The sequence below is a fragment of the Rhinoderma darwinii genome, chromosome 4 (assembly GCF_050947455.1).
Source record: "Rhinoderma darwinii isolate aRhiDar2 chromosome 4, aRhiDar2.hap1, whole genome shotgun sequence".
Classification (NCBI taxonomy): Eukaryota; Metazoa; Chordata; class Amphibia; order Anura; family Rhinodermatidae; genus Rhinoderma; species Rhinoderma darwinii.
The window spans coordinates 71,121,273-71,193,361 of NC_134690.1; the positions used below are offsets into that span (position 1 = coordinate 71,121,273).

The 72,089-nt window shown below is 44.7% G+C and overlaps 1 protein-coding gene across 1 annotated transcript; it reads left to right on the forward strand.

Annotated features, from left to right (window-relative positions):
- The first annotated feature begins 3,594 nt into the window (after positions 1-3,594).
- LOC142760725 (alpha-1,4-N-acetylglucosaminyltransferase-like) lies at positions 3,595-36,952 on the forward strand. The gene is made up of 2 exons (XM_075863917.1): positions 3,595-4,074; positions 36,365-36,952. Exons 1-2 carry the CDS (start codon positions 3,595-3,597, stop codon positions 36,950-36,952), a joined length of 1,068 nt encoding a protein of 355 aa, XP_075720032.1.
- The last annotated feature ends 35,137 nt before the right edge of the window (positions 36,953-72,089 follow it).

Here is a 72,089-nt window from a genome sequence, read left to right on the forward strand (position 1 = left end):
ACCATCGCCGTCCGGCGATGGCAGCTTAACCCCTAAAAAGCCGCGATCTCTATAGAATGCGGCTTTTAAGGGGTTAATCAGCGGGGACACAGCGATCGGTCCCCGCTGTAGGAGCATTGACAGCTGCTGAACAAGACAGCAGCTGTCACAGCTCCTGCATGAGTCGGGAGGACGGCCGAAACGGCCGTTACTCCTGAGACGTACTATTAGGTCATGGAGCACGAACGATACAGCTGCCATGACCTAATAGTACGTCCAGGAGCGGGAAGGGGTTAAACCATTCCTGCTAAATTTGAGCACCAAAAGCCAAATAGTAATCTTTCCATTCTAAGCCCTGCCGTGTGTCCAACCAGGCGTTTTTAACCACATACGGGGTATTGTTTTACGCGAGAGGAGTTGCTTTACAAATTTTGGTGTGATTTTTCTCCTTTAGTCCTTGTGGAAAAGAGAAAAAATTTGCTAAACATAAATTTTCTTTGAAAAAATTTAGATTTTCATTTTCAGGGCCTACTTCCAATAATTTCTGCAAAAGACATGTGTGGCCAAAATGCTCACTATACCCCCAGATAATTTCCTCAATGGGTGTAATTTCCAAATTAGGGTCACTTGTGGGGGATTTCCACTGTTTTGTCCCCTGAGGGGCTTTACAAATGTGACATGTCCTCCGCAAACCATTCCTGTTAAATTTGAGCACCAAAAGCCAAATGGTGCTCTTTCCCTTCTAAGCCCTGCCGTGTGTCCAAACAGCCATTTATGACCACATGTGGGGTATTCTTTTACTTGGGACAAATTGCTTTGCAAATGTTGCAGTGCTTTTTACCCTTTAGTCCTTTTGGAAATGAGAAAAAAATAGCTAAACCTACATTTTCTTTGAAAAAATTTAAATTTAAATTTCACGGCCTACTTCCAATAATTTCTGCAATAAACCTGTGGGATCAAAATGCTCACTATACTCCTAGATAATTTCCTTGAGGGTGTAGTTTCCCAAATGGGGGATTTCCACTGTTTGGACACAACAAGAGCTCTTCAAACCTGACACGGTGAGTAAAATATATTCTAATAAAAAGAAGGCACCAAAGTCCACTAGGTGCTCCTTTGCTTCTGAGTCCGGTGCTTCAGTCCATATGCACACTAGGGCCACATGTGGGATATTTCCTAAAACTGCAGGACCACGGAAATAAATATGGAGATGCATTTCTCTGTTAAAACTTTCTGTGTTACAAAAAAAAATTGATTAAAAATGAATTTCTGCAAAAAAAAATAAAAAATGAAATATGTACATTTCACCTCTACATTGCTTTATTTCCTGTGAAACGTCTAAAGGCCCTCAAAGCCACTTCACAACTGAAATGGCCCCTGTAAAAATAGCCTTTTGAAATTTTCTTCAAAATGTGGGAAATTGCTGCTAAAGTTCTAAGCCTTGTAACGTCCTATAAAAATAAAAGGATGTTAAAAAAAAAAAAAACTATGCCACTCTAAAGTACACATATGGGGGATGTTAATTAGCAAAATTGTGTGTGGTATAACTGCCTGTCTTACAAGCAGATACATTTAAATGTACAAAAATGCTAATTTTTGCAGTTTTTCCCTAAATGGTGTTTTTCACAATGAACCCGTTAGTGACCGCCAATACGCCTTTTAACGGCGGCCACTAACAGGCTTTATTCTGATGCATATGCCTTTTTACGGCACTGCATCAGGATGAGTAAACAGAGCAGGGAGCCGTCAAATCTCCCTGCTCTCAGCTGCCAGAGGTAGCTGAGGGCTGGGAGCGTCCCTGCTCTGCCATGTGAGATCGATATAAGTATCGATCTCATATGTTTAACCCCTCAGATGCAGTGCTCAATAGCGAGCACCGCATCTGAGTGGTTTTGGAGAGAGGGACGGAGCTCCCTCTCTCCCCCACCGACACCCGGCGATACGATCACCGAGTGTCTGTGTCTTCTATGGCAGCCGGGGGCCTAATAAAGGCCCCCAGGTCTGCCTGTCATGAATGCCTGCTAGATCATGCCTCTGGCATGACTTAGCAGATGCCTTTCCATTTTAAACACACAGGCAGTAATACACTGCAATACAAAAGTGTTGCAGTGTATTACAATAGCGATCGCAGAATCGCATATTAAAGTCCCCTAGTGGGACTAGTAAAAAAGTAAAAAAAAAGTTTAATAAAGTTAATTTTAAAAAAAATGTGAAAAAAAAATGAAAAACCCACCTTTTCCCCTTACAAACTCCTTTACTATTAAAAAAACAAAATAAATTAAAAAAGTTACGCATATTTGGTATCGCCGCGTCCGTAACGACCCCAACTATAAATCTATTACATTATTTAACCCGCACGGTGAACGCCGTAAAAAATGTAATAAAAACCTATGGAAAAATTGCTGTTTTCTGTGAATCCTGACTTTAAAAAAATGTTATAAAAAGTGATCAAAAAGTCGCATCTACTCCAAAATGTTACCAATAAAAACTACAAGTCGTCCCGCAAAAAAAAATCCCTCATAAAACCGCATCGGCGGAACAATAAAAACGTTACGGCTCTTCAAACATGGAGACAGAAAAACTAATAATTTTGAAAAAAAAGCGTTTTTACTGTATAAAAGTAGTAAAACATACAAAAACTATACAGATTTGGTATTGTTGCAATCGTAACAACCCGCTGAATAAAGATATTGTGTTATTTATATCACACAGTAAACGGCGTACATTTAAGGCGCGAAAAAGCGTGGCAAAATTTCATGTTTTTTTCTATTCCCCCCCAAAAAAAAGTTAATAAAAGTTAATCAACAAATAATATGTCCCACAAAATGGTGCTATTAAAAAATACAACTTGTCCCGCAAAAAACAAGACCTTATACAGCTATGTCGACGCAAAAATGAAAGAGTTATAGCTCTTGGAATGCGACTATGAAAAAACTTAAAAAATGGCTTTGTCATTAAGGTCTAAAATAGGCTGGTCATTAAGGGGTTAAATACTGAATGTATCAAGCAAATTTTGGCAATAACAAAGTCCAATGTGTCATGAGAAAACAATCTTAGAATCGCTTGGACAGGTAAAAGCATTCCGAAGTTATTACCACATAAAGTGAAACATGTCAGATTTGAAAAATTAGGCCCTGTCAGGAAGGTCAAAAGTGGCCAAAGCGGGGAAGGGTTAAACTGTACACCTATTATTATTATTATTATTATTATTATTATTATTATTATTATTATTATATTTACCTATTATCTAAACTGTATACCTACTTATGCACCTATATAAATATATATATATAGGTTTTTTTCTCGTGGATTCATTTGGAATTTGTGTGTAATAAATGGTGCCATATTTTATTGCATGCCATATCACAGAGCTTTGCATTGCTTTTATAGGACAATATGGTGACATACGGAGGCACCATACAGCTGCACATGTAATACAAACAGTTAGGGATTCTGTATGCTTATATATTTCTTTATGTGGGATAATACATTGAAATCTGCATAGATTGGATGGTGAATATTACCTATGTATTTACTTTATTACATTTTTTTGTCACATTTACTCTAATTTATTTACTTTTTTCTTCTACAGCTTAGTCGTTGGACATCACAGCTATGTTGAAACAACTAAAATGTTTTACCTTTGTGCTATCGATTGCAATTATAGGCTTCTTTAGCGGAATTATCTTTAAGCAAAAGAGTGCCTACATGGTGAAGTTCCTCATTTCTAAAGGTATTTTGTCAATCACAGAAAATGATTATAACCAAATGTTCAGATCAGAAAATGGAATTTCCTACAAAATAAACTCAAGTGTTGTTCTTCAGCAAGGAAACAGTATTTTATTTCTGGAAACCACAGATAGAATGAAACCTCCATCCTTGGTTTTGTGTGCAATTGAATCAGCGGCTCGGATGTATCCGGACAGACCAGTGGTCTTCTTCATGAAAGGACTAGGTGACATAATCACTGAGGATTATGAGAAGATAGTCGGGGAATACCTCCCAACCCTCTCAGCTTATAAGAATATCTACATTTTCCCTCTACAGTTGGAGAAATTATTTACAGACACACCATTTATGCCTTGGTATAAAAAGGTATGGATTAGTAGACGCATGAAGATTTGGATCTAATAGATTATATTAATAGTATTGTAAGCCACTACAGATATAAAATACCTACAGGTAATAATTGTGTCCAGTCTAGACAATGCTCTGTGTGCTAAATACATCAGAAACAACTGGACAAATCTCACTCATACTTTGCTACAATGTACAGTATCAGTCTGGAGTCCAGCCTATTTAGCTCACAGAGTATTGTCTAGACTGGATGTAGTTGTATCCAGGGCGGCTCCAGGTTTATGTGGGCCCTTGGGTGACAACGACTTAGTAGGCCCCTTTGCGGGGAGCTCACGGCGGCAGTAAAATGGCAGTAAACATCACTTTGTGCCCCCATATAGTCGTTAGGCCCTGTTTATGCCCCCATATAGAAGTTACATAGTTAGTACGGTCGAAAAAATACATATGTCCATCAAGTTCAACCAAGGGACGGGAAAAAGACAAGGGATGAAACAAAAATTCTACACATTCACATAGGAGCTAATATTTTTTTGTTCTATTAAATTATCTAAGCCTTTTTTAAAGCCATCTACTGTTCCTGCTCTGACCAGCTCCTGCAGTAGACTATTCCATAGATTAACAGTTCTCACAGTAAAGAAGGCATGTCGCCTCTGCAGGTTGAACCTTTTTTTTTTCTCCAGGGAGTGACCCCTTGTTTTTTGAGGGGGTTTTACATGGAACCGGGTTTCACCATATGTTTTGTATGTGCCATTCATATATTTATATAAGTTAATCATGTCCCCCCTTAGTCGTCCCTTTTCAAGGCTAAATAGCCTTAGATTCTCCACGCCCCTCATTAGTTTAGTTGCATCCTTTCTATAAATTAGAGCCCATAACTAAACTGCATATTCTAGATGAGGCTGCATTAATGCTTTGTACAGTGGTAATATTATATTGTAATATTATATCCCTGTCCCAAGAGTACATGCCTATTTTAATATACGACAATATCTTGCTGGCCTTAGAAGCAGCTGACTGACATTGCATGCTGTTATTTAGGTTATGATCCACAAGTACACCCAGATTCTTCTCAACAAGTGACTCTCCCAGTATAGCTCCCTCTAATACATATGACGCTTGCAGATTGTTGGTACCCAGATGCATAACTTCACATTTATCTACATTAAACCTCAATTGCCAAGTGGATGCTCAAACACTTAGTGTGTCAAAATCAGCTTGCAATTTAAGAACATCTTCCATAGACAACAATACTACATAGTTTGGTGTCATCTGCAAAAATAAATAATAGTGCTAGTAATCCCTTCCTCTATATCATTAATATACAAGTTGAATAATAGTGGTCCCAGCACGGAACCCTGGGGTACACCTCCTATAACCCGGGACCATTCAGAGTAGGAATCATTGACCACAGCTCTCTGGATATGGTCATTGAGCCAATTTTCAATCCAATTACAATCTATACTTTCTAAACCTATTGTCCTTAATTTTCCCATTAGACGTCTATGAGGGACAGTGCCAAGTGCCTTTGCAAAGTCCAAAAACACTATATCCACAGCAGCCCCTCTGTCCAGGCTTCTACTCACCTCTTCATAAAAACAAATCAGGTTGGTTTGACAACTTCTGTCCTCAGTAATAACGTGCTGGCTGTCACTTATAATATTAAGTTTTATCACATAATCCTGTTTATAGTCCCTCAATAGCCCTATTGTAATGACAGGGATCGGGAAACAGACAAGTGAGCCCTAATCTACCCGCCACTCAGTCCCTGCCTACTTGCAACGACCCACCCTAGGTGACGGGGTACAACTGGGTGACGGTCCCTACACTCAGTAAGTGCACGACAGACAACCAGACAAGGAAACACAGAACAAAGGGAAGCGGGGCAGTTGCCCACGGCAACACCGTGAGCAACACGAGTAGTAAACGAGCCGAGTCAAACCAGGAGAGTACGAGGTGCCAAACGCAGAGCAGGAGAGTAGTGAACAAGCTGAGTCAAACCAGGAGTGTACGAGGTACCAAACGCAGAGCAGAAGAGTAGTCAGTAAGCCAGGGTCAATACGAAGCAGGGACAAGTAGTTCAAGAAGCTGCAGCAGGGCCAGGAAACCAACAGAGAAGAATCACAAGCAAAGGAGGAACAGGAAAGGCAGGTATAAATAGACAGAGGGCGGGAGCTAGCTCCGTCTGGCCAGGCTGTGATAGGCTCTCCCACTCCTAAGCCTGCCATCCTGAGTGGTGGAAGATGGAGTCAGTCTCACAGACATAGAAGCAGGTGCAGACTGATTACCTATGGGCGTGGATACAGAAGCTGTGCCTGGCAGATCCTTAACAGTACCCCCTCCTTTTATGAGGGGCCACCGGACCCTTTCTAGATGGACCTGGTTTATTGGGGAAACGAAGGTGAAACCTCCTGACCAATACCCCAGCGTGAATATCCCGGGCGGGTACCCAAGTCCTCTCTTCAGGCCCGTATCCTCTCCAATGGACCAGGTACTGGAGGGAGTCTTGGACCATCTTGCTGTCCACAATCTTGGCCACCTCGAATTCTACCCCCTCAGGGGTGAGAACGGGGACAGGAGGTTTCCTCGAGGGAGCCAAGGACGGGGAGCAGCGTTTAAGGAGGGAGGCATGAAACACGTCGTGTACTTGAAAAGACGGGGGCAACTCCAGTCGGAAGGAGACAGGATTGAGGACTTCAATGACCTTGTATGGCCCTATAAACCGGGGAGCAAACTTCTTGGACGGGACTTTAAGGCGCAAGTTCTTAGACGATAGCCACACCAGATCCCCGATCATAAACAAGGGGTTAGCAGAACGTCTTCTATCTGCCTGAGTTTTTTGTATGCTCTGGGACGCCTCTAGGTTCTTCTGTACCTGGGCCCAAACTGTGCACAGTTCCCGATGAACGACCTCTACCTCGGGATTGTTGGAACTACCAGGTGAAACGGAGGAGAACCGTGGATTAAACACAAAATTACAGAAAAAGGGGGAGACCCCTGACGAGTTACTGACCCGGTTATTAAGGGAAAATTCAGCGAGGGGAATGAATGAGACCCAATTATATTGACAGTCAGAGATAAAACACCTTAAATATTGTTCTAGAGACTGATTAGTCCTCTCAGTTTGGCCATTAGTTTCAGGATGGAAGGCAGAGGAGAAGGACAGATCAATCTCCAACTTTTTACAGAAGGCTCTCCAAAACAAAGAAACAAATTGTACCCCTCTGTCAGAAACAATATTGACAGGGACCCCATGGAGACGCAGGATGTGTTTGACAAACAAGGTAGCTAATGTCTTAGCATTGGGTAGTTTTTTGAGGGGCACAAAGTGGAACATCTTACTGAAGCGGTCTACTACCACCCACACCACCGACTTGCCTTGAGATGGAGGCAAATCGGTGATAAAATCCATGGAGATATGGGTCCAAGGTCTCTGGGGAATGGGCAAAGAACGTAGTAAACCCGCTGGTCAGGACCTGGGAGTCTTGGACCTAGCACAAACCTCACAAGCGGCGACGTAGGCCTTAACGTCTTTAGGCAACCCAGGCCACCAATAGTTTCGGGCAATGAGGTGCTTGGTACCCAGGATGCCTGGATGACCAGATAGTGCGGAGTCATGATTTTCCCTAAGTACCCTTAGCCGGAATTGCAGGGGAACAAACAGCTTGTTCTCAGGAAGCTTCCCGGGGGCTGAAACTTGATCAGCCGCAATTTCGGAGACTAAATCAGAATCAATAGAGGAAATGATTATACCTGGATGCAAAATACAAGCAGGATCTTCCTCCGAAGGAGGGCTGGCCATGAAGCTACGCGACAGTGCATCAGCCTTAATATTTTTAGACCCAGCCCTATAGGTAACCAAGAAATTGAATCTGGTAAAAAATAACGCCCATCGAGATTGTCTCGGGTTTAGCCTCCGGGCAGATTCTAGGAAAACCAGATTCTTGTGGTCGGTAAGGACCGTTACCTGGTGCCTAGCCCCCTCCAGGAAGTGGCACCACTCTTCAAATGCCCATTTAATGGCTAAGAGTTCGCGGTTGCCAATATCATAGTTACTCTCAGTGGGCGAAAACTTCCTGGAGAAGTAGGCACAGGGACGGAGATGGGTGAGGGACCTGGTACCCTGGGACAAGACAGCCCCCACTCCCACCTCGGAAGCGTCAACCTCCATGATAAATGGCTCCATTTGGTTGGGCTGAACCAACACCGGGGCCGAGATAAAGCACTTCTTAAGGACCTCAAAAGCCTGGACACCTCAGGAGGCCAGCGGAGGAGATCAGCACCCTTGCGAGTGAGGTCCGTAAGAGGCTTAGCGATGACCGAGAAGTTAGCAATAAATCTCCTGTAATAATTAGCGAACCCCAAGAAGCACTGTAACGCCTTCAGGGAGGCAGGTTGGACCCATTCCGCCACAGCCTGGACCTTGGCGGGGTCCATGCGGAATTCATGAGGATTTGACCCAAAAATGGTATCTCCTGCACCCCAAACACACATTTTTCGATCTTCGCAAACAGTTTGTTTTCCCGAAGGACCTGGAGCACCTTCCTGACATGCTCAATGTGGGAGGACAAGTCCTTGGAAAACACAAGTATATCCTCAAGGTACACTACAAGAAACACCCCCAGGTAATCTCTTAAAATCTCATTTATGAAATTCTGGAAGACCGCGGGAGCATTACACAACCCAAAGGGCATGACGAGGTATTCTAAATGACCTTCGGGCGTGTTAAACGCAGTCTTCCACTCATCCCCTTCTTTGATGCGGATAAGGTTATACGCCCCCCGTAGATCAAACTTAGAGAACCATTGGGCCCCCTGAACCTGATTAAAGAGATCAGGAATCAAAGGAAGGGGATACTGGTTCCTTACAGTGACCTGATTCAAGTTACGGTAGTCAATGCATGGCCTAAGACCACCATCCTTATTCCCTACGAAGAAGAAGCCAGCATCTACCGGAGAAGTAGAGGGGCGAATGTAACCCTTGGCCAGGCATTCCTGGATATACTCTCTCATGGCTTCACGTTCGGGACAAGAGAGATTAAATATCCTACCCCTAGGTAGCTTAGCTCCTGGTACCAAATCGATAGCGCAATCGTATTCTCTATGAGGAGGTAACACTTCGGAGGCCTCCTTAGAGAAAACATCAGCGAAGTCCTGAACAAACTCAGGTAGCGTGTTCACCTCCTCAGGGGGAGAAATAGAATTAACAGAAAAACATGACGTCAAGCGTTCATTACCCCATTTGGTAAGATCCCCAGTATTTCAGTCAAACGTGGGATTATGCAACTGCAACCAGGGAAGGCCTAAAACCAAATCGGACGATAATCCCTGCATCAACAGTACAGAGCACTGCTCCAAATGCATGGAGCCAACAAGGAGTTCAAAAACAGGGGTATGCTGTGTAAAATAACCATTAGCAAGAGGAGTGGAATCGATACTCACTACCGGGACAGGTTTAGGCAAATCAATCAAAGGCATAGCTAGAGACATAGCAAATTCCACAGACATGATATTAGCAGACGACCCTGAATCCACGAAGGCACTGCTGGTAGCAGACCTACCACCAAAAGAGACCTGAAAGGGAAGCAAGATTTTATTATGTTTCATATTTACGGGAAATACCTGTGCGCCCAAGTGACCTCCCCGATGATCACTTAGGCGCGGAAGTTTTCCGGCTGCTTATTCTTACGCCTAGGACAGGTGTTCACTTGATGCTTGTCATCCCCACAATAGAAGCAGAGACCATTATTCCTACGGAACTCTCTACATTGTTGGGGGGACACGGAGGCCCCGAGTTGCTTAGGTACCTCCGTGTCTTCCGTGGAAGAACGAAGCAACGGGACCTCGGGAGGCATCATGGGGGAGTAAGAGGAGAAAACACATAAACGTTCACGTTGTCGTTCCCTGAGACGTCGGTCAAGTCGTACCGCTAAAGCCATAACCTGGTCTAGGGAGTCAGAAGAGGGATAGCTAACTAGTAGGTCTTTCAGGGCGTTCGACAGACCCAACCTAAACTGGCACCTAAAGGCATGGTCATTCCACCGAGAAGCTACGCACCACTTCCTAAAGTCAGAGCAATACTCCTCAACAGGTCTCTTACCCTGACGTAAGGTCACCAGCTGACTCTCGGCAAAGGCAGTCCTGTCAGTCTCGTCATAAATGAGTCCGAGAGCAGAAAAGAAAAGATCAACGGAGGAAAGTTCAGGGGCGTCAGGAGCCAAGGAGAAGGCCCATTCTTGGGGCCCTTCCTGGAGCCGGGACATAATTATACCCACCCGCTGGCTCTCAGAACCTGAGGAGTGGGGCTTTAAATGAAAATAGAGCCTACAACTCTCCCGAAAGGAGAGAAAAGTCTTCCGGTCCCCTGAGAACCAGTCAGGCAACTTGAGGTGGGGTTTAAGAGGTGAGGTGAGGGGCACTACCATGGTAGCATCAGGCTGGTTGACCCTCTGAGCCAGGGCCTGGAGCTGTAGGGAAAGACCCTGCATTTGCTGAACCAGGGTCTCAAGGGGGTCCATAGTGGTGTGAGGGACCAGGGTAGAGTAGGTATAGGTGCTTGTGATTATGTAATGACAGGGATAGGGAAACAGACAAGTGAGCCCTAATCTACCCGCCACTCAGTCCCTGCCTACTTGCAACGACCCGCCCTAGGCGACGGGGTACAACTGGGCGACGGTCCCTACACTCAGTAAGTGCACGACAGACAAACAGACAAGGAAACACAGAACAAAGGGAAGCGGGGCAGTTGCCCACGGCAACACCGTGAGCAACACGAGTAGTAAACGAGCCGAGTCAAACCAGGAGAGTACAAGGTGCCAAACGCAGAGCAGGAGAGTAGTGAACAAGCCGAGTCAAACCAGGAGTGTACGAGGTACCAAACGCAGAGCAGAAGAGTAGTCAGTAAGCCAGGGTCAATACGAAGCAGGGACAAGTTGTTCAAGAAGCTGCAGCAGGGCCAGGAAACCAACAGAGAAGAATCACAAGCAAAGGAGGAACAGGAAAGGCAGGTATAAATAGACAGAGGGCGGGAGCTAGCTCCGTCTGGCCAGGCTGTGATAGGCTCTCCCACTCCTATGCCTGCCATCCTGAGTGGTGGAAGATAAAGTCAGTCTCACAGATATAGAAGCAGGTGCAGACTGATTACCTATGGGTGTGGGTACAGAAGCTGTGCCTGGCAGATCCTTAACACCTATAACATTTTTCCCACGATGGATTTAAGCTTACTGGTCTATAATAACCTGTGGAAGACCCTTTTTGGAAATAGGCACCACATTTGTCCTACGCCAGTCCCTTGGCACTATACCAGTCACTAGAGTATCTCTGAATATTATGAAGAGGGGGACATAAATAACTGAACTAAGTTCTTTAAGAACTCTAGGGTGTAACCCATCTAGTCCCTGAGTCATGTGCACAGTTATTTTATTTTACTTAGCTTGGACCATATCTACATTCAGCCAATTAACTATATTAATCGATGTATTAACAGCACTGGCACAGGCTATATCAGCTGCTCTTTCTTCTATTGTATGTACAGAGCTAAATAATCTATTTAGTAACTCTGATTCTCTTGATTCCCTGTCACCAATTCCTCATTACCACCATTTATGGGTCCTACATGTTCAGTCCTTGGCTTTTTTACATTTATATACTTGAATAATTTTTGGGTATTTGTTTAGCTAGCTTTGGCCACCTGCATGTTATTTTGTATTTTTGCTGATTTTAATACTTTTTTACATATTTTATTAAGCTCTTTCTACTTTACAAAGGCTACAGCTGTACCCTCAGATTTGTATTTTTCAAATGCCTTTTTTTTGTCATATATTGCCCTTTTTACAGAAGGTGTAAGCCATGTGGGTGTAATTTTAGTCGTTTATACTTGTTACCTATAGGAATTAATTTTGCACTATATTTTATACAAAGTGGATTTTAAGATCTCCCATTTATAATTTGTCCCATTATTTGACATTAGTTCTTCCAAGTCTATGTCCTGAATTGCAGCCATCATCCTGGGGAAATTGTCCTTCTTAAAATTAAGTGTTTTTGCCCTCCCAGCCTGTGTTTGTTTCTTACAGTATAGGTACAATATAACTATATTGTGATTACTGTTACCAAGCTTTTCACGAACATTGACATTCCCAACAAGCTATGCATTATTAGAAATGACCAGATCCAACAGAGCTTCACCTCTAGTCTGGTCTTCCAGAAACTGGGCCATAAAATGTTCCTGCAACAGGTTGAGGAAATGTCTCCCCTTGGCAGTTGTAGCCGAAACATGACCCCAATTAATATCCTGGTAATTAAAGTCTTCCATGATCACTAGAGTACCCGCCTGTGCAGCCCGATCCATCTGTTTAAATAGCTGACCTTCCATCCCCTCAGTTATATTGGGGGTCTATAGATTACACCAAAAGTAATTTTTCAGTGTTTACCTCCCTTTGTAATTCCACCCACAAGGTTCCAATCTCCTCACAATCTTCACCAACAATTGTCTCTTTCACACTCGCCTTCATATCACTTCTCACATACAGACATACACCACCACCTTTCCTATTTGTCCTGTCTTTCCGAAACAGTGTAAAACCCTGTAGATGTACAGCCGAGTCATGAGAAGAGTCTAGCCAAGTTTCAGCAACATCAACTATATCAATATATTTCTCCAGTACCAAGGCCTCAAGCTCCCCCATTTTGCTTGCTAAACTTCTGGCATTTGTGAACATACACTTTAACTTACATTTCAAATTGTCACGTTCGCTATCAGAAATGTGATTATTTGACATTATTTGGGCATTTTTATTTTCAATGCTGTTTTGTAACAAAAGGATCTAGTCCTCTCCCTACAGTCTTTTTCTCCTACCACCAACATAGTCTGACCCCTCTCTAACCTAACTACCCCTTTATTTTCTACATTGACCTCTGTCACGATGCGGGGTGTGGACCCACTGGGCCATACCGCGTAGCGGGATGGCAGCTGGCCAAACAGGTAAGTACAGAGTTCAATTAGTTCAGCGAGGGTACCTGAGGCAATCGTAGGCAGTAGCGAGGCAGGCACATCCAGGACCAGGCGGCGGGAAGTCGTCAGGTGAGGCATAGCAGATCAAGCGTAGACTGTAGCACAGTACAGCAATAGCACAGCACGGCACTAGAACTAGGTAGCACGGAAACAGGATACGGGATACAGGAGCAAGGTACACTGGGAAACTGGAAGACACTGGGGGACCATAAGCACGACAAACGATGGGTAACAAACAACGCTCTGGCAAAGAGCAAAAGGACAGAGCCCTTTTTATAGCCCAGGGCATCCTGGGCTAGATTGCAGACCTCCTGCAAAAATGCGCGCACTGGCCCTTTAAGGCCGTGCACGCACGGGCACGTGCGCTCGCCGGAGACACTAAAAAAATCTGGAAGTGAGTGCCGGCGCCTCGCAGGAGGACGACGCTGCAGCGAGGTAAGATGTCCATGGCCACGGCCGTCGAGGTTAACGACCGAACGACGGACCATGGCCATAGACGTTACAACTTCCCTCCTCAGCCCTAGTTTAACCCCTTCCCACTTTGGCCACTTTTGACCTTCCTGACAGAGCCTCATTTTTCAAATCTGACATGTTTCACTTTATCTGGTAATAACGTTGGAATGCTTTCACCTATCCAAGCGATTCTGAAATTGTTTTCTCGTGTCACATTGCACTTTAAGTTACTGCCAAAATTTGCTCGATATGTTCAGTATTTAATTGTGAAAAACACCAAAATGTGGTGAAAAATTTCAAAAATTTGCATTTTTCTCAATTTAAATGTATCTGCTTGTAAGACAGGCAGTTATAACACACAAAATTGTTCCTAATTAACATCCACCATATGTCTACTTTAGATTGGCATCATTTTTTGAACATCCTTTTATTTTTCTAGGACGTTACAAGGCTTTGAACTTTAGCAGCAATTTCTCACATTTTCAAGAAAATTTCAAAAGGCTAGTTTTACAGGGGCCAGTTCACTTGTGAAGTGGCTTTGAGGGCCTTATATATTATAAACCCCCAAAAAGTCACCCCATTTTAAAAACTTCACCCCTCAAAGTATTCAAAACAGCATTTAGAAAGTTTCTTAAGCCTTTAGACATTTCACAGGAATTCAAGCAAAGTAGAGGTTTTTTGCAGAAATAAATTTTTAATACAATTTTTTTTTATAACACAAGGTTTTACCAGAGAAATGCAACTCAATATTTATTGCCCAGGTTCTGCAGTTTTTGGAAATATCCCACATGTGGCCGTAGCGTGCTACTGGAATGAAGCACTGACCTCAGAAGCAAAGGAGCACCTAGTGGATTTTGGGGCCTTATTTTTATTAGAATATATTTTAGGCACCATGTCAGGTTTGAAGGGCTCTTGCGGTGCCAAAACAGTGAAAATCACCAAAAGTGACACCCATTTGGGAAACTGCACACCTCAAGGAAATTATCTAGGGGTATAGTGAGCATTTTGACCGCACAGGTTTTTTACAGAAATTATTGGAAGTTGGCCATGAAAATAAAAATCTACATTTTTTCAAAGAAAATGTAGGTTTAGCGATTTTTTTTATCATTTACACAAGGACTAAAGGAGAAAAAGCACTGCAAAATCTGTAAAGCAATTTCTCCCGAGTAAAACAATACCCCACATGTGGTCATAAACGGCTGTTTGGACACACGGCAGGGCTTAGAAGTGAAAGAGCGCTATTTGGCTTTTGGAGCTCAAATTTAGCAGGAATGGTTTGCGGAGGCCATGTCACATTTACAAAGCCCCTGAGGGGACAAAACAGTGGAAACCCCCCACAAGTGACCCCATTTTGGACACTACACCCATTGAGGAAATTATCTAGGGGTATAGTGAGCGTTTTGACCCCACAGGTTTTTTACAGAAATTATTGGAAGTAGGCCCTGAAAATGACAATCTAAATTTTTTCAAAGAAAATGTAGGTTTAGCTAATTTTTTTCTCATTTCCACAAGGACTGAAGGAGAAAAAGCACCGCAAAATTTGTAAAGCAATTTCTCCCGAGTAAAACAATACCCCACATGTGGTCATAAACGGCTGTTTGGACACACGGCAGGGCTTAGGCTGGGTTCACACGACCTATTTTCAGGCGTAAACGAGGCGTATTATGCCTCGTTTTACGCCTGAAAATACGGCTACAATACGTCGGCAAACATCTGCCCATTCATTTGAATGGGTTTGCCGACGTACTGTGCCGACGACCAGTAATTTACGCATCGTCGTTTGACAGCTGTCAAACGACGACGCGTAAAATGACTGCCTCGTCAAAGAAGTGCAGGACACTTCTTTAAAACGTAATTTGAGCCATTTTTCATTGAAGTCAATGAAGAACAGCTCAAGATTACGGGCGTCATAGACGCCTCGCAAAATGTGAGGAGGAGCTTTGACGTCTGACGACGCAGCTGTTTTCTCCTGAAAACAGTCTGTCTTTTCAGACGTAAAAGCAAGTTCTCATGCGCACATATCCTTAGGGTATGTTCACACGCTTAACAAAAAACGTCTGAAAAATACGGAGCTGATTTCAGAGAAAACAGCCTCTGGTTTTCAGCCATTTTTGAAGCTGCGAATGAAATTTGGAGCTTCTTTTGAGGCTTCTTTTCAGAAGTTTTTAGAGGCGTTTTTCATAGTGTTCAATGGAAAATCAGCTCCAAAAAACGCCTCAAGAAGTGACATGCTACTTCTTTTTACGTAGCGTATTTTTACGCTCCGTTTTTTGACAGCGAAGCGTAAAATGACAGCTCGTCTGCACAGAACATCGTAAAACCCATTGCAAGCAATGGGCAAATGTTTGCCGACGTATTGGAGCCGTCTTTTCAGGCGTAATTCGAGGCGTAAAACGCCTCCATTACGTCTGAAAATAGGTCGTGTGAACCCAGCCTTAGAATGGAAAGAGCGCTATTTGGCTTTTGGAGCTCAAATTTAGCAGGAATAGTTTGCGGAGGCCATGTCACATTTACAAAGCCCCTGAGGGGACAAAACAGTGGAAACCCCCCTCCCCCAAGTGACCCCATTTTGGAGACTACACCCATTGATGAAATTATCTAGGGGTATAATAAGCGTTTTGACCCCACAGTTTTTTTGCAGAAATTATTGGAATTAGGCCCTGAAATTAAAAATCTACATTTTTTCAAAGAAAATGTAGGTTTAGCTAATTTTTTCTCATTTCCACAAGGACTGAAGGAAGGAGAAAAAGCACCGCAAAATTTATAAAGCAATTTCTCCTGAGTAAAACAATACCCAACATGTGGTAATAACTGGCTGTTTGGACACAGCAGGGCTTAGAAGTGAAAGAGCGCTATTTGGCTTTTGGAGATCACATTAAGCAGGAATGGTTTGCGGAGGCCAGGTCGCATTTGCAGAGCCCCTGAGGGGACAAAACAATGAAAGCGCCCAAAAAGTGACTCGATTTAAGAAACTACACCGCTTGAGGAATTCATCTAGGGGTGTAGTAAGCATTTTGACCCCACAGATGTTTCATAGAATTTATTAGAATTGGGCAGTGAAAATAAAAACAATCCTTTTTCTTCAATAAGACGTAGCTTTAGTGCCAAATTTTTCATTTTCTCAACAAATAAAGGAAAAAAAGAACCCAACATTTGTAAAGCAATTTCTCCCGAGTACGGCAATACCCCATATGTGGTCATAAACTGCTGTTTGGGCACACGTCAGGGCTCAGAAGGGAAGGAGCGCCATTTGGAGTGCAGATGTTGCTGTATTGGTTTCTGGGCGCCCGTGGTCCCAAAACAGTGGAAACCCCCCAGAAGTGACCCAATTTTGGAAACTACACCCCTCAATGCATTTACCTAGGGGTGTAGTAAGCATTTTAACCCTGCAGATGTATTGTAGAAATTAGTGTGCACTCGATGTTGCAGAGAATTTTTTTTTATTTTTTCCATAGATATGCCAATATGTGGTGCCCAGCTTGTGCCACCATAACAAGACAGCTCTCTAATTATTATGCTGTGTTTCCCGGTTTTAGAAACACCCTACATGGGGCACAAATCTTTTGCCTGGACATTCGACCAGGCACAGGAGTGAAAGCGTACCATGTAAAATTGAGGCCTAATTTGGCGATTTACAAAGTATTGGTTCATAACTGCAGAGGCTCAGATGTGAAATAATAAAAAGAAACCCCTGAGAAGTGACCCCATTTGGAAACTACACCCCTCAAGGCATTTATTAAGGGGTGTAGTGAGCATTTTCACCCCACAGGTCTTTTCCATAAATGAGTGCACTGCAGATGGTGCAAATTAAAAATTTATATTCTTCCCTAGATATGCCATTTCAGTGACAAATATGTCCTGCCCAGCTTATGCCACTGGAGATACACATCCCAAAAATTGTTAAAAGGGTTCTCGATGCCATATATGTGGAAGGAAACTGCTGTTTGGGCACATTGCGGGGTTCAGAGCGGAGGGAGCGCCATTTGGCTTTTGGAGAGCGGATTTTGCTTGGTAGTAGATTTGTTTGATTATTGCTGGTGTTTCCATTTATAATGTGGGGGTACATGTAAGCTGGGCAGAGTACATCAGGGGCATAGTCAGGTGGCATAATAATGGGGTAAAAAAACAATAAAATTATCCATAGATGTGTGTTACGCTGTGAAGCAATCCTTTCTGCACAGGCCGGTTTCGCACTGATAGATGGCGTCCTTTCTTATGCCCCTTTTGGTCCACACTCCGCACCTTTGCAGTTTGGGGAGTTTTGCTGGGAAAGTGTTGTCCTGGTATAATACGGGCACCCTCGCTTCCAGCAGATATGTTTGGGCCCTCCCCTTCCTGGTTTCCTAATTTTAGGTCCTTGATAAATCGCCTCTTGAAACAGAAGAAATGTTCCCCTCGGGCCGACACAACTGCATATTTTTTTATTTCCTGACTTATTGGAGCCTTAACTAATTTTATTTTTTCATAGACATAGTGGTATGAGAGTTTTTTTTTTGCGGGACGAGCTGTAGTCATTATTGGTACCATTTTGGGGTACATGCGACTTTTTGGTCACCTTTTATCCTATTTTTTGGGAGGCCAGGTAAACAAAAAGCCGCAATTCTTGATAGTTTTTTTTAGTTTTATACAGCGTTTACCAAGCGTTATAAATTACATGTTAACTTTATTCTGCGGGTCTGTACAATTCCGGCGATACCTAATTTATAGCACTTTTTTATGTTGTACAACTTTTTTCACAATAAAATTACTTTTGTAAGAACCATAGTTGTGAGAACCATAACTTTTTAATTTTTTTGTCGACGGAGCTATATGAGGGCTGTTTTTTTGGGAGACGAGCTATAGTTTTTATAGGTACAATTTTTGGATACGTGCTACTTTTTGATCACTTTTTATTCCAATATTTGTAGGTCAAAGTGACCAAAAAACAGAAACTCTGGTAAAGTTTTTTACATTTTTTTTTACTCTGTTCACCGCGTGCAATAAATAATATAATATTTTGATACCTCAGGTCGTTACGGTCGCGGCGATACCAAATACGTATGGTTTATTATTTTTTTCAATAATAAAGGACTTGATAAGAGAAAAAGGGCGATTGTGTTTTATTTTATTACTTGAAAGTTTTATTGTTTTCAAACTTTAATTTTTTTCAGGTTTTTTTACACTTTTTTTTTACACTTTTTCTCAAGTCCCATTAGGGGACTTGAAGTTCTAACTGTCAGATTTTTTTTCTAATACATTGCACTACCTACGTAGTGCAATGTATTAGATCTGTCAGTTATTCACTGACAGCAAGCCGATTAGGCTTCGCCTCCCGGCGGGGCCTAATCGGCTTCCATAATGGCAGAGCACGAGGCCACTGTGTCTCCTGTTGCCATAGCAGCAGTTGCCAGTCGTGATTGCCTATCAGGGCTGGCGATCTGCTAGTAACCGCTACGATCAGCAATCACTTTCAAGTGCTGCATCGAAGGGGTTAATGGCAGGGATCGGAGCTAGCTCCGGTTCCTGCCAATACAGCTGACTTCCACCGCTGATGATGCCGGATCAGCTCCTGAGCCGGCGCCATCTTGCCGGCGGCTAGAAACAGATCAGGCTCCGCCGCCGGGCGGATCTTGACCGGCTTCCATGCTAGGCAGACCGGGAGGCCAGTATTAGGCCTCCGGTTGCCATTGCAGCCACCGGAACCCCGGCAATTTCATTGCTGGGGTTCCGATGAGCTGCAAACAGCTTAAATGTAGCGATCACGTTTGAACGCTACATTGAAGTGGTTAATGGCGGGGATCTAAACTAATTTCAGTACCCGCCATTACAGCCGGATGTCAGTTGTAAGATACAGCTGAGATCCCGCGATGATGGCACCGACTCAGCTTCTGAGCCGGTGCCAAACATTTGGCGTAAGTATACGACATTTTGCGGGAAGCACTGGCTTTCCATGTCGTATACTTACAACAAATGTCGGGAAGGGGTTAAATACTCCACCACCCCAGCTGGAATTCTCTCCCCTAGCACCTTCCATTTAGGTGCAAATCATCTGCAGAATACAGTTTGTACTTCAATGAAAAGTCAGCCCAGTGTTCTAGGAACCCAAGGCTTACTCCTCTATACCTAGACCTAAAGAGACTCTGTCACCAGATTATAAATGCTCTATCTCCTACATAATCTGATGGGTGCTGTAATGTAGATAACAGCAGTGGTTTTTATTTTGAAAAACGATCATTTTTTAGCAAGTTATGAGCTAGTTTAGATGTATGCTAATGAGTTTCACAATGGACAACTGGGCGTGTTTTTACTTTTTACCAACTGGGTGTTGTACAGAGGAGTGTATGAGGCTGACCAATCAGTGACTAATCAGTGTCCTAGACTTCTCATTGTTCCAGCCCAGCTTCTTTTACTGCACAATCACACTGTAAGGGGGGATTCACACGAGCGTGTATTGGGTCTGTGCGGGCCGCGTGGTTTTCACGCGCCACGCACAGACCAATACAAGTCTATGGGACAGTCCGTGCTTTTTGCGCAGCGTTTGTCAGCTGCGCAAAAAGCGCGACATGCTCAATATCTCCGCGTATTTCGCGCATCACGCACCCATTGAAGTCAATGGGTGCGTGAAAGCCACGCAGGTCGCACGGAAGCACTTCCGTGCGAACCGACTGAAACAGCGAACCAGCTGTCAAAAGGATGAATGTAAACAGAAAAGCACCACGTGCTTTTCTGTTTCCAAACATCCAAACGGAGTGTCTTTGAGATGAGCGAACCCGGACAACCGAACCGAACTTCACCGGGTTCGGCCGAACTCGTTTTGGCCGAACCCGGCAAAAAAAATTCCGGTACGCGACGTCAGGAGATAGTCACTGTCCAGGGTGCCTTATAGAGTTAACCTGTTTCAGCACCATGGACAGTGACTTCCGATTCCAATATACATGAACCTGTAAAAAAAAAAACGAAGTTCTGACTTACCGTTAACTCCCGGCTTCTTCCTCCAGTCTGACCTCCCGGGATCACAATTCAGTACAAGTGACAGCTCCAGCCAATCACAGGCCAAGCACAGGCTGCAGCGGTCACATGGACTGCCGCGTCATCCAGGGAGGTGGGGCCCGATGTCAAGAGAGGCGCGTCACCAAGGCAACGGCCGGGAGGGAAGTTCTCGGTAAGTACAAACTTTTTCTTTTTTTTTAACAGGTTTCTCGCTATTGTGTTCGGCATTCACTGTCGAGGGTGCTGGAAGAGTTACTGCCGATCAGTTAGCTCTTTCAACACCTTGGACAGTGACGGGCGTCGACTAGCCTCATCTCTATGATGGCGGCTGCGCGAAAATCACGCAGCCGCGCATAATACACGGATGACACACGCAGCTGTCAAGTGTTTTTTGCGCGCGCAAAACGCTGCGTTCGTTTGAATCTGCCCTAAGTGTAAGACACTGATTAGTCACTGATTGGTCAAATCAAAATAAAAACCACTGCTGTTATCTACATTACAGCGCCAATCAGATTATGTAGGAGATAGGGCACTTATAATCTGGTGACAGAGCCTCTTTAAGCCATGCATTTATCTCCCTGAGCTCCTGCTGTCTTTCCTGTGATGTGCATGGCACAGGCAGTATTCCTGAGAATACTACCTTGGAGGTCCTTCCCTTCAGCTTGCAGCCTAGTTCTTTCAAATTATTCTTAAAGCTCCTCCACCTACCATGTATTCTGTCGTTGGTAGCCACATGGACCATGACAGCTGGATCATCATCAGCCCCTCCCAATAATTTATCCACACGTTCCACCACATGCTGATCCCTGGAAAACAGGGAAACAGCAAACCATTCAGTTAAGGCGGTCTTTGCAACAAATTATTCTATTCGTCTTCCTGATTATAGAATCCTGTACAACTACCAATTGTCTTGCCTTACCTGCATTACCATCCCGCCGACTACTAGCTGCTTTTCTCCCGGCTGTTAGGGAGATCAGTATCCACTAGGGCTGCCATTTCTTAGACTGACACCCATCATCACCCAAATTGGAAATTTTGTTTGGAATAACAGAAACAAGATTGGGCTTCCTTTTCTTGGGCCCCTTTCTACTGCCCCTAACCACATTAACCCAGCTACTTGCTTGATCCTGCTGACCCATGTCTTCACCCTCCAGATCTATCCCACTAACTGCGTGCTCAGTGAGCAGCATGCTCCGCTCAAGATTCTCTATTGCCCTCAGTGTTGCATTTTGCTCCTCCATACACCTATGAAAGCTTGGATCATCCTATCCCTTCCTTCACTAGTATAGTGGCCATTAGGTTGGAAAATCTACCTATCGTGAGATGCAGTGGATATTGTGGTATGGCACGGATTAACATGGGTAGCCATGTAAACTGTGAGATCATCAAACTTGAATTGAGATCCTTTCCCACAGATCAGCTGAAAATCATTGAAACCAGTGATAAGTATAAGGGTAATCAAAATGACAAATATATGGTGGAAAATCCAGTTAAAAATTCCTTTTGCCTTTGGGAACCAACATCATACCAATGATGTTGGGTATCAGTCTCTATCTTGGTTTCCAAATCGACAGGTCGTTTGCCAGCAAATATAGTGTATATCTGTCTTTGAGTCAGCATGTTAGTCCGAATCTCCAATTGTTGCTCAACCTGCTTGGTACAATTGATAATCTTGATAATTTCCTGAGTAATATTAGAATAATTTCCTGAAAGAGTAATATTAGAATCAGGGTATGCATCAGGACTAGAGATGAGCGAACCGGGACAACCAAACCCGGTTTCGGTCCGAACATCGGGAAAAGTTCGGTTCGTAGCGAATCCGAACTTCACCGGGTTCGGCTGAACCCGTTTTGACCGAACCCGGCTACATTTTGGTGCCTGCCACATGTTAGATCTAACATGTAGGATTTCAAAATATCACCTGACATCAGGCTACCCCATAATGCCTTGCAAACGGCTCTCCCAGCCAATCGGGAGGCAGCATAGGGGCGGGCTCAAGCCTGCAATAAAAGTCTATGCACGGAGCTCAGCGGCCATTTTACAGACAGGAGCTGTAGGGATAGCATCTCTGTGCAGTTAGGGAAAGCTTTAGGAATCTAAAAGCCAGGAATTCAGCAATCGAAGGGGCTCATCCACTACAGCGGGAGTCTACTCTCAACATCCAAATTGCAATACAAATTCTCCATTTACCAAGCCAGTGTGTGAATAAGCTTTTATAAGGGGCTCATCCCCGTTGCATGGGTTAACATCCAACTTGCAATCCAGGCAGGCAGCAGTAGTACTACAACGCCCAGCATTCCCTGAGTGCACAGTGGCTGATAGAAATTCTCATTCATTGCCATTTTCCAAGCCAGTGTGTGAATACGCTTTTAGAAGGGGCTCATCCCCGGCCGTTAACATAACAAATAACAATCCAACTTGCAATACAGGCAGCCTTTGTAGTAGTACTACAACGCCCAGCATTCCCTGAGTGCACAGTGGCTGATAGAAGTTCTCATTCATTGCCATTTGCCAAGCCAGTGTGTGAATACGCTTTTAGAAGGGGCTCATCCCCGGCCGTTAACATAACAAACAAATAACAATCCAACTTGCAATACAGGCAGCCTTTGTAGTACTACTACAACGCCCAGCATTCCCTGAGTGCACCGCGGCGTGGCTGATAGAAATTCTCATTCATTGCCATTTGCCAAGCCCGTGTGTGAATACGCTTTTAGAAGGGGCTCATCCCCGGCCGTTAACATAACAAACAAATAACAATCCAACTTGCAATACAGGCAGCCTTTGTAGTACTACTACAACGCCCAGCATTCCCTGAGTACACCGCGGCGTGGCTGATAGAAATTCTCATTCATTGCCATTTGCCAAGCCAGTGTGTGAATACGCTTTTAGAAGGGGCTCATCCCCGGCCGTTAACATAACAAACAAATAAAAATCCAACTTGCAATACAGGCAGCCTTTGTAGTAGTACTACAATGCCCAGCATTCCCTGAGTGCACAGTGGCTGATAGAAATTCTCATTCATTGCCATTTGCCAAGCCAGTGTGTGAATACGCTTTTAGAAGGGGCTCATCCCCGGCCGTTAACATAACAAACAACTAACAATCCAACTTGCAATACAGGCAGCCTTTGTAGTACTACTACAACGCCCAGCATTCCCTGAGTGCACCGCGGCGTAGCTGATAGAAATTCTCATTTATTGCCATTTGCCAAGCCAGTGTGTGAATACGCTTTTAGAAGGGGCTCATCCCCGGCCGTTAACATAACAAATAACAATCCAACTTGCAATACAGGCAGCCTTTGTAGTACTACTACAACGCCCAGCATTCCCTGAGTGCACCGCGGCGTGGCTGATAGAAATTCTCATTCATTGCCATTTGCCAAGCCAGTGTGTGAATACGCTTTTAGAAGGGGCTCATCCCCGGCCGTTAACATAACAAACAAATAACAATCCAACTTGCAATACAGGCAGCCTTTGTAGTACTACTACAACGCCCAGCATTCCCTGAGTGCACCGCGGCGTGGCTGATAGAAATTCTCATTCATTGCCATTTGCCAAGCCAGTGTGTGAATACGCTTTTAGAAGGGGCTCATCCCCGGCCGTTAACATAACAAACAAATAACAATCCAACTTGCAATACAGGCAGCCTTTGTAGTACTACTACAACGCCCAGCATTCCCTGAGTGCACCGCGGTGTGGCTGATAGAAATTCTCATTCATTGCCATTTGCCAAGCCAGTGTGTGAATACGCTTTTAGAAGGGGCTCATCCCCGGCCGTTAACATAACAAACAAATAACAATCCAACTTGCAATACAGGCAGCCTTTGTAGTACTACTACAACGCCCAGCATTCCCTGAGTGCACCGCGGCGTGGCTGATAGAAATTCTCATTCATTGCCATTTGCCAAGCCAGTGTGTGAATACGCTTTTAGAAAGGGCTCATCCCCGGCCGTTAACATAACAAACAACTAACAATCCAACTTGCAATACAGGCAGCCTTTGTAGTACTACTACAACGTCCAGCATTCCCTGAGTGCACCGCGGCGTTACTGATAGAAATTCTCATTTATTGCCATTTGCCAAGCCAGTGTGTGAATACGCTTTTAGAAGGGGCTCATCCCCGGCCGTTAACATAACAAATAACAATCCAACTTGCAATACAGGCAGCCTTTGTAGTACTACTACAACGCCCAGCATTCCCTGAGTGCACCGCGGCGTGGCTGATAGAAATTCTCATTCATTGCCATTTGCCAAGCCAGTGTGTGAATACGCTTTTAGAAGGGGCTCATCCCCGGCCGTTAACATAACAAATAACAATCCAACTTGCAATACAGGCAGCCTTTGTAGTACTACTACAACGCCCAGCATTCCCTGAGTGTACCGCGGCGTGGCTGATAGAAATTCTCATTCATTGCCATTTGCCAAGCCAGTGTGTGAATACGCTTTTAGGAGGGGCTCATCCCCCGGGTTTTGATTCAACTTGCTGCACTCCAGCAGTGAAATGTCTGGGAAAAAAAAGGTTGTGAAAGGACGGGGTAGAAGAAAAAACACCCATGCCGTGACCTCTTCCAGTCCAAATGTTGGATCTGTTGGTGCCAGACCCAGTACCAGCATTTGTGGCACAAGACATGTGCCCAGTTCCACTAGTAGCAGCAGCCATGTGCCTGCTGGTAGTAGTAGCAGTATCAGCAAGCCAGACTTGTCCATCTCCTCCGGTGGGCGGGTTACTTTAGACAATACGGCCATTGTGGACTGGTTGGCTGGCTTGCGGTCATATCAGCAGGAATACTCTGATGATCTGGCTTCAAGCCAGGTTTCATTGGATTACAGATCCTCTACAGTTCCTTGGCACAGTGACAGTAGTAATATGGGTATTTCTAGCGTTTCCATTCCATCATCTATGTCTTCACTCCCCCTTCCTAGAAGGAAGCCATATTTCCTGAGAGTCCTAAGAGACATCTCCTCGGGTGCGAAGGAAGATACTGAACAACATAGTGATGATGATTTGTTTTGCGCGAGTCAGCCAACCGAGTGTGTTGCGACGGTGGTGGAGGTGGAAGCGGTGTCCGAGACGCATAGCTGTGGTAGTGGGGGTGTTGGTGGTCGTAGCTGTGGTGGCAGATGCAGTAATGAGGGGAGCATGGAGCCCGCCATGATGTCACATCACATTCACAACACAGTGACAGAAGTGGCGGGGATGATGAGGAGGGCTATGATATTGATGTTGTTTTAGACAGGACGTGGGAACCAGGTGACAAGGTGATGACGGCGTCAGATGAGGAGGGTAGTAGTGGCGGCACTGGCAGTGATAAACAGCCAAGCCGAGGTAGGGGCAGAAGTCAATCTGCAAAACATTGCAGCCGTAGGGTCAGCTCAGGAGCCGGTGACGGCGACACTGATGCTGGTGTAGGCTCCCGAAAAAAGCCTGCCAGACAAGGGGCAAGCTCGGGTGGTGGTGGTGGTGGACGACGTGGTACTACCTCTTTACGGTACTCTGCCGTGTGGCAATATTTCTGTACCTTCCCGGAGGACGAAAACATGGCACAGTGCCATATCTGCAAGCAGAAAGTAAGGTGTGGGCAGGGCAGCAATGTAGGAACTACCGCTCTACGTAAACACATGGAGCGGCATCACAAGGCCATGTGGGACAATCGACATGCCCCACCATCATGTACATCTAATGAAGACCCCTCTGCCGCTGCTGCTACTCCGAGTCCCTGTCATCTAAGTAGTAGCCAGGCCTTATCCACCATGTCGTTGTCATCATCATCATCACTGTCATCTAGTGCTCCTCCTACGTCCCGTTAGTTATCCATTACAGCATCGTTGTCCAATAAACAACAATATATACCCAGTCATCCACTTGTCGTGCGGCTTAATTCACACCTGGCTAAGTTGTTGGTGGTGCAGTCGCTGCCGTACCACCTGGTCGACTCCGCCGGCTTCAAGCAATTGATGGCGTGCGCTCAGCCTTGGTGACGAATACCTAGCCGCCATTACTTCTCCAAAACAGCTGTCCCTGACTTGCACAAGCACGTGGAGGAAAAGGTGGGCCAGTCCTTGCAATTATCCGTGTGCAGCAGTGTACATGCCACCGTCCACACATGGAGCAGCAACTATGGGCAGGGACAGTACATGTCTTTCACTGCCCACTGGGTCAATATTTTGCAGTCCGATGCACCAACGCAGCAATGCCAGGCATTACCACCTCCACGCTTGTATCATTCTGGTTCAACTCCGGACACCAGGCGCCTACCATCCTCCTCCTCCTACTCCTCCTCCTCCTCCTTGCCCTCCTCAATGGAGGTCTTCCCGTCCCCGACAGGACACAGCGTATCTTCCACTCCTCCTCCCTCCTCTTTTCATAGGTGCAAGGTGAAGTGCCACAACGCTGTCTTACACCTGCTGAGCCTGGGCGAGAAAAGCCACACAGGGCAGGAGCTGCTGCTGTGCATCAAGGAGGAAATCGCACGCTGGCTGTCTCCTCTGAAACTCACACTGGGCAATGTTGTCTCTGATAACGGGAAGAACGTTGTGGCTGTACTGCGTCTAGGTCACCTGACACACGCTTCTTGCATGGCACATGTGATCAATCTGGTCATAACGCACTTCTTAAAGTCATATGTTGGTTTGAAGGGTGTGCTGGCCATGTCCAGGAGGGTTTGTGTTCGCTTTAGACGTTCGTATGCATTTAAGCACGCCCTCCTGGACTTGCAGCGTCAAAACAATCTCCCAGAACACAGCCTGATTTGCGACGTTCCAACACGCTGGAATTCCACCCTGCACATGTTGGACCGTCTGTACGAACAGCGGAAAGCCATGAATGATTTTGTGATGCAGCAGACGGGCAGCGATTGGAGCCAGTGTATATTCGAGCTCAGGCACTGGCAGCTGGTTAGAGACACATGTCTCGTTTTGAGGCCCTTTGAAGAGGCCACACGATTTGTGAGCCGTGACGCTAGTGGAATGAACGATGTTATGCCGCTGATATTCATTATGGAGCAAACGCTCACAGCGATGATTCAGCAAAGGATGGAGGAAGGATCACATCTGGCTATGGATGTTGAGGAGGAGGAGGAGGATGAGGATGAGGAAACAGGACCTGAAGAGGAGCTGGATTTGGAGATGGAATCACAGGAAGGAATAGGGGACGAGGCAGCCGCACAACATGACAGTGATGGTGATGACGAGTCTGACGACGACCTTGATTATGGACAACCATGGCAGTATGGGGCGGAGATGGAACCAACCGGGCCCTCTGAAACGCTGGCCAGGATGGCGAGCTGTATGCTTCGTTACTTGCGCGCTGACTGTCGTATTGTTAGCATGAAGCAAAGAGATGAGTACTGGATAGCCACACTTTTAGACCCCCGGTATAAAGCCAGAATGGGGGAGTTTTTTGCGCCTTCCGAGAGGGAGGCAAAATTGGCTTATTATCGAGAGAAGCTATGCAGCCAGCTTGTCACGGCTTTCAAACGGCAAACACCTGCTGCAAGCATGTCTGACCGGGGGGCCACTCTCCGCTCCCCACTGTCTCATCGTTCCACCGCCTCTGGCACAGCTAACTCTGCAATAGGCGGTAGCAGCGGCAGCAGCAGCAGCCAATTCAGTTTGGAAAATATGATGACAACATTTTTACATCCAATAACCCGACCTGACACACATCGTAGTCACCAAAGGGATGTTCACCATCAACAGGTGCAGCACCTAAACAACCAGGTTCACTCATACCTGGACTGTGCCCTTTCTCCGTCAGAAATGCTGATCCCAGACCCCATGGACTTCTGGGTCAGCAGATTGGATCATTGGCAAGAACTGGCCCAGTTTGCCATGGGTGTACTGTCTTGTCCACCCTCCAGTGTAGCGTCAGAGAAGGTATACAGCGCGGCAGGGGGCTTCGTCACTCCTAAGCGAACAAGATTGTCCGCCAACAGCTTGGAAAATCTCACGTTTCTGAAAATGAATCAAGCGTGGATCGGTGAGGATTTTAAAACCCCTGTGCCTGATGCCACTGATTAGATCTGACATTGCTGCTGCTGCTGCCGCTGCCGCCTGCTACTGCCGCCTGCTACTACGGGATTCTGTCCTGTCCACCCTTTTTTTAATGTGCCGCTGTTGGTGCTGCTAATACTTCTACCACCAATCCACCCCCACAGCCGTCTGCTATAAGCAGGCCTGCCCCACCACAGGGCTTTGTCCTGTGACTATCCAGTGTCTTTTAATGTGCTGCTACTACTACTACCACCCTTGCTGTCTGTTGGCTACCTCTACTACCACCAATACACCTCCACTGCCGTCTGCTACAAGCAGGCCTGAGGCCTGCCCCACCACAGGGCTTTGTCCTGTGACTGTCCAGTCTCTTTTAATGCGCTGCTACTACTACTACCACCACCCTTGCTGTCTGTTGGCTACCTCGACTACCACCAATACACCTCCACTGCCATCTGCTACAAGCAGGCCTGAGGCTTGCCCCACCACAGGGCTTTGTCCTGTGACTGTCCAGTCTCTTTTAATGTGCTACTACTACTACTACTACTACTACTACTACCACCCTTGCTGACTGTTGGCTACCTCTACTACCACCAATACACCTCCACTACCGTCTGCTACAAGCAGGCCTGAGACTTGCCCCACCACAGGGCTTTGTCCTGTGACTGTCCAGTCTCTTTTAATGTGCTGCTACTACTACTACCACCCTTGCTGTCCGTTGGCTACCTCTACTACCACCAATACACCTCCACTGCCGTCTGCTACAAGCAGGCCTGAGGCCTGCCCCACCACAGGGCTTTGTCCTGTGACTGTCCAGTCTCTTTTAATGTGCTGCTACTACTACCACCACCCTTGCTGTCCGTTGGCTACCTCTACTACCACCAATACACCTCCACTGCCGTCTGCTACAAGCAGGCCTGAGGCCTGCCCCACCACAGGGCTTTGTCCTGTGACTGTCCAGTCTCTTTTAATGCGCTGCTACTACTACTACCACCACCCTTGCTGTCTGTTGGCTACCTCGACCACCACCAATACACCTCCACTGCCATCTGCTACAAGCAGGCCTGAGGCTTGCCCCACCACAGGGCTTTGTCCTGTGACTGTCCAGTCTCTTTCAATGTGCTACTACTACTACTACTACTACTACTACCACCCTTTCTGTTTGTTGGCTACCTCTACTACCACCAATACACCTCCACTGCCGTCTGCTACAAGCAGGCCTGAGGCTTGCCCCACCACAGGGCTTTGTCCTGTGACTGTCCAGTCTCTTTTAATGTGCTGCTGCTACTACTACTACCACCCTTGCTGTCCGTTGGCTACCTCTACTACCCCCAATACACCTCCACTGCCGTCTGCTACAAGCAGGCCTGAGGCCTGCCCCACCACAGGGCTTTGTCCTGTGACTGTCCAGTCTCTTTTAATGTGCTGCTACTACTACTACCACTCTTGCTGTCCGTTGGCTACCTCTACTACCACCAATACACCTCCACTGCCGTCTACTATAAGCAGGCCTGAGGCCTGCCCCACCACAGGGCTTTGTTCTGTGACTGTCCAGTCTCTTTTAATGTGCTGCTGCTACTACTACTACCACCCTTGCTGTCCGTTGGCTACCTCTACTACCACCAATACACCTCCACTGCCATCTGCTACAAGCAGGCCTTAGGCCTGCCCCACCACAGGGCTTTGTCCTGTGACTGTCCAGTCTCTTTTAATGTGCTGCTACTACTACTACCACCACCCTTGCTGTCCGTTGGCTACCTCTACTACCACCAATACACCTCCTCTGCCGTCTGCTTCACGCAGGCCTGCCCTACCACAGGGCTTTGTCCTGTGACTGTCCAGTGTCTTTTAATGTGCTGCTACTACTACTACCACCACCCTTGCTGTCCGTTGGCTACCTCTACTACCACCAATACACCTCCACTGCCGTCTACTACAAGCAGGCCTGGAGGGCTTGTGAAAAGCCATTGCTTGTTGCTTTTACATCCATGTATGGATGAACCCCGGCATGCATCTGCCAATAAAAAGGGTAAATTTTTGGAGGGCTTGTGAAAAGCCTTTGCTTGTTGCTTTTACATCCATGTATGGATGAACCCCGGCAGGCATCGGCCAATAAAAAGGGTAAATTTTTGGAGGGCTTGTCAAAAGCCATTGCTTGTTGCTTTTACATTACATCCATCTATGGATGAACCCCGGCAGGCATCTGCCACCATAAAGGGTAAATTTTTTGAGGGCTTCTCAAAAGCCATTGCTTCTTCTTTTACCACCTTATATGTATGAACCCTGGCAGGCATCTGCCGCCAAAAATTGTTAATTTTTGTACCTTTTTTAACAATGCATTAAGCATACAACATGCACAAGTGCAGTTGTTTCTGTTAGTTATCACCGTGTCCCATCCGTTTTCCTATAGCCATACATGTTGGCGTAACTTTGACACTAACTTTGCCTTAAAGACAGCTCAAAAGTACTTGGATACACTCATGGGTGACCTAAGAGTGTTATACAGGGCTTCTATGGCTTTTAAACAGTGTTATACACGATTTTTAGGGGCTTTCTTGTATTACAGGTTCGGTCAGAACTAGTTCGGTCCGAATCGAACTTTTTCATGAAATTCGGCGAACCAGCCGAACCGAACTTTTCATAAGTTCGCTCATCTCTAATCAGGGCAATAGTACAAAGTTATTTGTTAATGCAAGTCATGAAGAAAAGAGAAAGTTTCATTGTTCCAAGTTAGTAACGTTAGGGTATGTTCACACGCTTAACAAAAAGTGGCTGAAATTATGGAGCTGTTTTCAAGGGAAAACAGCTCCTGATTTGCAGTCATTTTCGAAGCAAATACACTGCCTGTCTAAACGTTTAAAAATACAATTTATTAAATGTTTAATGTAAAAAATAGGGCACTAATTGCCAAGGATCTAAGTACAGGCGTTGGCAACACAGATCATAGATGCTTTGTGGAGTGTGAACGGTGGCCAACCACTGAAAACACTAAATCAAAAGTGTATAACAGTTAGAACATGATCAGCCCATCGCTACAAAACTCCACAAACGTAGTAAATAAATAATAGTTTGTCTAGTTGCCACAAACAAGCAAGATTCCCAACGCGTTTCTGCGCCTCTAAATAAATAGAGGAGCGTCCTCAGGGGTATAAATTGCCTTGATCTGTCTCAATGCCGGTCAGCACATATTATGCTGAAAGATTCCGGCGTTTGATCTATCTAACTGCCGGTCAGCACATATTATGCTGCAGGATTCCGGCGTATATTTCTAACTCACTACTGCTCAGCACATAGTATGATGTAGTATTTTTGTTTCAACGGCGTGCAATAGACACTGATGACTGGTCTAAGCGCGCGCCGGAGAAATAATGGAGCCTTATACGGCTATAACCCCACCTACCTGGATTGCGTCAGTTTAGACAGGCAGTGTATTTTCATATCTAATAAACGTGTACTTTACACACTGAATATTTTGGAATATCATTTTTGAAGCAACTAGCATTTTTTGCGACATTTTTTAGGGCTGTTTTTGGAGCTGTTTTTCTATTGATTAAATGAAAAATGGCTCCAAAAACGGCTAAAGAAGTGACATGCACTTCTTTTTACGGGGCATTTTTTTTTTACGCAGCCGTTTCTAAAAAGGGCTGCGTAAAAAATGTCCCGTGGGAACGAAACACAGTTTTCCCCATTGAAATCAAAGGGCAGATGTTTTGAGTCATTCAGCCCCGCATTTCTAGCCGAAAAACGGCTGAAAATAGGCCTTGTGAAGATACATAAGACAAACATCTAGAAAATGGGGTAGCCAAATTAAACATACTAGTAGTTCTATTATCTGAAGTTACAATACAAACATACTGTGAATATAATTCTAGTAAAAACATAAAATCCATGGGTGATATAGTCCATTCACACTTGTTATAAGTGTTTTGCAATAAACATGGCTCATACACTGGAGCATGTTGATGGCATATCAACCGATCTGATGTTTTTAAACATAAGGAAAGATCATAGGTCCTGATGTTTGCACCTATGTCAATCAGCTGCTTCAAAGGCCAGCAAGATATTGTTGTGTATTAAAAGAGGCATGGACTCGCGGGACAGGGATGTAATATTGCCACTTTACAAAGCACTAGTGAGGCCTCATCTAGAATATGCAGTTCAGTTCTGGGCTCCAGTTCATAGAAAGGATTCCCTGGAGTTAGAAAAAATACAAAGAAGAGCAACGAAGCCAATAAGGGCGTGGAGAATCTAAGTTATGAGCAAAGATTAAGGGTATGTTCACACGCTGAGACAAAAATGTCTCAAAATACGGAGCGGTTTTCAATGGAAAACAGCTCCTGATTTTCAGACGTTTTTAAGCCACTCACGATTTTCGCTGCATTTTTCGCTGCGTTTTTTTTACGGCCGCTTTTGGAGCTTTTTTCGATAAATTCAATGAAAAACGGCTCCAAAAACAACCTAAAAATTGACCTGCGCTTCTTTTTCGTGGCAATTTTTTTTTACACAGAAAAACAGAACGCCGTTTTTCAATCTTTCGGCCGTTTTTCGGGCGTTTACTGGCCGAGAAACGTCCAGAAACACTCTGTGTGAACATACCCTAAAATAATTAAACCTATTTAAGCCTTGAAAAAAGACAACTAAGGGGGGACATGATTAATTTATATAAATATATTAATGGCACATACGAAAAATATGGTGAAATCCTGTTCCATGTAAAACCCCTTCAAAAAACAAGGGGCACTCCCTCCATCTGGAGAATAAAAGGTTCAACCTGCAGAGGCGACAAGCCTTTTTTACGGTGAGAACTGTGAATCTATGGAATAGTCTACCACAGGAGCTGATCACAGCAAGGAGAGGAGATGGCTTTAAAAAAGGCTTAGATAATTTCCTAGAACAAAAAAATATTAGCTCCTATGTGTAGAAATTTTTACCTTCCCTTTTCCCATCCCTTCGTTGAACTTGATGGACATGTGTCTTTTTTCAGCCATACTAACTATGTAACTATGTGGGTGCCATTAAACTTTGGCAACCAATACTTGGGTTCATGTACTGGTGGGCCAAAAACTACTGGTAACACACAAAATTTACACATGATGATTTTCTTAGTCACATTGACATGTACGGCCTGCCCTGCACACCAAGTATCTGTACCTTGTATTGAGTCGGGATGTAGCAAGACACAATTTTTAACAGGTATGTAGGAACCAAACATTTTCCTCCATACTGTTCATTGTTAGTCATAAGACTAACTTGTGCATTATTCTTCTACATCATCTCATATAGTGCTTTTACACTACAGGTAGTTCAATTTATGAATTCTGTGACATTTGTAGAAACCTTTAATGCTGTCAAATGTGAATCATTGATCAAATGTAAAAATTATTTATCCCAATATAATGACTGCCTCTGGGGGATAAAAGTGGTTGGTATCCAACCTGCCTGTATATGCATAGCTGTGGATACATCCTGACCAAATCCGCCAATCTTTCCATTCAATGATTCTATATCTATACTATTCAAAAGGTCCAATCCTTTTCCTGTGCCTCCTAACAAAGCGTCAAGTGCCAGACTGTTTTGATTTTATATTTTCGAGTTTGAGGGAATGTAATGTTAAAGGTAATTATGTTCTCTTGTAACTGATTTGCATTATCTATACAGGTAGAGAGCACTTTAACTATATTATCATTATTTACCTTTTTGCCATATACATACCCGTCCGTGTTATTTGTCCTTATCCATTATTGATCTATGGTTTTGTATTTAGGACTGCAATGTATTTTCCCCAGGGCCCCCGGTTTGTGATTGTGGAATCATTCTGACACCATAATGTTTTATCCATGGGAACAGCTATTGTGTTGTTATAATCATAACTACTATTTTGGTATCTAAAGAACCTATAGACAGAAATGGTCAAAAAACGAATACAGACGTAGTAAATAAATAGAAATTCATTTTATTAACAGACAGATACAAAGAAGATTAAAAATTTTGAGTCATACAATGTATAAAAATGGCGTCAACCAAATGCAGGATAAGGAGTAGTATATTCAGGGTATGAACAATCATAATAGAGGGAGATTAAATAACAGCATAAAGTATACTAGCTGTACCTGATATGCAAACAAATGGATAGTGCAAGATAAAGTGCTATGTGCAAGTATGAAGTACTGTTCAATCTATAGAGCACTATTAAGTGTATGTAAATGCATTGCAGGACATAGAGCAGTAACCTGGGTCTTACAGCAGAAATATGCTATCAACCGTAAAAAAGTTCAAAACAACAGCCTGGAAAAGTAAAGGGCAATAAATATTGAGATGCGTTTCTCTGGTAAAACCTTCTGTATTACGGAAAAAAAAGGAATTTCTGTAAAAAAAATGAAATTTGTAAATTTCACCTCTAGTTTGCTTTAATTCTTGTGAAACGCCTAAGGGGTTAAGAAACTTTTTAATTGCTGTTTTGAATACTTTGAGGGGTGACGTTTTGTTAAAATGGGGTGACTTATGGGGGTTTGTATTGTATGGGCCTCTCAAAGCCACTTCAGAAATGAACTGGTCCTTGTTAAAGATAATCTTTTGACATTTTCTTTAAAATGTGAGAAATTTCTGCTAACGTTCTAAGCCTTGTAACGTCCTAGAAAAATAAAAGGATGTTCAAAAAACGATGCCAATCTAAAGTAGACATATGGGAAATGTTAATTAGCAACTATTTTGTGTTGTTTAACTATCTGTTTTACAAGCAGATAAATTAAAATTTAGAAAAATGCAAATTTTTGCAAATTTTTGTTACATTTTGGTGTTTTTCTACAATTAATTACTGAATGTAGTGACCAAATTTTACCAGTAACAAAGTCCAATGTGTCACGAGAAAACAATCTCAGAATCGCTTGGATAGGTAAAAGTATTCCAAAGTTATTACCCCATAAAATGACACGTCAGATTTGAAAAATGGGGCTGCGTCCTGAACGTGCCAACTAGTCCACGTCCTTAAGGGGTTAAGGATGAAGATGTATTCTAAACCCATATCACATATGTGAAAAGTAATTGCCCCGTTAACCTATTAATTTTTATTAACCTAAGAATGTCTCACTCTTCTTTGCAGAATTGTTTTAAGTCGGCAACATTGGAGAGTTTTGGAGCATGAACTGCCCGTTTAAGGTCTTGCCACAGCATCTCAATGGGATTCAAGTTAGGGCTTTGACTCGGCCACTCCAAACGGATTGCCCCGTTCACCTTTGAGGATGCCATGTCTATGGCAAAACATCTTGGGGGGGGCATTGATTCTGGCATTTAATAACCAACTAGTGGTTCGGTTTTGTTACGGGGATTGCGTGCTGCAGACGCATCCATTTGATTTAATATTTTCTATAGTATACAGTTTAGAATAATTGCAACATCCTTAGACTATGCTGCGTAGAACTGTAGACACCACAGCGCTAAATCTAAAATCACAGAACCCCTTACAGGTTTTTTTTTTATTGTGTGTTATGTCACTTTATCTAATTTAATTAAAAGTTACATTTAAAATTATTCTTTAGACTCTTATACTGACTATCGTTAGTAGAGCGGAAGTGGAGTATTTTTTTTGTCTTTTGGCAATATTGTGTGTCACAAAACTGGGAACAGAACTGCCATATATACATATGCAAATTTGGTTATTATTGACCATGCAATACATGTCTGCCAGATTGGGGGATGCTCCTACTTAGCAGTTTCCTGTTCTGCGTCAGAGTGTGAGGACCCCCTCTATGACATCCATATGCCCTAATTGGGCATATGGACAGGGGTTGTCTTAATGAAACAACCATTTTAACTTTAATTAGTGGAATACATATATGTCAGTGTTGTTATACATCATTTACAAGATTTGTTTTACCCTCTTTCTACTAATCTTAGATAGACCCTGAAAAAGAAGTTTACTGGACTCACATTAAATCAGATGCCTGCAGGGTTGCCATAATTTGGAAGTATGGAGGAATTTACATGGATACTGACGTCATTTCAATTCGACCCATTCCTGAAAAGAATTTTCTTGCTGCTGAACATGCCGCAGCTACTAGCAGTGGTGTTTTTGGTCTCTCTCCACATCATAAATTAACATGGGAGTTCATGGAAAACTTTGTGCAGAATTACAGAGGAGAAATATGGGGACACCAAGGACCAGGAGTTTTTACACGTGTTGTGAAGAAGTATTGTGGTAATCCTCAATTTAAATCTGTGGATAATGTGAAGTGTGCAAATGTCTCCTACTTTCATCCTGAACGATTCTATCCCATTTCGTATGGATCTTGGAGAAGGTACTTTGAGGTTTGGAAAGATTTGCCAACTTTTAGTAATTCTTATGCTCTTCATCTGTGGAACTACATGAATAGTAAAGGAAAGACCATGGTGGCTGGAAGTAACACACTGGTGGAACATCTGTATAGACAATACTGCCCATCCACTTATGAAGCAATTTTAAAGAACTCAACTAGTCACCATTAGTATTGATTAATCCAAATGGATCTCATCATGCAATTATGTGGTTGCTTTGTCACAAAACATATTACATTTTCTCATACTGTTTAGGAAGAAAAAATAAGTGCCCTAAAAAACACACTGGGGGGGGGGGGGGTAGTTTAGCAAAACTAGTGCAAGAGAAAACTTGTCAATAGCAACCAATCACATTCCATCTCATATTTGTGTGCCAAGTTAAAGGCTATGTACACCTTTGAAAACGTAATACCTTGCAGTTGTATCTCAAAAAGTAAAATAATTTTTAATAAAATGTAATTACAAAGTTGCACCAATCACACTAATAAACATTTTTATAAAAAAAAAACAGAAATCAAAAAGTTTTCAAAGGTATACATAGTCTTTAACATTTTGCATTTGCATTTTGTTTAGAAGATTTTTTTTAGCCAACACTAGGAAAGAATACATAAAAGACTAGAAATATAAAGATTTTATTTACATCCTCAATGCTGATTTTGGCTAAAAAGACATAAAATACAAATATAAAAATATTGTACCAAAAATGAAAAGTGTCAACTGGGCCTAAGGTGTCATGCACACTACTCTGTTAAAATTCCACACAATCTCTGAATTGTACAGAGCCATAATACTGTAATTATACACAGTCGAGTCACATTATTATGACTACCACCTACTTTCAACATCGGCAGCATGTAACCCATAAAGGAAGTGATGTGGCATGGGCTGGCTTGGTGGGTATATAATGTTTGCGATAGGCTGTCTGAACATATATCACTCATTGTTACCATGGGTAAAAGGGGCGATTTATCAGAGTTGCAAAAAGGGATGATTATTGGCTTTCGGACCAAGGCAGTATTTCTCAAACAGTGGATTTTGTGAACTGTTCACGTGCTGCTGTGGTGAAAGTATATCGTGAGTGGACAAATGGCACCATTGGGAATAACCGACATGAAAACTGCATAGCACCAGGTGCCATTGATGTGAGAGGTGAACGTTGGCTACGAAAGTGCGCGAGGACTGAATGACACGCTACAGTGGAGCAGCTCACCGTAAAAATCAACCAGGGGGCTACCAGACATGTGTCTAAAACAACAGTTCAGCGAACCCTACTGTGTATGGGGCTCCGAAGCAGACGGATGGTTACAGCTCCTATGCTAACAAAGGTGCATTGGAAAAAATGCTTACATTTTCACAGCATTATTGGAAATCGAGTGTTAACGCAATCATGGACCAAAATATATTAGACTGAAATTTGTATTGGGTATGTCAACCGATACCCGCCCTCCAGTGATTTATCCAGTTCCAAATCATAGGTAATCGATATATATATATATATATATATATATATATATATATATATATATATATATATACATATATATATATATCTGAGAAAAAAGATGATACAAGAGATCATGCTTGTATACTCAAAGTCCTTCTCTGCCGTTTATTGCCAAACTCAATTACAATAATATCATTCAAAAAGGGTGTAGGCTTGAGGTTAACCAGTCAGAGGCAATGTGACAATATTTCAAATTCAGCCAATTGCAGACGCACGATACATTCCAGACAGTGGCGGATTAAGTAGACCATGGGCCCTGGGCTGTTACCCAAACTTGGGCCCCCCTTCCTCACCGCCGCCCTGCCGTAACTATTTTTAACACTACCTTTTTGGGCAAGCATTAACAGTGTTACGATTTCCCTTGTCACAGCGCGGTGTCCCTACATACTGACAGTATCACACTGTGCAGGGACACAACCTCCTGACAAGGGGAATTGTCTATCAGTCCTGGACTGCAGACTTTTTGTGAAATACAAGGATTCCTATAATAAACATGTCAGGAGAGGTGACAGATTCTCTATAAATCTAGTGACTCACAGGTGACGACGTCTCAGATTCTAGTAGTTTTTTCCTCTTTTCTTCTCCATCCGGTCCAGCACTCATGACGACTTCTCCCGGCCATGACTCATTTCTGCAGAATTTGCCACTCAGACGTCTCCTCACTTTTCCAACATTTCCACACCTATAAACGAAAATAAAGTTATCATGGTGCCACATACTGTGCCCCTAAATATAATAGCACCAAACACTGCGCGCCTGAATATAATAATACCACACACTGTAAAACACCACATACACACAGCCCCCTGTACATAGTGCCACACACAGCCCCTGTAGATATTACACACCCCCATAGATATCGCCATACACAGCCCCCTCTATATATCACACATCCCCCCGTAGAGAGTGTTACACACAGCCCCATATAGATAGTGCCATACAGCCCCCTGTAGAGAGCGCCACACAGCCCTCCCCCTCTTGTAAATAGCACCAAAAAGCCCCCCTATAAAGAGCGCCACAAACATACCACTGTGGATAGCACTACACAGCCCCCCCTTGTATATAGTGCCACACAGCGCTCCCCCTTGTATATAGTGCCACACAGCGCTCCCCCTTGTATATAGTGCCACACAGCGCTCCCCCTTGTATATAGTGCCACACAGCGCTCCCCCTTGTATATAGTGCCACACAGCGCTCCCCCTTGTATATAGTGCCACACAGCACTCCCCTTGTATATATCCCCCTTGTATATAGTGCCACACAGCACTCCCCTTGTATATATCCCCCTTGTATATAGTGGCACACAGCGCTCCCCCTTGTATATAGTGCCACAAGGTTATGTACACATTTAAAAACGTTATCATAATTTTATATATATATATATATATATATATATATATATTAGTATGTGTGTGATTGATTTTATTAAAAAATATTTTCACTTTTTGAGATACAGCTGCTTTGTATCCTGTATCCGTCAGGTCAGCAGGACTGACAGGATCAGTGACACGCAGGATCCACCTCAAATCTATCACATCTAAGATTATAATTTAGCGCAAGGCCTGTTTCACTGATCCCGTCAGTCCTGCTGACCTGACGGATACAGGATACAAAGCAGCTGTATCTCAAAAAGTGAAAATATTTTTTAATAAAACGGAATTACAAAGTTGCACCAAACACACATTTTTATAAAAAGAAAAAAAAAAAGACGTGATTTTTGCAACGTTTTTTTCCGTAGACAATGCAGGTTTCCTTTTTTATCGTTTTTATGCACACTTTTTTGCTATTTTAGAATTTTTATTCATAAAGTTTGAAAATAATAGTAAAAAAAATAAGCTTTTTTACGTTTCAGCTATTTTTTTTGGTAATAACATAGTTTTACCCTAAAATAGACCTTTTATTTGTGATCGTCATTGTTTACCGTAAATTTTAATATATTACATGTCTATATTAGGGTAATTGGGTCAGCGCTAGCGTTACAACAATGTTTGGCGGGAGGGGGAACGTTTTTTTTTGGGGTGGGTATTTTATGTGTATTTATTATTTAATTTTTTTTTGCACTTTACTTTATTATTTTTTATTACTATGGTCTGTTCCTCAAAGGTCAAAAAAGACCTTTGGGGAACTTTATATATTTTTTTTCTTTCTTTTACACCATCTTTTCCCCTGTAACTGGAGCTGCACAGCAGCCCCAGTTACAGGGGAAATCAGCCCTCTCATAGTGACGATTGTCACTAATAGGGCTGTGCTGGGTCTAGTAAGACCCAGCAGCAGTATGTTAGTAACGGCACCCGGCGATCATGTGACCAGTCACATGATCACCGGGAGGAATAGAGACAGCGCCGCTGCTGCGGTCTCTATTCCTATACACAGCGTTCATTGAACGCTGTGTAAGAAGACATCGGAGAAGACAGAAGCAGCGAAAGCTGCTTCTGTCTTCTCCTCAGGGTCCCCGGCAGTCACTGACAGCCGGAGACCCGACATTCAGCTGCCGAATCGCGCGGGCAGCAAGTTAAAACCCGAGCCGTAGAAAGTCTATGGCTCGGGTTTTAAGGACCCGTCCCTGACCGCTGGCCGTAAAAATACAGCCAGCGGTCGGGAACCAGTTGGGCAGGAGGATAAGCCGACTAACCTCAGCGCCGGTGAATGCCCGCCTGGGTCTTCTCTTGCAGCTTTAGAGCAACAGAACAGCCGTCCGTCGCTGTTCTGTTACTCATGGCGGCGCCCGCACTTGTCAGGGAGGCGTGTCCTACCCCTTTCCCGGCCAATTCCCTGCTCCTCCCCTCCTCATCTTCGGAAATTAGCAGCGCTAGCGCGCTGAATAGTTTTGTACGATAATGTGCGGTTCGGGCTGCCATGGGCCCCCTGGGAGCCTCGGGCCCCGGGCGGCCGCCCGAATCGCCCATATGATAATCCGCCACTGATTCCAGATACATCATTATAATTCTTCACACATCAGGTTTGCAGGTGCCTTATCTCTCTTAGCAAGAATATTCCTGTAAGATGGGGAGACATTCTCACATGCATTTTTGCCATCCTCCCATCTCACTCCCTGTTCATTCTCTCCAAGCCTCATATGGGAACCAAGGTCAAAGGTAGAACAGCTTAGAAACATGAAAACATGTCTTAAAGGAGTAATGACTTTCTTATTCATTACAAAAGAAACAAGATGAAGACTCCAGACAAGATGGCCGCTGCACAAAATTAAATCATTGAAATATTATTTTAATAACTTTCACATTTTCCACCTTTTGTTTAATTGTGGAAATTTTGTATCCAAGCCAGATATTTAAAGAAGGGCTTATCCCCCATTGTGGAATTACTTAACTCATACTCATTTCACTCATAAAATATACTTGATCAAAGGATCCAGACTGGTTGGTAATTATTTGGGACTTAGCTGCGAAGCATTGCAAAAAGCAAATATAATGTAATACATGATAAAACAACCTACAGGACACTCTGGAGCAACCCATTATCCATCCCCAACACCCTCAAACCAGTTAGAGGGGTCCAGACATGCCAATCAATCTGGCCACTCTTGCTCTATGTCATACTCTATGTCATACTTGACCTGCATTATGCCAAAAAAAGGTCTATATAATGGCAACATGCTGGGCCAACTACTTGACACATACCCCTTGGGCAGCATTTAAACCATCTCACACTATTGTATATTAACCCCTTCCCGACATTTGACGTACATGTACGTCATGGAAAGCATTGACTTCCCGCAAAATGCCGTACATGTACGTCAAACGTTTGGCACCGGCTCAGAAGCTGAGTCGGTGCCATCGTCGTCGGATCTCAGCTGTATCTTACAGCTGACATCCGACTGTAACGGCGGGGACCGAAATTAGCTTCGATCCCCGCCATTAACCCCTTAAGTGCAGCGCTCAAACGCGATCGCTGCACTTAAGGTGTTTGCAGCTCATCGGAGCCCCAGCAATGAAATTGCCGGGGTTCCGGTGGCTGCAATGGCAACCGGAGGCCTAATACTGGCCTCCCGGTCTGCCTAGCACCGAAGCCGGTCAAGATCCGCCCGGCGGCGGAGCCTGATCGGCTTCCGTAGCTGCCGGCAAGATGGCGCCGTGTCAGGAGCTGATCCGGCGTCATCAGCGGTGGAGGTCAGCTGTACTGTACAGCTGACATCCACCTGTAACGGCAGGAACCGGAGCTAGCTCCGATCCCTGCCATTAACCCCTTCGATGCAGCAATCGAAAGCGATTGCTGCATCGTAGCGGTTACTAGCAGATCGCCAGCCCTGACAGGCAATCGGGACTGGCGACTGCTGTTATGGCAACAGGAGACATAATGGTCTCCTGCTCTGCCATTACGGAAGCCGATTTAGGCCCCGCCGGGAGGCGAAGCCTAAACGGCTTGCTGTCAGTGAATGACTGACAGATCTAATACATTACACTACATAGGTAGTGCAATGTATTAGAAAAAAAAAAATCTGACCGTTGGACCTTCAAGTCCCCTAGTGGGACTTGAGAAAAAGTGTAAAAAAAGTATAAAAAAGTGTAAAAAAAAGTGCAAAAAATAAAAGTTTGAAAACAATAAAAGTTTCAAGTAATCAAATAAAACACAATCCCCCTTTTACTCTTATCAAGTCCTTTATTATTGAAAAATAATAATAAACCATATGTATTTGGTATCGCCACGACCGTAACGACCGGAGGTATCAAAATATTATATTATTTATTGCACGCGGTGAACAGCGTAAAAAAAACTCGTAAAAAACGTTACCAGAGTTTCTGTTTTTTGGTCACTTTGCCCTACAAATATTACAATAAAAAGTGATCAAAAAGTCGCACGTATCCAAAAATGGTACCTATAAAAATTATAGCTCGTCCCGCAAAAAACAAGCCCTCATACACGTCCGTCGACAAAAAAATTAAAAAGTTATGGTTCTCACAACTTGGCGACAGAAAAAATACATTCTTTTTACAAAAGTAATTTTATTGTGCAAAAAGTTGTAAAACATAAAAAAGTGCTATAAATTAGGTATCGCCGGAATCGTACTGACCCGCAGAATAAAGTTAACATGTAATTTATAACGCGTGGTGAACGCTGTATAAAAAAAAAACGAAAAAAGCTGTGCCAGAATTGCGTTTTTTTGTTTACCTGGCATCCCAAAAAATAGGATAAAAGGTGATCAAAAAGTCGCATGTACCCCAAAATGGTACCAATAATAACTACAGCTCGTCCCGCAACAAACCAGCCCTCATACCGCTACGTCTATGAAAAATAAAATTAGTTATGGCTACAATAAGTCAGGAAATAAAAAAATATGCAGTTGTGCCCGAGGGGAACATTTCTTCAGTTTCAAGAGGCGATTTATCAAGGACCTAAAATTAGGGAACCAGGAAGGGGAGGGCCCAAACATATCCGCTGGAAGCGACGGTGCCCGTATTATACCAGGATAATACTTTCCCAGCAAAATTCCCCAAACTACAAAGGCGCGGAGTGTGGACCAAAAGGGGGATAAGAAATGACACCATTTATCAGTGCGACACCGGCCTGTGCAGAAAGGATTGCTTCACAGCGTAACACACATCTATGGATTATTTTTATTTTTTTATACCACCTGACTATGCCCCTTATATACTCCGCCCCGCTTACATGTACCCCCACATTATAAAACACCAGCAATACTCAAACAAATATAGTGCCAAGCAAAATCCGCTCTCCAAAAGCCAAATGGTGCTCCCTCGGCGCTGAACCCTGCAGCGTCCCCAAACAGCAGTTTCCTTCAACATATATGGCATCGTCATACCCGGGAGAACCCTTTTAACAATTTTTGGGGTGTGTGTCTCCAGCGTCATAAGCTGGGCATGACATATTTGCCACTGAATGGCATATCTAGGGAAAAATATACATTTTTAATTTGCACCATCCACAGCGCATTCATTTATGGAAAAGACCTGTGGGTGAAAATGCTCACTACACCCCTTAATAAATGCCTTGAGGGGTGCAGTTCCATAGTGGGGGTCACTTATCAGGGGTTTCTTTTTATTATTTCACATCTGAGCGTCTGCAGTTGTGAACCAATACTTTGTAAATCGCCAAATTAGGCCTCCACTCCGCATGGTACTCTTCACTTCTGAGCCCTGTCATATGTCCAGACAAAAGATTAGTGCCCCATGTAGGGTGTTTCTAAAACTGGGAAACACCGCATAATAATTAGAGAGCTGTCTTGTTATGGTGGCACTAGCCGGGCACCACATATTGGCATATCTATGGAAAAAAATCCCATTTTCACTCTGCAACATTGAGCGCACACTAATTTCTACAAAACACCTGCAGGGTTAAAATGCTTACTACACCCCTTGGTAAATGCATTGAGGGGTGTAGTTTCCAAAATGGGGTCACTTCTGGGGGGTTTCCACTGTTTTGGGCCCACAGGTGCCCAGAAACCAATCCAGCAACATCTGCACTCCAAATGGCGGTCCTTCCCATCTGAGCCCTGCGGTTTGCCCAAACAGCAGTTTATGACCACATATGGGGTATTGCCGTACTCGGGAGAAATAGCTTTACAAATGTTGGGTTCTTTTTTTCCTTTATTTGTTGAGAAAATGAAAAAATTTGCGCTAAAGCTACGTCTTATTGAAGAAAAAGGACTGTTTTTATTTTCACTGCCTAATTCTAATAAATTCTATGAAACATCTGTGGGGTCAAAATGCTCACTACACCCCTAGATGCATTCCTCAAGAGGTGTAGTTTCCTAAATGGAGTCCCTTTTTGGGCGTTTTCATTGTTTTGTCCCCTCAGGGGCTTTGCAAATGTGACCTGGCCTCCGCAAACCATTCCTGCTAAATGTGATCTCAAAAAGCCAAATAGTGCTCTTTCCCTTCTAAGCCCTGCCGTGTGTCTAAACAGCCGTTTATTACCACATGTGGGGTATTGTTTTACTCGGGAGAAATTGCTTTACAAATTTTGAGGTGCTTTTTCTCCTTCAGTCCTTCTGGAAATGAGAAAAAATTAGCTAAACCTACATTTTCTTTGAAAAAATGTAGATTATTATTTTCAGGGCCTACTTCCAATAATTTCTGGAAAAAAACTGTGGTGTCAAATCGCTCACTATACCCCTAGATAATTTCCTCAATGGGTGTAGTTTCCAAAATGGGGTCACTTGTGGGGGGTTTCCACTGTTTTATCCCCTCAGGGGCTTTGTAAATGTGACATGGCCTCCGAAAACCATTCCTGCTAAATGTGAACTCCAAAAGCCAAATAGCGCTCTTTCCCTTCTCAGCCTCGCCGTGTGTCCAATCAGCCGTTTATTACCACATGTGAGGTATTGTTTTACTCGGGAGAAATTGCTTTACAAATTTTGCGGTGCTTTTTCTCCTTTAGTCCTTGTGGAAATGAGAAAAAAAATCGCTAAACCTACATTTTCTTTGAAGAAATGTTGATTTTAATTTTCACGGCCTACTTCCAATAATTTCTGTAAAAAACCTGTGCGGTCAAAATGCTCACTACACCCCTAGATAATTTCCTTGAGGTGTCTAGTTTCCCAGATGGGGTCACTTTTGGTTGATTTTGACTGTTTTGGCACCGCAAGAGCCCTTCAAACCTGACATGGTGCCTAAAATATATTCTAACAAAAATAAGGCCCCAAAATCCACTAGGTGCTCCTTTGCTTCTGAGGCCGGTGCTTCAGTCCAGTAGCACGCTACGGCCACATGTGGGATATTTCCTAAAACTGCAGAAACTGGGCAACAAATATTGAGTTGCATTTCTCTGGTAAAACCTTCTGTTTTATACAAAAAATTGTATTAAAAATGTATTTCTGCAGAAAAATATGAAATTTGTAAATTTCACCTCTACTTTGCTTTAATTCCTGTGAAATGTGTAAAGGGTTAAGACATTTTCTAAATGCTGTTTTGAATACTTTGAGGGGTGAAGTTTTTAAAATGGGGTGACTTTTTTGGCGTTTCTAATATATAAGGCCCTCAAAACCACTTCACAACTGAACTGGCCCCTGTAAAAATAGCCTTTTGAAATTTTCTTGAAAATGTGAGAAATTGCTGCTAAAGTTCTAAGCCTTGTGAGGTCATAGAAAAATAAAAGGATGTTCAAAAAACTATGCCAATCTAAAGTAGACATATGGGTGATGTTAATTAGCAACAATTTTGTGTGGTATAACTGCCTGTCTTACAAGCAGATACATTTAAATTGCGAAAAATGCTAATTTTTGCAATTTTTCGCTAATTTTTGGTGTTTTTCACAATTAAATACTAAACATATCGAGCAAATTTTGCCAGTAACATAAAGTCCAATGTGTCACGAGAAAACAATCTCAGAATCGCTTGGATAGGTGAAAGCATTCCGGAGTTATTACCACATAAAGTGACACATGTCAGATTTGAAAAATGAGGCTCTGTCAGGAAGGTCAAAAGTGGCTAAAGAGGGAAGGGGTTAATTATCTAACAAATGCAGAAGTTATATTCAAAACATCAAACATATAATCTGTAACATTGTCAAACATGTCTGTTAATTTCTCTATTATATGCCTCCTTTACTGTTAAACCAACTAATGTTGGCAATAATCCAAACTTCTCCTCCACAGTACATGTATTGGTCCTAATTGTGTTTGCAATGTCACTTACTGTCCTAATGGAACTTTTACCCCTGCAGATATAACAGGTTGTGGGCAGCACCTTCCTCAAACAAACATACCCAGGTAACTTAACCTCTGGGCTCTCATTGCTGCCATGTGCATCTTAGTTATGAGTGACAACAACCAGTGACCTTCACCTCATAACTCCACATAAAAAAACCTGTATATATTTTCTACTTATATTTTCTATATATTTTCTAAAGTTTGTTTGTTTGAAGCCCGATTTTTCATTGGTTTAAACAGGGGCGTAGCTGGGGGGGGGGGGTGGCGGGGCATGTGCCCCGGGCACAACTACAAGGGAAGGAAGGGGGGCGCCAACCAGGTGTGTGGAGGCATGTGCCACCCATTGCTGTTAAGTTTATTTAAAAGCTAGGGCAGCGCAGGGGACAGTGTGTAATGTAATGCACGATGTTCTCGTGCACAGGCAGAGCGTGTGTGCTCCGGGTGACTGCATACATCTCGTGTGATGTCATATAATGCAGCCGGCCATACACTCTGCCTGTGAGGAGGACACAATTGAAGTGTTCGGCCCCAGCTATTTACCTAGCAGACAGGCAGGGAGGATGGAGGAAGAGAGGGCTGGGGAGGAGCAGTCATACACACAGCTCTCCAGCTCTCCTCCTACCTGCAACATGTGACCGCTGATAACATGAAGATCCCTCCACAGAGCTCCGGACTCATAAGTACAGCTGTGTATGTGCAAGTAGGGGGAGCTGTCAGTGTTATGTGTGTGTGTGTGTGTGTGTGTGTGTGTGTGTGTGCTTGGGGGGGGGTCTTTATAAATAGTTTTTGTTTTGGAGGGGGGACTTGGCTGTAAATATTATGTGTGGGGTGAGGGGATTCTGTATAATTGTTTTAGTGGGGAGGACGGATTTGACTGTATGGCCTCATGCACACTTCCGTCGGCTGCTGAACGGCCGATAATGACGGTTCAGTGAATTACGAACCGCACACGGATGGCTTTCGTGTGCAGTCCGTAGTTTCATGGACCAAATCAATGCAAAGGCCGAGACTGTTCCGTCAAAAACGGGCAGGAGTAGGACCTGCCCTATTTTTGGGGGAACGGTCGCACGGTTCAGTTAAAACAACGGAAGTGTGCATGACCCCATTGAAATGAATATGTCAGGGTGCTATCAGTTCAAACAATGGATAGCACCCTGAAGAAAAAAACTGTAGTGGGCATGAGGCCTAAGGCCTCAAGCACATATCCGTTGCCATTTATATGGCTGCATATCACGGATACACGAAACAAGGACCACACATAGAACTATACTGCTTGTAAAATGTACAAATGGTTTTATGCTCGAGTTACATTAAAAAAAAGTGAAAAATAAAATAAAATTACACCTTATTGATTGGTAGAGAAATCAAACATGGTGAGTGAGAAGGAGATGTCGGGAAAGAGTTTGGGGGGGGGGGGGCAAACTTAATCTTTGCCCCGGGTGCAGGAGAACCTAGCTACGCCTCTGGTTTAAAATCAGGGAATAGCTATTTTTGATTGGACATTGAACAAAGTTTGCCTCCCTTGCTTGCTCCAGAGTCGGCACTGGAAAGAATCTCTACATCTTGGCACCGGATCAAAAGACAAAAAACATTGTTTACAAGAAAGCGTTGGAATAGAAACATGCAGTCCTAAATCAACACTATATAAATCTGTAATTAATATATTGCTTCATTTCATTTATTTTATGCTTCCAATAACATTATTTACACTTTCTAGCAATTCAATTCATATTGAGAGGTAGCAATTAAATTCATACTGAGAGGTATTTAAATAGTGAGCTTTTACGCTATCCACACCGTAAGTCAACCTCCCGAACAACGCCGGGTATAAAAGCTAGTTATAATTATAAATAGAGATGAGCGAACTTATGAAAAGTTCGGTTCGGCAAGTTCGCCGAATTTCGTGCAAAAGTTCGATTCGGACCGAACTAGTTCTGACCGAACCTGTAATACAAGAAAGCCCCTAAAAATCGTGTATAACACTGTTTTAAAGCCCTAGAAGCCCTGTATAACACTCTTAGGTCACCCATGAGTGTATCCAAGTACTTTTGAGCTGTCTTTAATGCAAAGTTAGTGTCAAAGTTACGCCAACATGTATGGCTATAGGAAAACGGATGGGACACGGAGATAACTAACAGAAACCACTGCACTTGTGCATGTTGTATGCTTAATGCATTGTTAAAAAAGGTACAAAAATTAACAATTTTTGGCGGCAGATGCCTGCCAGGGTTCATACATATAAGGTGGTAAAAGAAGAAGCAATGGCTTTTGACAAGCCCTCCAAAAATTGACCCTTTTTATTGGCAGATGCCTGCCGGGGTTCTTCCATACATGGATGTGAAAGCAACAAGCAATGGCTTTTCACAAGCCCTCAAAAAACTGACCCTTTTTATTGGCCGATGCCTGCCGGGGTTCTTCCATACATGGATGTAAAAGCAACAAGCAATGGCTTTTGACAAGCCCTCCAAAAATTTACCCTTTTTATTGGCAAGGGTGAGTAGTAGCAGCACATTAAAAGACACTGGACGACAGTCACAGGACAAAGCCCTGTGGTGGGGTAGGCCTGCTTGTAGCAGACGGGCGGCAGTGGAGGTGTATTGGTGGTAGTAGTCGAGGTAGCCAACACAGACAGCAAGGGTGCAAGCAGTAGTAGCAGTAGTAGCAGCACATTAAAAAAAGAGACTGGACAGTCACAGGAGTACATAGCCCTGTGGTGGGGCAGGCCTCAGGCCTGCTTGTAGCAGACGGCAGTGGAGGTGTATTGGTGGTAGTAGTCGTAGAGGTAGACTAGCCAACACAGACAGCAAGGGTGGTAGACTGGTAGTAGCAGCAGCACATTAAAAAAAGAGACTGGACGACAGTCACAGGACATAGCCCTGTGGTGGGGTAGGCCTGCTTGTAGCAGACGGGCGGCAGTGGAGGTGTATTGGTGGTAGTAGAGGAAGCCAACACAGACAGCAAGGGTGGTAGTAGTAGTAGTAGTAGCAGCACATTAAAAATAGTGACTGGACAGTCACAGGAGGACAAAGCCCTGTGGTGGGGCAGGCCTCAGGCCTGCTTGTAGCAGATGGCAGTGTAGGTGTATTGGTGGTAGTAGAGGTACTAGCCAACACAGACAGCAAGGGTGCAAGCAGTAGTAGCAGTAGTAGCAGCACATTAAAAAAAAGAGACTGGACAGTCACAGTAGGACAAAGCCCTGTAGTGGGGCAGGCCTCAGGCCTGCTTGTAGCAGACGGCAGTGGAGGTGTATTGGTGGTAGTAGAGGTTGAGGTAGCCAACACAGACAGCAAGGGTGCAAGCAGTAGTAGCAGTAGTAGCAGCACATTAAAAAAAAGAGACTGGACAGTCACAGGAGGACAAAGCCCTGTAGTGGGGCAGGCCTCAGGCCTGCTTGTAGCAGATGGCAGTGTAGGTGTATTGGTAGTAGTAGAGGTACTAGCCAACACAGACAGCAAGGGTGCAAGCAGTAGTAGCAGCACATTAAAAAAAAGAGACTGGACAGTCACAGGAGGACAAAGCCCTGTAGTGGGGCAGGCCTCAGGCCTGCTTGTAGCAGACGTCAGTGGAGGTGTATTGGTGGTAGTAGAGGTTGAGGTAGCCAACACAGACAGCAAGGGTGCAAGCAGTAGTAGCAGTAGTAGCAGCACATTAAAAAAAAGAGACTGGACAGTCACAGGAGGACAAAGCCCTGTAGTGGGGCAGGCCTCAGGCCTGCTTGTAGCAGACGGCAGTGGAGGTGTATTGGTGGTAGTAGAGGTAGACTAGACAACACAGACAGCAAGGTTGGTAGACTGGTAGTAGCAGCAGCACATTAAAAAAAGAGACTGGACGACAGTCACAGGACAAAGCCCTGTGGTGGGGTAGGCCTGCTTGTAGCAGACGGGCGGCAGTGGAGGTGTATTGGTGGTAGTAGAGGTAGCCAACACAGACAGCAAGGGTGGTAGTAGTAGTAGTAGTAGTAGCACATTAAAAAAAGAGACTGGACAGTCACAGTAGGACAAAGCCCTGTGGTGGGGCAGGCCTCAGGCCTGCTTGTAGCAGACGGGCGGCAGTGGAGGTGTATTGGTGGTAGTAGTCGAGATAGCCAACACAGACAGCAAGGGTGCAAGCAGTAGTAGCAGTAGTAGCAGCACATTAAAAAAAAGGGACTGGACAGTCACAGGAGGACAAAGCCCTGTAGTGGGGCAGGCCTCAGGCCTGCTTGTAGCAGATGGAAGTGTAGGTGTATTGGTGGTAGTAGAGGTACTAGCCAACACAGACAGCAAGGGTGCAAGCAGTAGTAGCAGTAGTAGCAGCACATTAAAAAAAGAGACTGGAGAGTCACAGGACAAAGCCCTCTGGTGGGGCAGGCCTGCTTGTAGCAGACGGCACTGGGGTGGATTGGTGGTAGAAGTAGTAGCAGCTGCAGCACCAACAGCGGCACATTAAAAAAAGAGTGGACAGGACAGAATCCCGTAGTAGCAGGCGGCAGTAGCAGGCGGCAGCGGCAGCAGCAGCAGCAATGTCAGATCTAATCAGTGGCATCAGGCACAGGGGTTTTAAAATCCTCACCGATCCACGCTTGATTCATTTTCAGAAACGTGAGATTTTCCAAGCTGTTGGCGGACAATCTTGTTCGCTTAGGGGTGACGAAGCCCCCTGCCGCGCTGCATACCTTCTCTGACGCTACACTGGAGGGTGGACAAGACAGTACACCCATGGCAAACTGGGCCAGTTCTTGCCAATGATCCAATCTGCTGACCCAGAAGTCCATGGGGTCTGGGATCAGCATTTCTGACGGAGAAAGGACACAGTCCAGGTATGAGTGAACCTGGTTGTTTAGGTGCTGCACCTGGAGATGGTGAACATCCCTTTGGTGACTAGTACTACGATGTGTCAGGTTGGGGTATTGGATGTAAAAATGTTGTCATCATATTTTCCAAACTGAATTGGCTGCTGCTGCTGCCGCTGCTGCCGCGGCTGCCGCCTATTGCAGAGGTAGCTCTGCCAGAGGCGGTGGAACGATGAGACAGTGGGGAGCGGACAGTGGCCCCCCGGTCAGACATGCTTGCAGCGGGTGTTTGCCGTTTGAAAGCCATGACAAGCTGGCTGCATAGCTTCTCTCTATAATAAGCCAATTTTGCCTCCCTCTCGGAAGGCGCAAAAAACTCCCCCATTCTGGCTTTATACCGAGGGTCTAAAAGTGTGGCTATCCAGTAGTCATCTCTTTGCTTCATGCTAACAATACGACAGTCAGCGCGCAAGTAACGAAGCATACAGCTCGCCATCCTGGCCAGCGTTTCAGAGGGCCCGGTTGGTTCCATCTCCGCCCCATACTGCCATGGTTGTCCATCATCAAGGTCGTCGTCAGACTCGTCATCATCACCACCATCACTGTCATGTTGTGCGGCTGCCTCGTCCCCTATCCCTTCCTGTGATTCCATCTCCAAATCCAGCTCCTCTTCAGGTCCTGTTTCCTCATCCTCATCCTCCTCCTCCTCCTCCTCAACATCCATAGCCAGATGTGATCCTTCCTCCATCCTTTGCTGAATCATCGCTGTGAGCGTTTGCTCCATAATGAATATCAGCGGCATAACATCGTTCATTCCGCTAGCGTCACGGCTCACAAATCGTGTGGCCTCTTCAAAGGGCCTCAAAACGCGACATGCGTCTCTAACCAGCTGCCAGTGCCTGAGCTCGAAATTACACTGGCTCCAAACGCTGCCCGTCTGCTGCATCAGGAAATCATTCACGGCTTTCCGCTGTTCGTACAGACGGTCCAACATGTTACATAGTTACATAGTTAGTACGGCTGAAAAAAGACACATGTCCATCAAGTTCAACCAAGGGAAGGGAAAAGGGAAGGAAAAATTTCTACACATAGGAGCTAATATTTTTTTGTTCTAGGAAATTATCTAACCCTTTTTTAAAGCCATCTACTGTCCCTGCTGTGACCAGCTCCTGCGGTAGGCTATTCCATAGATTCACAGTTCTCACTGTAAAGTAGGCTTGTCGCCCCTGAAGCTTGAACCTTTTTTTCTCCAGACGGAGGGAGTGCCCCCTTGTTTTTTGAGGGGGTTTTACAAGGAACAGGATTTCACCATATTTTTTGTACGTACCATTAATATATTTATATAAGTTAATCATGTCCCCCCTTAGTCGTCTTTTTTCAAGGCTAAATAGGTTTAATTCTTTCAATCTTTCCTCATAACTTAAATTCTCCATGCCCCTAATTAGCTTCGTTGCTCTTCTTTGTATTTTTTCCAACTCCAGGGCATCCTTTCTATGAACTGGAGCCCAGAACTGAACTGCATATTCTAGATGAGGCCTCACTAATGCTTTGTAAAGTGGTAATATTACATCCCTGTCCCGCGAGTCCATGCCTCTTTTAATACACGACAATATCCTGCTGCCCTTTGAAGCAGCTGATTGACACTGCATGCTGTTATTTAGTTTATGATTTACAAGTACACCCAGATCCTTCTCAACAAGTGAATCCGCAAGTGTAGCTCCCCCTAGGACATATGATGCATGCAGGTTGTTGGTACCCAGATGCATAACTTTACATTTATCTACATTAAACTTCATCTGCCAAGTGGACGCCCAAACACTTAGTTTGTTTAAATCTGCCTGCAATTCATGAACATCTTCCATAGACTGAACTATATTACATAGCTTGGTGTCATCTGCAAAAATAGAAATAGTGCTATTAATCCCATCCTCTATATCATTAATAAATAAGTTGAATAATAGTGGTCCCAGCACTGAACCCTGGGGTACACCACTTATAACTGGGTGCAGGGTGGAATTCCATCGTGTTGGAACGTCGCAAATCAGGCTGTGTTCTGGGAGATTGTTTTGACGCTGCAAGTCCAGGAGGGCGTGCTTAAATGCATACGAACGTCTAAAGCGAACGCAAACCCTCCTGGACATGGACAGCACACCCTTCAAACCAACATATGACTTTAAGAAGCGTGTTATGACCAGATTGATCACATGTGCCATGCAAGAAGCGTGTGTCAGGTGACCTAGACGCAGTGCAGCCACAACGTTCTTGCCGTTATCAGAGACAACATTGCCCAGTGTGAGTTTCAGAGGAGACAGCCAGCGTGCGATTTCCTCCTTGATGCACAGCAGCAGCTCCTGCCCTGTGTGGCTTTTCTCGCCCAGACTCAGCAGGTGTAAGACAGCGTTGTGGCGCTTCACCTTGCACCTATGAAAAGAGGAGGGAGGAGGAGTGGAAGATACGCTGTGTCCTGTCGGGGACGGGAAGACCTCCAAGGAGGAGGAGGAGGAGTAGGAGGAGAAGGATGGTAGGTGCCTGGTGTCCGGAGTTGAACTAGAAACATACAAGCGTGGAGGTGGTAATGCCTGGCATTGCTGCGGTGGTGCATCGGACTGCAAAATATTGACCCAGTGGGCCGTGAAAGACATGTACTGTCCCTGCCCATAGTTGCTGCTCCTCGTGTCGACGGTGGCATGTACCCTGCTGCACACGGATAATTGCAAGGACTTGGACACCTTTTCCTCCACATGCTTGTGCAAGGCAGGGACAGCTGTTTTGGAGAAGTAATGTCGGCTAGGTATTCGCCACCTAGGCTGAGCGTACGCCATCAATTGCTTGAAGCCGGCAGAGTCGACCAGGTGGTACGGCAGCGACTGCACCACCAACAACTTAGCCAGGTGTGAATTAAGCCGCACGACAAGGGATTGACTGGGTATATATTGTTGCTTATTGGACAACGATTCCGTAATGGATAACTGACGGGACATAGGAGGAGCACTAGATGACAGTGATGATGATGATGACAACGTTATGGTGGATAAGGCCTGGCTACTACTTAGATGACAGGGACTCGGAGCAGCAGAAGCAGCGGAAGAGGGTCTTCATTAGATGTACATGATGGTGGGGCATGTTGATTGTCCCACATGGCCTTGTGATGCCGTTCCATGTGTTTACGTAGAGCAGTAGTTCCTACATTGCTGCCCTGCCCACGCCTTACTTTCTGCTTGCAGATACGGCACTGTGCCATGTTTTCCTCCTCCGGGAAGGTACAGAAAAATTGCCACACGGCAGAGTACCGTAAAGAGGTAGTACCACGTCCACCACCACCACCCCCACCACAACCACCTGAGCTTGCCCCTTGTCTGGCAGGCTTTTTTCGGGAGCCTACACCAGCATCTGTGTCGCCGTCACCGGCTCCTGAGCTGACCCTACCGCTGCAACGTTTTGCAGATTGACTTCTGCCCCTACCTCGGCTTGGCTGTTTATCACGTCCAGTGCCGCCGCTACTACCCTCCTCCTCTGACGCCGTCATCACCTCGTCACCTGGTTCCCACGTCCTGTCTAAAACAACATCATCATCATAGCCTTCCTCATCATCCCCGCCACTTCTGTCACTGTGTTGTGAATGTGATGTGACATCATGGCGGGCTCCATGCCCCCCCTCATTACTGCGTCTGCCACCACGGCTACCACCACCAACACCCCCACTACCGCAGCTATGCGTCTCGGTCACCGCTTCCACCTCCACCACCGCCGCAACACACTCCGTTGGCTGACTCGCGGAAAACCACTCATCATCATCATCATCACTATGTTGTTCAGTATCTTACTTCGCACCCGAGGAGATGTCTCTTAGGACTCTCAGGAAAGATGGCTTCCCGCTAGGAAGGGGGAGCGAAGACATAGATGATGGAATTGAAACGCTAGAAATACCTATATTACTACTGTCACCGTGCCAAGGAACTGTAGAGGATCTGGAATCCAACTAAACCTGGCTTGAAGCCAGATCGTCAGAGTCTTCCTGCTGAGATGACCGCGAGCCAGCCAACCAGTCCACAATGGCCGTGTTGTCTAAAGCAACCCGCCCACCGGAGGAGATGGACAAGTCTGGCTTGCTGATACTACTACGAGCAGGCACATGGCAGCTGCTACTAGTGGAACTGGGCACATGTCTTGTGCCACAAATGCTGCTACTGGGTCTGGCACTAACAGATCCAACATTTGGACTGGAAGAGGAGACGGCATGGGTGTTTTTTCCTCTACCCCGTCCTTTCACAACCTTTTTTTTCCCAGACATTTCAGAGCCCCTTCTAAAAGCGTATTCACACACTGACACTGGCTTGGCAAATGGCAATGAATGAGAATTTCAATCAGCCTCGCTGCAGTGCACTCAGGGAATGCTGGGCCTTGTAGTACTTCTAGGCTGCCTGTATGGCAAGTTGGATTGTTATTCCTGTTAATAACGGCCAGGGATGAGCCCCTTTTAAAAGCGTATTCACACACGGACACTGGCTTGGCAAATGGCAATGAATGAGAATTTCAATCAGCCTCGCTGCAGTGCACTCAGGGAATGCTGGGCCTTGTAGTACTTCTAGGCTGCCTGTATGGCAAGTTGGATTGTTATTCCTGTTAATAACGGCCAGGGATGAGCCCCTTTTAAAAGCGTATTCACACACGGACACTGGCTTGGCAAATTGCAATGAATGAGAATTTCAATCAGCCTCGCTGCAGTGCACTCAGGGAATGCTGGGCCTTGTAGTACTACTACTACCACTACTACAAAGGCTGCCTGTATTGCAAGTTGGATGCAATGGGGATGAGCCCCTTATAAAAGCGTATTCACACACTGGCTGAGTAGTGAGTAGTGGATGAGCCCCTTCGATTTCTGAATTCCTGCCTTTTAGATTCCTAAAGCTTTCCCTTACTGCACAGAGATGCTATCCCTACAGCTCCTGTCTGTAAAATGGCCGCTGAGCTCCGTGCATAGACTTTTATTGCAGGCTTGAGCCCGCCCCTATGCTGCCTCCCGATTGGCTGGGAGAGCAGTTTGCAAGGCATTATGGGGTAGCCTGATGTCAGGTGATCTTCTGTAATCCTCCATTTTAGATGTAACATGTGGCAGGCGCCAAAATGTAGCCGGGTTCGGTCAGAACGGGTTCGGCCGAACCCGGTAAAGTTCGGATTCGCTGCGAACCAAACTTTTCCTGAAGTTCGGACCGAAACCGGGTTCGGTTCTCCCGGTTCGCTCATCTCTAATTATAAACCTCAGACAATATAAACAATATGGCCTCATCTAATAAAATAATGCTATCTCCAATCTCATGCTATCACACCTTAGGTTTGGGTCCCACCAGTTCATTGCAAGTCCTGTACATCATAGTCCTCTTCTTCTTTAGGCTTCTGCTCTTCCCTGTCGCCCTTAGGGTATGTTCACACGGCGGGGGTCCGTAACGGCTGAAATTACGGGGATGTTTCAGCCTGAAAACATCCCCGTAATTTCAGCCGTACCGGCATGTGCAGGCGCTTGAACGCCGCGTCAATTACGGCCGTAATTAGCGCTGCTATTCATTGGAGTCAATGAATAGCGGCTCCAATTACGGCCAAAGAAGTGACAGGTCACTTCTTCTACGCGGGCGTCTATTTACGCGCCGTCATTTGACAGCGGCGCGTAAATATACGCCTCGTGTGAACAGACAAACGTCTGCCCATTGCTTTCAATGGGCAGATGTTTGTCAGCGCTATTGAGGCGCTATTTTCAGACGTAATTCGGGGCAAAAACGCCCGAATTACGTCCGTAAATAGGCCGTGTGAACATACCCTTAGGGTAACCCACACAATTGTTGAGTCAGGCTGTACGGTGGTGTCCAGTGGGGGATTTATTATTATTACCCTCCTCCTGGTCACTTACTTATTAACCCCTTCCCGCCTCAGCCCTTTTTCAGATTTTCATTTCCTCCCCACATTCCAGAAGCCATAGCACCTTTATTTTTCCGTCGATATAGTACTATGAGGGTTTGATGTTTGCGGGACGAGTTGTAGTTTTTCGTAGTACCATTTATTTTGCTGTATAATGTACTAGGAAACGGGAAAAAAAATATTTGTGGGGTAGAAAATGAAAAAAACAGCGATTCCTCCATGGTTTTTCACCCACGTTTTTTACGGAATTCACTGTTCAATTAAAACAACATATTAACTTTATTCTGCAGGTCAATACGATTACGGCGATACCAAATATGTATAGTTTTTTCTATATTTTACTACTTTTACAAGTAAAAACCCAAGTGTAAAAAAGAAAATGTATTTTGTGTCGCCAAATTCCGAGAGCCATAACTTTTTAATTTTTCTGTCAATTAAGTGGTATGAGGTCTTATTAGTTGTGGGATAAGCTGTAGTTTTTAATAATACCATTTTTATGTAAATGCGATGGTTTGATCGCTTTTTATTTCATTTTTTGCGGGAGATTAGGTGACCAAAAAATAGACATTCTGGCGTTTCCAATTTATTTTTTTTACGGCGTTCACCGTGCGGGTTAAATAATGATATATTGTAATAGTTCAGACTTTTACGGACGCGGCGATACCAATTTATTTATTTTTTTAATATGCTCTAGGGGCAAAATGGCAAAAGGGGGGTTTTTTGAACTTCTAATTTTTTTATTTTTTTTTACACAAAAAAAAACTTTATTTAACTAATTTTTACTTTTTTATTAGTCCCCCTAGGGGACTTCAACCAGTGATCATTAGATCGCTTGCACGATATACTGCAATACTAATGTATTGCAGTATATCGTGATTCTGACAGTCATCTATTAAGCCCTGCCAGAGGCAGGGCTTAATAGGTGTACGAAGATGGTAGACCTGGTGGCGCTCATTAAGCCCCCAGGCAGCCATAGCAACCATCGACCCCCCCCCCCCCGCAATTGCGTTGCGGGGGGCATGATGAGCTGGTAGAGGGGGTCGCCCCCCTCTTTCTGAGGATTTAAATGCTGCGGTCGGTATTGACCGCGGCATTTAACTAGTTAAACTAGCGGGATCGCGCTCGAGCGTGATGCCGCTAGTTACTCTGAAGTGTCGGCTGTAACATATTGCCAACACCGGCATCGTATGGAACGAGCTCACTGCATGAGCCCGCTCCATACTTCCCCTACCATTGGCATATGGATACGTCAAATGTCGGGAAGGGGTTAAAACACTTGAATACTGCTGACAGATTCACTCAGGTCTTTACCCTTTGCTTTACTTTGACCTTTGCTGATGTCATCAGGACTTGCCTTGGTCCTTCTCATCTGTCAGACACCATCTCTGTTAGGGTATGTGCACACACACTAATTACGTCCGTAATTGACGGACGTATTTCGGCCGCAAGTAGTGGACCGAACTCAGTGCAGGGAGCCGGGCTCCTAGCATCATACTTATGTACGATGCTAGGAGTCCCTGCCTCTCCGTGGAACTACTGTCCCGTACTGAAAACACGATTACAGTACGGGACAGTTGTCCTGCAGAGAGGCAGGGACTCCTAGCATCGTACATAAGTATGATGCTAGGAGCCCGGCTCCCTGCACTGTGTTCGGTCCGGGACTTGCGGCCGAAATACGTCCGTCAATTACGGACGTAATTAGTGTGTGTGCACATACCCTTAGTATACATCACCGGGCTGTACACAGCACCTCATGCTGTGAGCCTGGGGTGAGATCCCACGTAGACGGAGTAGTGGAGTTTTATTGTGACTACCACAAACCCTCCACATCTGTTCTCTTTCCCGGGAAGTTGCTTGTCTGTACGGCTGCTTAGAATTGTGACACTGCCGTCAGTTCATGACAAGCACCCTGTATTGGCTTAGTCTGTGCCTGCTGCAGCTCAGTGATGGAGTTCATTATGTTTAAGTCTTTTAGTTTGTTTACTGGCACTTGCTGGGGACCCAACCCTTGTCAATTGTTAAAATAAATACTAATCTGGTGATAGCATTTACATAATATAAAAATTGTTCTAAGTACATGCAATAACAATGTCAAACCCTTAACCCGTTAGTGACCGCCCCATACTGATTTTACGGCAGCCACTAATGGGCTTTATTCCGATACAGTGGCCTTTTTACGGCACTGCATCAGAATAAATAAACAGAGCAGGGGGCCGTTAAATCTCCCTGCTCTCAGCTGCCAGAGGTAGCTGAGGGCTGGGGGCATCCCTGCTTGAATGGGTGAGATCGATATTAGTATCGATCTCACCCGTTTAACTCCTCAGATGCGGCGCTCAATAGCGAGCGCCGCATCTGAGTTGTTATGGAGAGAGGGAGGGAGCTCCCTCTCATCCCACCGGCACCCGGCGATAACATCGCTGAGTGTCTGTGTCTCTGATGGCAGCCGGGGGCCTAATAAAGGCCCCCAGGTCTACCTGTAGTAAATGCCTGCGAGATCATGCCTCTGGCGTGACCTAGCAGATGCCTGTACAATTTACACTGACAGGCATAATACACTGCAATACAGAAGTATTGCAGTGCATTATAAATGTGATCGGATAATCTCATAGTGAAGTCTAGAGATGAGCGAACTTATCAAAAGTTCGGTTCGGCTAGTTCGCCGAATTACACAAAAAAGTTCGATTCGGACCGAACTAGTTCGGACCGAACCTGTCACTTCCGTGCGCCGAGCATGCTACTGTCCAGGGTGCTGATAGAGTTAATGGGCTGCACTAACTCTTTAGCAACCTTGACAGTACATGCTCGGCGCACGGAAAATACAATTTTAATGTAATAAAAAAATAAAAATAATACATTCGTACTTACTTTCCTCCTGTCCGGCCTCCAGCGATGACATTTCATCCCTTTCGCCGCTGCAGCCAATCACAGGCTGTAGTGGCGGTCACGCACGTCAGGATGACGTCAGAAGGCCGGCCTCCAGGGATGACGCTTCATCCCACGTGACCGCCTCTGCAGCCAATCACAGGCTGCAGCGGCGACATGGATGAAACGTCATCGCTGGAGGCCGGACAGGAGGAAAGTAAGTATGAACGTATTATTATTTTTTTTTGCCATGTATGTTTGTTGGCATGTATGTATGTATGTATGTTGGCATGTATGTATGTTGTCATGTATGTATGTATGTATGTATGTTGTCATGTATGTATGCATGTATATATGTGCATGTATGTTTGCATTTATGTTGGCATGTATGTATATATGTGCATGTGTGTATGTATATTTGCATGTATATATTTGTATGTATGTATGTATGTATGTATGTATGTTTGCATGTGTGTATGTATGTTTGCATGTATGTATGTTTGCATGTATGTATGCTGTCATGTATGTATGTATGTATGTATGTATGTATATATGTGCATGTATGTTTGCATGTATGTTGGCATGTATGTATATATGTGCATGTGTGTATGTATATTTGCATGTATATATTTGCATGTATGTATGTATATTTGCATGTATGTATGTTTGCATGAATGTATGTTTGTTTGCATGTATGTTTGCATGTATGTATGTATGTATGTATGTATGTTGTCATGTATGTATGTATGTATGTATGTATGCATGTTGTCATGTATGTATGTATATATGTGCATGTATGTTTGCATGTATGTTGGCATGTATGTATATATGTGCATGTTTGTATGTATATTTGCATGTATATATATTTGTGCATGTATGTTTGCATGTGTGTATGTTTGCATGTATGTATGTTTGCATGTATGTATGTTTGCATTTATGTATGTTTGTATGTATGTTTGCATGTATGTTTGTTTGCATGTATGTATGTTGTCATGTATGTATGTATGTATGTATATATGTGCATGTATGTTTGCATTTATGTTGGCATGTATGTATACATGTGCATGTTTGTATGTATATTTGCATGTATATATTTGCATGTATGCATGTTTGCATGTGTGTATGTATGTTTGCATGTATGTATGTTTGCATGTATGTATGTTTGCATGTATGTATGCTGTCATGTATGTATGTTGTCATGCATGTATGTATGTATGTATATATGTGCATGTATGTTTGCATGTATGTTGGCATGTATGTATATATGTGCATGTTTATGTAAATGTGCATGTATATATTTGCATGTATGTATGTATGTTTGCATGTATGTATGTTTGCATGAATGTATGTTTGTTTGCATGTATGTATGTATGTATGTATGTATGTTGTCATGTATGTATGTATGTATGTATGTATGTATGCATGTTGTCATGTATGTATGTATATATGTGCATGTATGTTTGCATGTATGTTGGCATGCATGTATATATGTGCATGTTTGTATGTATATTTGCATGCATATATATATATGTGTGTATGTATGTTTGCATGTGTGTATGTTTGAATGTATGTATGTTTGCATGTATGTATGTTTGCATTTATAGAAGATCCAAACATAGGAGCAGCACTGTGTCAATAGCCAGAAACGGTTGGTGCTAGCTTCAAAATATCAAGGAGTGACGGGCTCCTCATGCATATATCCAAGAAAAAGAGACTGGAAGCAGCACTCAGCAAAAAAATGTGAATTTATTCACCCAACACAGCAACGTTTCACTTCCTCCATGGAAGCATTTTCAAGCAGTAAATGAAAACCACACATTGACAAATATAGACAGAGCCGCAGCTCAATTAACAGGTGTAATGAATCGTAATAGTTATACAATGTATCAGAAAATACGATATATTATAAAAGTGTAGCAAAAGATATAGTGCAGAAACATATGAGTCAATCACTGACATTTAGATGTAAATAATCACAACTGTATTAAGTGACATGTATGTGTATATAATAGTGAAAACATATTAATTACAGATTAATCAACAATCACAGTATGATACACAGAAGCTGGCACTCACCAATCTAGGTAAATAAGGACCATCTGTCCACGAGATGTCAGTGAAAAAAGAAAGAAGAATTTCTGCGCCATAATCGCCATATTGCGCTTGCCCCAACTCACACCGTCTATTGGCTACTGCCAACACGTGCACAGCCAAGCACTATGACCCTGTACATCGCGGCCTGATTACAACATCATAGAGGGGCCGCAGTCCCGCGCAGGCGCAATGCGATAAAACGCTTTAGCCACGCCATAGTGGAAACTGGAAAACTTGCCAGTAATGCGATACCACTATCGGGATGTATGCGCAGCAATGGCTGAAAAAGAGCCCTGCACGGAGAGATATATATCACATCAGTATTCCATAACACAAAATATGTGGTAAGAATGTAGGTAGATAAAGATGGTAGATAACATCACAATGAAGTTTTATTAAAACCCAAAAGACAAGATATCCCCCATATGAATCAATCAAGGGAATACCATCATACGAAGAATCTCGACATGCAAATATGTCAGATCCTCATCCCGGATACATTTTAGGTTACTTCGTGTTTCGAGTTATAAGAAAAAAAAAAAAAATGGAGGAAGTGAAACGTTGCTGTGTTGGGTGAATAAATTCACATTTTTTTGCTGAGTGCTGCTTCCAGTCTCTTTTTCTTGGATATATGTTTGCATTTATGTATGTTTGTATGTATGTTTGCATGTATGTATGTTTGTATGTATGTATGTTTGCATGTATGTATGTTGTCATGTATGTACGTACGTACGTACGTACGTACGTACGTACGTACGTAAGTACGTACGTACGTACGTACGTTGCCATGTATGTATGTATATATGTGCATGTATGTTTGCATGTATGTTGGCATGTATGTATATATGTGCATGTGTGTATGTATATTTAAATGTATATATTTGCATGTAAGTATGTATGTTTGCATGTATGTATGTTTGCATGAATGTATGTTTGTATGTATGTTTGCATGTATGTATGTTTGCAAGTATGTATGTTGTCATGTATGTATGTATGTATGTATGTATGTATGTATGTATGTATGTTGCCATGCATGTATGTATATATGTGCATGTATGTTTGCATGTATGTTGGCATGTATGTATATATGTGCATGTGTGTATGTATATTTGCATGTATATATTTGCATGTATGTATGTTTGCATGTATGTATGTTTGCATGAATGTATGTTTGTATGTATGTTTGCATGTATGTATGTTTGCAAGTATGTATGTTGTCATGTATGTATGTATGTATGTTGCCATGTATGTATGTATATATGTGCATGTATGTTTGCATGTATGTTGGCATGTATGTATATATGTGCATGTGTGTATGTATATTTGCATGTATATATTTGCATGTATGTATGTTTGCATGTATGTATGTTTGCATGAATGTATGTTTGTATGTATGTTTGCATGCATGTAGGTATGCATGTATGTATGTTGTCATGTATGTATGTATATATGTGCATGTATGTTTGTATGTATATTTGCATGTATATATTTGCATGTATGTATGTATGTATGTTTGCATGTGTGTATGTTTGCATGTATGTATGTTTGCATGTATGCATGTTTGCATGTATGTATGTATGTTGTCATGCATGCATGTATATATGTGCATGTATGTATGTTTGCATATTTTTATATTTGCATGTATGTTTGCATGTATGTTTATATATATGTGCATGTATGTACTTATGTTTGCATGTATTTATGTTTGCATGTATATTTGTGCATGCTTGTATATATGTATGTATGTATCTTTGCATGTTTGTTTGTATGTTTTCATGTGTGTGTGTATGCATGTATGTATGATAGTTTGCATGTATGTATGTATGTATATATGTGTGTATGTTTGCATGTATGTATATTTGCATGTATATATGTGCATGCTTGTATGTATGTATGTTTGTATATAAGTATGTATGTATGTTTGCATGTATGTTTGTTTTGTCTCGGCAGGCTTCTATACCTGGTATAACAGTCAGTATCACACATTAAACTGAATCTAAGCCTACGACATGTTTTATTTCATTTTTTTTTACAGGTTTGGTGTTTGGACTACGTCGGTTTCAAGGACTACTTAGATGACGGTTTTTTTTTCTACAATAAAATGGTTAATGAGGGTTGTGTTGGGGGTGCTTTATTTCAATGAAATATTTTATCTATATCTTTGTCTTTTTCTTTTCAAATTTTATTACTACCACTTTAGTAATGGCCGCTGTCTGAGTGACAACATCCATTACTAAGGCGAGGCTTAGTGTTAGCCGGTGCAGAGGCTAACACTAGCCACCATTATTACCCCGGTACCCACCACCACCAGGGGTGCTGGGAAGAGCCAGGTACGATCCAGTACCCGACCATCTGTTGTGATGGTCGGGCTCTGTGGCGGCCGCAGGCTGGTATTATGAGGCTGGGAAGGGCCAAAAACAGTGGACCTTCCCACCATTGTAATGCTAGGCTGCTGCTGCTGTGTTGTATCTGCCTGGTTCTAAAAGTGGGGGGGACCCCCACGTAATTTTTTTAAATTATTATTATTTTTTTTTTTTTAAAAAGACATGGGGTTCCACCCAATTTATCATAACCAGCCACATACAACACAGTGTTATTAGCCTGGGAATGGACAAAACCAGTGGCCCTTCTCACCCACGTAATGCCAGACTGCTGCGGCCTTGTATATGGCTGGTTATTAAAAATGTGGGGAATCCGTCTATTGTTAAATTTGTTAAATAAAAAAACAAAACGACGTGGGGGTCCCCCCCATTTTTATAACCAGCCCGATACAACACAGCAGCAGCAACCTAGCATTACAAGGGTGGGAAGGTGCACTGTTTTTGGCCCTTCCCAGCCTCATAATACCAGCCTACGGCCGCCACAGTACCCGACCATCACAACAGATGGTCGGGTACTGGATCGTACCAAGCTCTTTCCGGCACCCCTGGTGGTGGTGGGTACCGGGGTAATAATGGGTGGTTAGTGCTAGCCTCTGCACCGGCTAACACTAAGAACTGCCTTAATAATGGACACTGTCAATCAGCCAACTGCCTTTATCTAGGCACTATGTTAGGGATCTGCCAGGTACTACGTCTAGGTATACTCCTGGGATTAATAAATCCACACCTGAGGCCAGACCTGTTAGACTGACACCGTCTCCCACCAAACAGGGTGGCAGGCTCAGGAGTGGGAGAGCCTATCGCGGCCTGGTCAGTCGGAGTTAGCTCCGCCCCCTGTCCTTTATTACCTGCCGAGTTCTCTTCCTCAGTGCTTGTAATTCTTCTGGATTCCTGGCCCCACTGCTGCTTGCTCCAGCCTGCTTCTGCCGTGCTTCTGCCTTGCTGCAGTTCCGCTTAACCTGCTTCGCTTTGCCCCTGGCTTGCTTCCTTCTCCGTGCTCACGTTGGTATACTCCACTTCATCCTGGTCCTGACTATTCATTCACCGCTCCGTTTCCTCGCGGCGTTCCGTGGGCTACTGCCCCTTCCCTTGCGTGTTCCCTGTTTGTTCTCCAGTGCACTTAGACAGCGTAGGGACTGCCGCCCAGTTGTACCCCGTCGCCTAGAGTGGGTCGTTGCAAGTAGGCAGGGACAGGGCGGTGGGTAGATTAGGGCTCACTTTCCCTTCACCTCCTTCCTGCCATTACAGAATTACAAGCCCATACCTAGTCTACCATTCTCCTATGCTGACGCTATCATGGACCCCCTTGAGACCCTGACCCAGCAGATGCAGGGCCTCTCCCTACAGGTCCAGGCCCTGGCCCAGAGGGTCAACCAGGGTGACGCTGCCTTAGTAGTACCCCTCACCTCACCTCTAGAACCCGACCTCAAGTTACCTGACCGGTTCTCAGGGGACCGTAAGACGTTTCTCTCCTTCCGGGAGAGTTGCAGACTGTATTTCCGCCTAAAACCCCACTCCTCAGGTTCCGAGAACCAGCGGGTGGGTATCATCATATCCCGACTCCAGGAAGGGCCCCAAGAGTGGGCCTTCTCCTTGGCTCCTGACGCCCCTGAACTTTCCTCTGTTGATCATTTTTTCTCTGCCCTCGGACTCATTTACGACGAGACTGACAGGACTGCTTTAGCCGAGAGTCAGCTGGTGACCTTACGTCAGGGTAGGAGACCGGTTGAGGAATACTGTTCTGATTTTAGAAAGTGGTGCGTAGCTTCTCGGTGGAACGATCCGGCCCTAAGGTGCCAGTTTAGGTTAGGATTATCTGACGCCCTGAAGGATCTGCTGGTTAGCTACCCCTCTTCGGACTCCCTTGACCAGGTTATGGCCCTAGCAGTACGACTTGACCGACGTCTCAGGGAACGTCAGCTTGAACGTTTCAATGTGCTCCCCTCGGACTTTTCTGCGATCCCCCCCGAGGTCCCGTCCCCTCGCCCCTCCACGGAGGACTCGGAGGTACCTATGCAACTCGGGGCCTCCATGTCCCATCGACAACGTAGGGAGTTTTTCAGAATGAATGGTCTCTGCTTCTACTGTGGGGACGACAATCATCTACTGAACACCTGTCCCAGGCGCAAGAATAAAAAGCCGGAAAACTTCCGCGCCTAAGTGATCATCGGGGAGGTCACTTGGCGCACAGGTATTTCCCGTTAATGTGAAACGCAATAAAATTTTGCTTCCCTTTCAGGTCTCGTTTGCTGGCCGGTCTGCCACGGGCAGTGCTTTCGTGGATTCTGGCTCATCTGCTAATATCATGTCTGTGGAATTTGCTATGTCTCTAAAGATGCCTTTTATTGATTTACCTTATCCTATCCCTGTAGTAGGTATCGACTCAACCCCCCTTGCTAATGGTTATTTTACTCAGCATACTCCTGTTTTTGAACTCCTGGTTGGCTCCATGCATTTGGAGCAGTGCTCTGTACTGGTGATGCAGGGATTATCGTCTGATCTGGTATTAGGTCTTCCCTGGTTGCAGTTGCATAATCCCACGTTTGATTGGAATACTGGGGAGCTTACCAAATGGGGTAATGGATGTCTTATATCATGTCTTTCTGTTAACTCTATTTCTCCCCGGGAGGAGGTAAACACGCTTCCTGAGTTTGTTCAGGACTTCGCCGATGTGTTTTCTAAGGAGGCCTCCGAGGTGTTGCCCCCCCCATAGAGATTACGATTGCGCCATCGATTTGGTGCCTGGTGCCAAGCTTCCTAAGGGTAGGATATTTAATCTTTCATGTCCTGAACGTGAAGCTATGAGGGTGTATATCCAAGAATGCCTGGCCAAGGGTTTCATTCGCCCCTCGACTTCTCCTGTAGGTGCTGGCTTCTTCTTCGTGGGGAAGAACGATGGTGGTCTTAGGCCGTGCATTGATTATCGTAACCTGAATAAGGTCACCGTAAGGAACCAGTACCCACTTCCTTTGATTCCGGATCTTTTTAATCAGGTTCAGGGAGCCCAATGGTTTTCTAAGTTCGATCTACGGGGGGCATATAACCTTATCCGCATCAAAGAGGGGGATGAGTGGAAAACGGCGTTCAACACACCCGAGGGTCATTTCGAATACCTGGTCATGCCCTTTGGGTTGTGTAATGCCCCTGCTGTCTTCCAGAATTTTATTAATGAAATCCTGAGAGATTACCTGGGTAATTTTCTTGTTGTGTACCTTGATGACATACTGGTGTTTTCCAAGGACTGGTCCTCCCACGTGGAGCATGTCAGGAAGGTGCTCCAGGTCCTTCGGGAGAATAATCTGTTTGCTAAGACTGAAAAATGTGTCTTTGGGGTACAGGAGATACCATTTTTAGGGCAAATCCTCACTCCTCATGAATTCCGCATGGACCCTGCCAAGGTTCAGGCTGTGGCGGAATGGGTACAACCTGCCTCCCTTAAGGCGTTACAGTGTTTTTTAGGGTTCGCCAACTATTACAGGAGATTTATTGCCAACTTCTCGGTCGTCGCTAAGCCTCTTACGGACCTTACTCGCAAGGGTGCTGATGTCCTCCATTGGCCCCCTGAGGCCGTCCAGGCCTTTGAGACCCTCAAGAAGTGCTTTATCTCGGCCCCCGTGCTGATTCAGCCCAACCAAGAGGAGCCATTTATTGTGGAGGTTGACGCATCCGAGGTGGGAGTGGGGGCCGTCTTGTCCCAGGGTACCAGCTCCCTCACCCATCTCCGCCCCTGTGCTTACTTCTCTAGGAAGTTTTCGCCCACGGAGAGTAACTATGATATTGGCAACCGCGAACTTCTAGCCATTAAATGGGCTTTTGAAGAGTGGCGGCACTTCCTGGAGGGGGCCAGACACCAGGTAACGGTCCTTACGGATCACAAGAATCTGGTTTTCCTAGAATCGGCCCGGAGGCTTAATCCTAGACAAGCTCGGTGGGCACTATTCTTTACCAGATTTAATTTCTTGGTTACCTATAGGGCTGGGTCCAAGAATATTAAGGCTGATGCTCTGTCACGTAGTTTCATGGCCAATCCTCCTTCCGAGAAGGATCCTGCTTGTATTTTACCCCCTGGTATAATCGTTTCTGCCACGGATTCTGATTTAGCTTCTGATATTGCGGCTGATCAGGGTTCAGCTCCCGGGAACGTCCCTGGGGACAAACTTTTGTTCCCCTGCAATACCGGCTAAGGGTACTCAGGGAAAACCATGACTCCGCTCTATCTGGTCATCCTGGCATCTTGGGCACCAAACACCTCATTACCAGAAACTATTGGTGGCCTGGGTTGCCTAAAGACGTTAGGGCTTACGTCGCCGCTTGTGAGGTTTGCGCTAGGTCCAAAACCCCTAGGTCCCGACCTGCGGGCCTACTACGTTCCTTGCCCATTCCCCAGAGACCTTGGACCCATATCTCCATGGATATGGTGGTGTGGGTGGTAGTAGACCGCTTCAGCAAGATGTGCCACTTTGTGCCCCTTAAGAAGCTACCTAACGCCAAGACGTTAGCTTCTTTGTTTGTGAAACACATCCTGCGTCTCCATGGGGCCCCAGTCAATATCGTTTCTGACAGAGGGGTACAATTTGTTTCCTTATTTTGGAGAGCTTTTTGTAAAAAGTTGGAGATTGATCTGTCCTTCTCCTCCGCCTTCCATCCCGAAACTAATGGCCAAACGGAAAGGACTAACCAATCCCTGGAACAATATTTAAGGTGTTTCATCTCTGACTGTCAATTCGATTGGGTCTCATTCCTTCCCCTTGCTGAATTTTCCCTGAATAACCGGGTCAGTAACTCGTCAGCGGTCTCCCCATTTTTCTGTAATTTCGGGTTTAACCCAAGGTTCTCCTCCATTTCCCCTGGTTGTTCCAATAATCCTGAGGTAGAGGATGTTCATCGGGAACTGTGCACAGTCTGGGCCCAGGTTCAGAAGAACCTAGAGGCGTCCCAGAGCGCACAAAAGATTCAGGCTGATAGTAGACGTTCTGCTAACCCCCGGTTTGTCGTCGGGGATTTGGTCTGGTTGTCTTCCAGGAACTTGCGCCTTAAGGTCCCGTCTAGGAAGTTTGCTCCCCGATTTATTGGACCTTATAAGATCATTGAAGTCCTCAACCCTGTATCCTTCCGTCTGGAGCTGCCCCCATCCTTTCGCATACATGACGTCTTCCATGCCTCCCTTCTCAAACGCTGCTCCCCGTCCTGGTCCCTCTCGAGGAAACCTCCTGTTCCCGTTCTCACCCCTGAGGGGGTGGAATTTGAGGTGGCCAAGATTATGGACAGTAGGATGGTCCAGGGCTCCCTCCAGTACCTGGTCCATTGGAGAGGATACGGGCCGGAGGAGAGGACTTGGGTACCTGCCCGTGATGTTCACGCTGGGGTATTGATCAGGAGGTTCCACCTTCTCTTCCCTACTAAACCGGGTCCTCTTAGTAAGGGTCCGGTGGCCCCTTATAAAAGGGGGAGTACTGTTAGGGATCTGCCAGGTACTACGTCTAGGTATACTCCTGGGATTAATCAATCCACACCTGAGGCCAGACCTGTTAGACTGACACCGTCTCCCACCAACTAGGGTGGCAGGCTCAGGAGTGGGAGAGCCTATCGCGGCCTGGTCAGTCGGAGTTAGCTCCGCCCCCTGTCCTTTATTACCTGCCGTGTTCTCTTCCTCAGTGATTGCAATTCTTCTGGATTCCTGGCCCCACTGCTGCTTGCTCCAGCCTGCTTCTGCCGTGCTTCTGCCTTGCTGCAGTTCCGCTTTACCTGTTTCGCTTTGCCCCTGGCTTGCTTCCTTCTCCGTGCTCACGTTGGTATACTCCACTTCATCCTGGTCCTGACTATTCGTTCACCGCTCCGTTTCCTCGCGGCGTTCCGTGGGCTACTGCCCCTTCCCTTGCGTGTTCCCTGTTTGTTCTCCCGTGCACTTAGACAGCGTAGGGACCGCTGCCCAGTTGTACCCCGTCGCCTAGGGCGGGTCGTTGCAAGTAGGCAGGGACAGGGCGGTGGGTAGATTAGGGCTCACTTTCCCTTCACCTCCTTCCTGCCATTACAACTAATCTTACCTTCCCCTTCAGCCGTGGCGGTAGTTCTGTCGTCTCGATGCTGTGCACAGCGCTTGACGTCAGGACCTCCGCTGCGATCCGGAACCAAGAAGGTAAGTACAGTCTGTTACTATAGTAACAGGGGCCTGCGGCCCGAGTTACTATAGTAACTTTTTATTGACGTGGTGCTGTGGGCTTCGGGGCTCGGTTGCAATTGCGACCGCTGCGACCTCTATAGCTATGCCAGTGGATAGATATAGATAGATAGACAGACAGACAGACAGACAGATAGATAGATAGATAGATAGATAGATAGATAGATAGATAGATAGATAGATAGATAGATTATGAGACAGATAGATAGACAGATAGACAGACAGACAGACAGACAGACAGGCAGGCAGGCAGGCAGGCAGACAGACAGACAGACAGACAGACAGACAGACAGACAGATAGATAGATAGATAGATAGATAGATAGATAGATAGATAGATAGATAGATAGATAGATAGATAGATAGATAGATAGATGGATATGAGATGGATGGATGGATATACTTTGTCTGTTATGCTAAACAGTGAGCCCTGAAGTGTGACTGCTCAGCATGACAGACATACACAGTGAAGGGGTTAATAGCTGCATTACTAGCAGTTACTTACATACATCGGGTGTGGGGTCAGGGAGCAACAGGAGTCAGGATTCCTGGGAGCAGTCGGCACACATACAATCTTTTTGCTGTAGCCATTCCTTTCCCTCTGCACAGGCCACGAGGAAGAGGGAAACAGCTAGAAGCCAGCTGATTGGCTGGACAGCACAGTGGGCGGGCAAGAGTCTTCCCCCTCCGTGCAATGACTATTTCACCGCCGAGCTGCCACCAATGCTTTAAAATACAATGCCGGGTCTCTTTTGTACCCCAGCAGGGACCCAGCAATGCAGAGGAATCATTGTAGCACTACTGTGCTACTGTGGTGAGGGGGGCCTGCGGGGCCCCCCTAGCTGGGGGCCCGGTTACAGTTGCGACCGCTGCGACCCCTATAGCTACGCCACTGTGCCCATGGCAGGACCTAATAGGCTGTCAGGTGAAAAATTACAGTTACAATACACTGCAATACACTACATAAGTAGTGCAGTGTGTTG

Excerpts from the sequence above, each read along its gene's own strand:
- LOC142760725 (XM_075863917.1), top strand. The coding sequence starts at position 3,595 with ATGTTGAAACAACTAAAATGTTTTACCTTTGTGCTATCGATTGCAATT. Across the intron at positions 4,075-36,364 it reads TTATGCCTTGGTATAAAAAG|ATAGACCCTGAAAAAGAAGT; the intron begins GTATGGATTAGT and ends TACTAATCTTAG.